Genomic DNA, 72,089 nt, shown 5'->3' with positions numbered 1-72,089 from the left:
TCATTTTTGAGGATTTGAAAAAAATGACGAAATGACAAAAACGATGGGTTATAGCCCATGTTTTTTGAAATTTTGAAAAAAAAAGTTATCCTCGTTTCTCATCATTTTGGACCATGGGCTATAGCCCATATCGTACGGCATACTATAGCGCGCAGTTTTTCATCATTTTTTAGGATTTGAAAAAAATGTCGAAATGACAAAAACGATGGGTTATAGCCCATGTTTTTTGAAATTTTGAAAAAAAAAGTTAGCCTCGTTTCTCATCATTTTGGACCGTGGGCTATAGCCCATATCGTACGGCATACTATAGCGCGCAGTTTTTCATCATTTTTGAGGATTTGAAAAGAATGACGAAATGACAAAAACGATGGGTTATAGCCCATGTTTTTTGAAATTTTGAAAAAAAAAGTTAGCCTCGTTTCTCATCATTTTGGACCGTGGGCTATAGCCCATATCGTACGGCATACTATAGCGCGCAGTTTTTCATCATTTTTGAGGATTTGAAAAAAATGATGAAATGACAAAAACGATGGGTTATAGCCCATGTTTTTTGAAATTTTGAAAAAAAAAGTTAGCCTCGTTTCTCATCATTTTGGACCATGGGCTATAGCCCATATCGTACGGCATACTATAGCGCGCAGTTTTTCATCATTTTTGAGGATTTGAAAAAAATGACGAAATGACAAAAACGATGGGTTATAGCCCATGTTTTTTGAAATTTTGAAAAAAAAAGTTAGCCTCGTTTCTCATCATTTTGGACCGTGGGCTATAGCCCATATCGTACGGCATACTATAGCGCGCAGTTTTTCATCATTTTTGAGGATTTGAAAAAAATGACGAAATGACAAAAACGATGGGTTATAGCCCATGTTTTTTGAAATTTTGAAAAAAAAAGTTATCCTCGTTTCTCATCATTTTGGACCATGGGCTATAGCCCATATCGTACGGCATACTATAGCGCGCAGTTTTTCATCATTTTTGAGGATTTGAAAAAAATGACGAAATGACAAAAACGATGGGTTATAGCCCATGTTTTTTGAAATTTTGGAAAAAAAAGTTAGCCTCGTTTCTCATCATTTTGGACCGTGGGCTATAGCCCATATCGTACGGCATACTATAGCGCGCAGTTTTTCATAATTTTTGAGGATTTGAAAAAAATGACGAAATGACAAAAACGATGGGTTATAGCCCATGTTTTTTGAAATTTTGAAAAATAAAGTTAGCCTCGTTTCTCATCATTTTGGACCATGGGCTATAGCCCATATCGTACGGCATACTATAGCGCGCCGTTTTTCATCATTTTTGAGGATTTGAAAAAAATGAAAAAATGAAAGAAATTCCACAATTTCCGCAATTTCCATTTCCGCAATTTCCGCAATTACCATTTCAGCAATTTCCGCAATTTGACAAAAACGATGGGTTATAGCCCATGTTTTTTGAAATTTTGAAGAAAAAAGTTAGCCTCGTTTCTCATCATTTTGGACCGTGGGCTATAGCCTATATCGTACGGCATACTATAGCGCGCAGTTTTTCATCATTTTTGATGATTTGACAAATTAAAAAATTAAAAAAAACGATGGGTTATAGCCCATGTTTTTTGAAATTTTGAAAAAAAAAGTTAGCCTCGTTTCTCATCATTTTGGACCATATCCTATATCGTACGGTATACGATTCAATTCAGTAAGGATATAAGAACACAACACCGATCAGATGGGGTGATCAGAAATCAGGGTCAATCGTCATTCCAAAAATAAAATAAAAATAGGGGGCTACCATATTATTTCGCGAAAACCCGACAGAACGGTTCAGCCAGAACTGCCATTTTTGGTGGAAGGAGAAGAGAAAAACAAGAGTACCTTCGGGCTTGTCCCTAAATAGACTTGTAACCCAACTGTAGAGAGTACAAACGCAGTAAAGAACCTGGGGGTTATCATCTATGAAAAGGCAACAATGAGCAGAAAATGTAATGTAAATACAACAAATTGAGGGCACCGCAGGGAGTTGAACCCCATTCTGGTAAACCAGTAGTACCACACCAGTGCCTTAGTTTGTTTTGTTGTAATTTACAGGTCCAAAAGCAATCACATTCATAATAATTTGAATCATAATGGACTATAAATGATAGCCATGATTATGTCTTACAATTGAAATCGAGAAGAAGACTAAGGAAAACTCCTCAGACATAAACTAAGAAAATATTTTATTTTTCCGTGCTCATAAAGAGCTGCAAAGTGCTAAAAGTGAAAAGTGCAGCAGAAAACCTTTGGGTCATAGGCCCATCGTCAATGCCTCGCCTACTGACCGGCATGAATTAAGTTTTAGCTGCAAATGGCAGCATAAATAAATCACATCAATACACACCACATAATGTGATGTGAACTAACACGATGAAGCTTCACTCGCACATTATAAAAGACATACATCACATACCTAACCCTAGCCATAACCCTAAATCCATCATGTGATGTGGGGATGACGTGATGAAGCCTTACTCACCAATGTGAAATGATACGAGACATAAACACACATCACATACCGGGCCTGTGTTCATATGTGATGTGGGCTTAGATGAAGCTTTATACTCACAAATTGGATCTGATAATATAGCACAAACAATGCTCTTATGACCTAGAGGTTTGCTGCTGGACTTCTCACTTAAAGCACTTGGAGCGCTTTATGAACATGAACAAAACAAAAAGATTCTTGGTCTCTGCCCAAGCAGTCGGCCTTAGGTTTGTGGCCAGTTTTTCTAGCCAGTTGTCCCACATTTCTATTTTAAAATCTACATGTTTTCAAAAGAATTGCCCACATTTAAATACACATTACAATTTATGCCATTTGTGGACGATTGACAAATTATACGAGGTGCAAATTATGCAATGGCAGAAGCATTCTTTGGACCCCAGTATTTGTCAGCAATACAGCAACACTATGAACATGAGAACACAACATACAACACTGAGGATGACATTAGAACACAAGAGCAATGAACAGAGTGCATGGCGTGCAACGAGCTATCCGCAATTTGTGAAATAATCACATAAAAATATCACATAAATGCACATCACATACCGGCCTGTGTTCATATCTGATGTGAACTGACGTGATGGCGCTTTACCGGCAAATGACACAACGCAAATGACGTGAAACGATACAGCTCCAATCAAATGATTAGAAACTGTATGAGAGACACGACCCGACACACGCACCACATACACTAGTGAAGAACTAGTGATAGATAGGAAAGAAGGAAAGAAAGAAATTACTTATGAAAAATAAAGCAAAATGCGATTAAAAACTCTGAGACCAGAAAAAACAATAACTTTATTAAAGCAAAGAATAGAAGAGAAGATGAAAGGTTGGGGTATAAACCGTGCATGTTCGATACCAATAGGTTATATTCAATAATGGATGATCTTTGCATCGTGAGCTTGTAGATCAGCTATTTGCTACTTTAGTGTGTGACACTGTAGCATGACCAAGTAAGGAAATTAATTTACAAAAGGTTGAACTATGGAGATACAAGGTTTCTGCCCAACATCAAAAGATAATAAACTACGCCCACTTACCTTCAATATCAGCACTAAACAAAACAAACTAACCAACGAAGAAAATCTGCCATAATTTTCTTCCTGTTAGTTTGGACAGATCTACAGCATAGAAGGCTGTAAACAGTGTTAAGCATGCTACATGCTACCATAATGATACTGGAAATAAGTCACATGACGCCACATCACATTTTGTACACAGTCCAATAGTGAAGAACTAGGGCAATAGGCAAGGAGAAATAAATAAAATACTTTTTTTTATTAAAAGAGAAAGGAAATAGAAATTCTAATAACTCGACACAGAAAACAGCACAGAAAAACAGAACATACATAATGTGATGTGACGTGACGTGACAGCTTTACCCGTAAATTATGTTAAACAATACATAAATCACATTGCGGCATGTGATGTAGAGTGGCATTATACACAAATTACGTGAAACGATACACGGTGCGAATGACAACCTATGGTATGGTAGCATGTAGCATGTAGCCCACTTACACAAGCATCAGGAATTAAAAGGTTCATTACTAACCTTCACTGCCAACAGCACCCAGGAGTGGCAACAGCACTGTACCTTCAATACCGACGTCGCCTTGTCAGCTTCACGTTCTGAAATGACAAGAAAAAAATATATATATTTAGTTGTCGGCCTACAGGATGACATTTTGGAAGTCATAACAGTCACTAAAAGCTGTGTCACCAATATCTTACTTTATTATTGTCACAAATTGTGATTAAAGCTCCTATAAGCAATAATGTCAATTTTAATGATTTTTATTTCATTCAGCAATGAGTAAAACACTCCCAAAAATGATTTAGTCTCTGCGATACATCTAGGGGCCACAATCTGCAGTCAAAGATGTTCCTAGAAGCTTTGTCATTGGTCAGAGAAAAAAAAGAACCTGGTCAAAATGACTGACCAATCAGGAAGTAGACAGGCAAATCGACCAATGACAAAGCTAGGAACATCTTTGAATGCAGATTGTGGCCCCAAGATGTATCAGAGACAATATTGTTTTACCCATTGCTGGCAGTCTGAATACCAAAAAAATTAAAAGTAATTACATTTGACATTTTGCTTATAGCAGCTTTAATGATTCAACCCATTAAACGGCGACTTCACCCCTTTTGCAACCAGAGCTTATTTTAATGATGTTTTGGAGACAAGAAACACTTTCCTGGGTTTTTTATGTGGGTAATCGTCGTTTTTAGATATGTAGTATTTCAAAAGTGTCCATGGGCTCCATGATGTCATGGACACTGGGCTCACTTCCTTCCTGGACTACATGTTGTCTCAGTAAGACAGCCCTCCCCTATGCACAAGGAGCAGTGCACCAAAGCATTATGGGAATTGTAGTCTGGGTAGGAAGTGTCCATGAAATCATGGACACATTGAAATACTAAAAACACATAAAAACCTCAGTAAGGTTTTTCACCCAAACATGTAAAATCATATGTATGACAATGAATGGTCAACTTGTCATTACTACTACAGCCACATGTAATCCACGTACCGTGGGGGGGCTTCCGTCGCTCGGTTGAAGATAGCCGGTATTAATAGAGCCGCGTAGGTTGTACGGCACAATACGTCCCGAGCACCGTACGCCTCGTAATCTCAGGGAGCGTTCGTTGACACCGTTATACGTTTCAGCTCAGCCGAGTAGACACTCTATTATCAATACCAGCCATCTCCTGATGACCCCATCCAAGGTCACACATGACACCAAGGTCACATGATTAACCTGCAAGACATAAATAAAAACAACATTACTCTTTATCCAGATTTCATACATTGTAAAATTCATATAATATTTCACTTTATCGTCTACTCAGGCTTATGTGAACACTGCAGACAGCTTTTAAGTTGCTTGATTCAGTATTTAGATATTCGATATTCATTTTAGCTTTTTAGCATTTTAACTTAAAAACTGTCTGTTGATAATACAACTGTCTGAGTAGATAATACAATGACAAAGTTTTTTTTTTTTTTAAGTGAATTGTCCCTTTAAGATATTGGTAAAAAAAAATCTAAACTTCAAAATCTACATTATATAACTTGAGTCAAAGTAAAAAGGTTTTGGCATCAAAATGTACTTAAACATTTCAAATGGGACAATCTGCATACTTGGTCATTTTGAACAGAAAAAAACCTTTTGAAAATAGCAGATCTAAAAGCTCACAATGTGTCACATCATATTCACAATGCATTGTGAGCTTGTAGATCAGCCATTTTCAAATGGCCAAAATATGGCTGTAGTGGTAAATGAACAATGTAGACTATGTTTAGTAATAATATATTACAAATCTACAAACTAGTTAAGTTTCCAAATAGAGTATATTTTCTACACTATACTTCAGTAAAGGTAATGATTTACTTTCCACCACTGTTGGGAACCATGGTTTGTTTGTTAGCTTCCTTCTCTAAGGCCTCGATCACACCTAAAAAACACCCGTCTTGTCTGCGTTTGATGGCCGCCTCAATGCTTTTCCAATGACCAAACATTTCTTTGATGGGAGGGTAAGGGGGACAGAACACAGCTATCAAACACAAATGTTTGATGTGTTCTTTATGTGTGAATGAGGCTTAAAAGGACAAACATTGTTGTCCATTTAGTGTCACAATAAACAATAATCCTATAAATCCTCTTATATTTGATCAATAAACAGTCCTATAAATCCTCTAAATGTCTAAACAACAACAGTGCTCAAGGATAAAACCGTGTTTCTGAAACAAACGCTTCTTACCTTGGACCAAACAGCTCTGCTCAGACAGCATGCAGTCTGGATCCCAAAACAAACAGCAAGCTGGGAAACAACATGGCCGCTCCTATTTAAATCCAAAGCCCCGCCCACTGGATCCAGTCACCTGTTCAACTAGTCCGTCCGTCATTGGTCCGTTGGTCAGAGTGATAAGTGATTCTATCATCCACTGTTGATCATCACAGCTGTGTGCACACGCACGCACGCACACACGCACGCACGCACGCACGCACATGCATTATTTTACCCTTTGGTGGTTGGTTATAAACACTTGTATTAATAAACACAAGGACGTGTGTACATGTCTGTGGCTGTCTGTATCAGGCTTAGAGGTTTGTTTATTCCGCCATCTTGGATCTCATTCAGCAACTCAACTCCCGTCCCAAAGTCTCGCGGGACTTGATCTGCACAGTGTGGAGTGTAACAGGTGGTCTGTTGTTGCTGCAGCGCCATCTTGTGGTGGTTTAAATACATGCAGTTTGTTACATCTCCCTTCTTAAAGAAAAGACGCTTGATCCATAATGTTTGAGGCAACTTGACTTGGTATTGAGGCAAAGTGCAATAACAGGCACAATCATTGGCTGAAAAATATGTGTGCTCAAAATATCAAAGTGAAATAACAAAATAGGCACATAGCATGAATCACTTGAACAGTGCATGCATTATAAGTACGCCTACTTAAACCTGTTGGGAAAAGATGTGCAACATGTTGCATGTAAACATGGGGATAGCACAACAAACAGGTGTAGGTGTAAAACAGGTGTAGGCTGAAATAATAGCCTATTTCATTACTGAGTGTATTCTAAAACTAGTTAGGGTTGTATAACATTGTGCAACTTAATCAATGTATTTTCCCATTGAACTGACCCAAACGCCCAAACTGGTACACCCGATACTATTTAATATTTCCCTTATGTTTGATACATTTTCTTATCACATCCATGGTATGAAAACAATGCTAAGGAGTTGCTTCAATGAAATATAATTGCTTTAAGCTGAAAACGATATGTTTAATGGTGTTTTTTAGCTTTGTTACATTTATCATGCATGCCGTTACAATTAACTGGAACAGCGTCCACGTTCGGTTTAATAACTCCCGACCTGTTTTATCAAAAAAATAACTTTGAAGTGGTTTATGGTAGACATGTGTAGGTCCGTTGCCTGAAAATAGTACACGATTGTGTAGATAAACGGATCTCTGAGTAAAAAAAAGAAAAGTAAAACCATACAGGTTGTTTCAGGCTGCTGCCCTCGGGGGAAGAGGTACCAAAGTATCAAAGCCAACACAAACAGACTGAAGAACAGCTTCATCCCTCAGGCTGAGACTGCTCAACAAGCCTAAATGAACATTCCGTGGGTACGGCCTTGTATCCTGACCCGAGTCCTTTAAAACCTTTTAAAACTTTAAAAACTTTTATACTTAGTATGTTATTTAAATTTGTACTTATGTGTATTGTGGAGCATCACCCAACGAAAGTGTTTCACAATGCTGTAGCTGTACATCTATGTGACAATAAAACACCTTGAACCTTGAACCTATACTTATAACCTACAGTTTTATATTAACCTTTTAGGAGCCGGGCGCACGCCAAAGTTCAAGTTCACGCTGGAATGATGAATGCCGGAAATTGCTGTCATTCCGGCGTACGCCCATATTTGTGTTCATGTGTGTGTGTGTTTAGTGAGCAAGACTTTACTATAGCAGTTCCTTAAAGGACCACTTCGCCACTTTTCAACTTATTTATATGAAGATAAGGTCCTGACTAATGTTCATGATAAAAACCACAATCCCTTAGATAGCACTTTTTGTAGACTTACATTAGCATTTGATACAGACTTATAGCATGTTACGTAGACAGCACTAGAATGGCATTGCATGTAGTCATAGCACTTCATAGTATTATGTATAGCATAGTATAGTATATATATAGATATTCCACTGTTACGTTCTTAGCTTACGCATGTTTCATGATAACTACTTTTTATGTGATGTATCGCCATGCTTTTTGTTCTTGCTTAATGTAAATCGCTCTGGATTAAGAGCGTCTGATAAATGCCTAAATTGTAATCCCTGTGGGCTCCTCCCCCAGAGTTAGTGTCCAAGTGTCCTTGAGCAAGACTCTGAACCCCTGATTGCTCCTGATGTGCTGGTTGGTGCCTTGCATGGTTTCCTCCGCCATCGGTGTGTGAATAGGTGTGAATGGGTGAATGTAACGCACAGTCTATGTAAAGGTGTGTGAATGTGTGTGAATTGATGCACAATCTATGTAAAGCGCCTTGGATAATGGCGCTATATATAAATAGCTCCATTTACCATTTGTATTTACCATTTGAAGAACACCATGGGAACAATATTTATATTACTATAATAGTTATATTATGTATAATTTTAGAACACCAGGAACAATATTTATATTACTATAATAGTTATATTATGTATAATTTTAGAACACCAGGAACAATATTTATATTACTATAATAGTTATATTATGTATAATTTTAGAACACCAGGAACAATATTTATATTACTATAATAGTTATATTATGTATAATTTTAGAACACCAGGAACAATATTTCACAACAATATTTTCATAAGAAGAAACTGTGAGGAACAACCTGGAGGACATTTGCACGCCTTTTATTGATTCGTTTTTTTAAGAGTTAAGTTTTACAGAAAGTAATCAAAAAAAGAAGGGAGAGAAACCAACTCATATTAATCTTTGCTTCTCGTTATTTACCAATTAACAGTGTTTACTGCCCTTAACATTATTTAGCATAATTGATTGATTGTTTGATTATATTAAACAGAAAAGAAAAAATCATCTCATTAAACAGAAAGTACAATAAAAGTGTACTACATTTGAATTCCCATTAATCAACCTATCTAAACAAATGTTAACTAGGAGAACAATTTCAGTTAACGATGAACATCTTGCCATATTCAACCAGGTCACCAGAAACGTCCTCCTAGCCAGACTACCAAAATGTGACTACATTTCCTTATACTTAAGGCTCATACATAGTCTGGATTTACGGTGGTGGGGTGACCACCGAACTACAACATGATGTCACTGAGGTGACCACGGAACTACAACATGACGTCACTGAGGTGACCACCGAACTACAACATGACGTCACTGAGGTGCCCACCGAACTACAACATGACGTCACTGAGGTGACCACCGAACTACAACATGACGTCACTGAGGTGACCACCGAACTACAACATGACGTCACTGAGGTGACCACCGAACTACAATGACGTCACTGAGCCAAGGTGAAGAGCAAACCACCGCTCCAGCCCTTCTCTGTTTTTACTCACCACCGCTCAACGTTATTTCAGCTCCGGTGGTCAGCTCACCACCGGAGCGGTGGTCAGCTCACCACCGGAGCGGTGGTCAGCTCACCACCGGAGCGGTGGTCACCTCATCACCGGAGCAGCGGTCACCAAATCACCGAAAATCCAGACTATGAATAGGCCTTTACACAATGACACAACACAGTAGACAATAACACAACACAGTAGACAATAACACAACACAGTGAACAAGAACCCTTACACAATAACAACACAGTGGACAATAACCCTTACACAATAACACAACACAGTGAACAATAACCCTTACACAATAACACAACACAGGCTGTGTTCTGCCCATCAAACACAAATGTTTGGTCAAACCATGTGACTCCCGTTGGAATTGCATTGTGGCAAGACACAGAACATGTGTTCTGAATGTGTGTATGGGGCCTTACAAAACATTTAAACTTTAACAACATACTTATCATCATAAAAGTAACAGGTCTATAATCTGTTATTCTTCACTTAAATTCTTCACTTCATTCATAATCTAAATGATTAAAAGCCATTACCAACTGCATGTACTTGTAAAATGTTTATCAAAGCAGTTTTGTTTGATCAGAACAATTAATCCATTGATTTAAATTTATGATCTCATCTTTAAAATCCTTTTTTTTAATATATATATATATTTTTTTTATCCCACGATTTTGTAACCCATTTTTCACCCCTGTGTCAATCATCTAATGTGATCCTGGGCTCTACACACCCTCCACCAACCTAGTCCCCATATATGGGGACAAGGGGAGACCAACCTAGTCCCCATATATGGGGGACAAGGGGAGAGCAACGGACTTGAACTCATGCTTCCTTCATGCCTGAGTGTCCAAGTTGCTCCTTTACAACCTGACAGGGGGGAGTTTCCCTGGTTGGACGTAGCGCGTGGAAGGAACACGTTATTCCAACCAGTTCCTTTCCCCTCCATCAGGCGGGGAATCCTCCTTTTAAGGAGGATTAACCATCTCTGACAAGTCACCTTAGTGCCGGGACACTTTAAGGAACATTCCTATTCATTTATTTTAACGATTTTATTGTAGCTTTTTAAAGGACCACTTCACCACTTTTCAAACGACCTTCATATAATTGGTCTTCACGACCAGTGACATCATCGATGGGGAATACAAGCTAATAAAAACGGCAGACTTTCTATTCCTGGAAAGTTGCAATACGAAAATGGAAGCCATCGTTCTCATGATATGAAAAAAATCTCTCTCTCTCTCTCTCTCTCTCATATATATATATATCGTTCATTTGTATAGATAACGATCACCTTATCGATCAGGCTTATCGAACCGGGTTCTTATTGAGACCACTGTCGAGCATTTTCTATTATTTTGTGGAAAGACGGGAGACGATAACATTCTAAACAGAACCAGTATCTTTTACTAAGGGCCTTCAAATACAGTACTTTTCTAACAGACGGAAGGCAATTGACCTTCTTAACCAAGACCTGAGATCAGATTCATACGAGGTTTCCACTGGACACACACTGGTCTGATTAACCCATTCTGACCTGAGATCAGATTCTAAAAATGTCAGTCGTTCTTTGATTTTTCAAAAATAGCAGACCTACAAGCTCGTAGCGCGCCACTCGGTGGCGCGCTATGAGCTTGTAGATCTGCTATTTTTCAAAAGCTAAAGCATAACATGATGCTAACACCAAAATGGGTTCCCGTTCAGAATGGGTTAAGGTTAGGAATAAGGTTAGGTTTAGGTATAGTTTTACTGAGGTTAAGGTTAGGAATAAGGTTAGGTTTAGACATAGTTTTACTGAGGTTAAGGTTAGGAATAAGGTTAGGTTTAGGTATAGTTTTACTGAGGTTAAGGTTAGGAATAAGGTTAGGTTTAGACATAGTTTTACTGAGGTTAAGGTTAGGAATAAGGTTAGGTTTAGACATAGTTTTACTGAGGTTAAGGTTAGGAATAAGGTTAGGTTTAGACATAGTTTTACTGAGGTTAAGGTTAGGAATAAGGTTAGGTTTAGACATAGTTTTACTGAGGTTAAGGTTAGGAATAAGGTTAGGTTTAGACATAGTTTTACTGAGGTTAAGGTTAGGAATAAGGTTAGGTTTAGACATAGTTTTACTGAGGTTAAGGTTAGGAATAAGGTTAGGTTTAGACATAGTTTTACTGAGGTTAAGGTTAGGAATAAGGTTAGGTTTAGGTATAGTTTTACTGAGGTTAAGGTTAGGAATAAGGTTAGGTTTAGACATAGTTTTACTGAGGTTAAGGTTAGGAATAAGGTTAGGTTTAGACATAGTTTTACTGAGGTTAAGGTTAGGAATAAGGTTAGGTTTAGACATAGTTTAATATAGTTTATAGTGTTGGAGGTAAATGAGTTAAAGGGACACTTCACCTTATTTTATTGCCATATAACCAGATCTTTATTTTAATTATGTTTGGGAGACAAGAAACATTTTCCTGGGGGGTTTTATGTGGGTAATAATTAATAAAATGTATCTTTAGATATTTTAGTATTTCAAAGTGTCCGTGATGTCATGGACACTGGGCTCACTCCCTTCCTGGACTACATGTTGTCTCAGTAAGACAGCATCTCCCCCTATCCACAAGGAGGAGCAGTGCACCAAAGCATTATGGGAATTGTAGTGCAGGAAGGTGGTGAGCTCAGTGTCCATGACATCATGGACATTATGAAATACTAACATATCTAAAACCTCATCATTATTACCACATAGAAACCCCAGGACGGTGTTTCTAGTCTCCCAAACATCATTACAATAAGATCTGGTTACAAAAGGGGTGAAGTGTCCCTTTAATGTAATGCTAGCAGGACCAGTGGAGGAAGAAGTACTCACATTTGTACTGGAGTAAAAGTAAAAGTTACAATATTAGAGGATAGAGTATGTGAGTAAATGTACTCAGTGAGTTTCCATCAGTGGTACAGAGGATAGAGTATGTGAGTAAATGTACTCAGTGAGTCTCCATCAGTGTTACAGAGGATAGAGTATGTGAGTAAATGTACTCAGTGAGTCTCCATCAGTGTTACAGAGCATAGAGTATGTGAGTAAATGTACTCAGTGAGTCTCCATCAGTGTTACAGAGGATAGAGTATGTGAGTAAATGTACTCAGTGAGTCTCCATCAGTGTTACAGAGCATAGAGTATGTGAGTAAATGTACTCAGTGAGTCTCCATCAGTGTTACAGAGCATAGAGTATGTGAGTAAATGTACTCAGTGAGTCTCCATCAGTGTTACAGAGCATAGAGTATGTGAGTAAATGTACTCAGTGAGTCTCCATCAGTGTTACAGAGCATAGAGTATGTGAGTAAATGTACTCAGTGAGTCTCCATCAGTGTTACAGAGCATAGAGTATGTGAGTAAATGTACTCAGTGAGTCTCCATCAGTGTTACAGAGGATAGAGTATGTGAGTAAATGTACTCAGTGAGTCTCCATCAGTGTTACAGAGCATAGAGTATGTGAGTAAATGTACTCAGTGAGTCTCCATCAGTGTTACAGAGCATAGAGTATGTGAGTAAATGTACTCAGTGAGTCTCCATCAGTGTTACAGAGCATAGAGTATGTGAGTAAATGTACTCAGTGAGTCTCCATCAGTGTTACAGAGCATAGAGTATGTGAGTAAATGTACTCAGTGAGTCTCCATCAGTGTTACAGAGCATAGAGCAGGAAACCACTGAAGGTGTTGTGGTTGTATGTGTTATCATAGAGCCTGTAGTTACTATGACCACCTAACCTCATGTCTACTGTGTCTCCCACCTCCATCTCCACCACCACTGCATTAGACATGTATTCAGACGCTCCATGATTATTTTGTCCATAGTTAGTAATGAGTCGCTGATTATTTTTATACATCCAGATCATCATATGCTGTGATGATCCAGCGGTAGCTGCAGTGAATCTGAAGTAATAAACACCTCTGGATGGAGCACGAAAAAAGCCTGCAACACACACAGGGGTCATGTTGGGGTCATGTTGGGGTCATGTTCGCACGCGCACACACACACACACACACAGGGGTCATGTTGGGGTCATGTTCGCACACACACACACACACACACACACACACACAGGTCATGTTGGGGTCATGTTCGCACACACACACACAGGTCATGTTGGGGTCATGTTCGCACACACACACACACAGGGGTCATGTTCGCACGCACACGCACACACACACACACACACACACACACACACACACAGGGGTCATGTTGGGGTCATGTTCGCACGCACACACACACACACACACACACACAGGGGTCATGTTGGGGTCATGTTCGCACGCACACACACACACACACACACACACACACACACACACACACACACACACACACACACACAGGGGTCATGTTGGGGTCATGTTGGGGTCATGTTCGCACGCACACACACACACACGCAGGGGTCATGTTGGGGTCATGTTTGCACGCACGCACACACACATACACACACAGGGGTCATGTTGGGGTCATGTTCGCACGCGCACACACACACACACACACACACACACACACACAGGGGTCATGTAGGGGTCATGTTCGCACGCACACACACACACACACACGCATTGGTCATGTTGGGGTCATGTTCGTACGCACGCACACACACACACACACACACACATACACACACAGGGGTCATGTTGGGGTCATGTTGGGGTCATGTTCGCACGCACACACACACACACACACACACAGGTCATGTTGGGGTCATGTTCGCACGCACACACACACACACGGGTCATGTTGGGGTTATGTTCGCATGCACGCACGCACACACGCACACGCACACACACACACACACACACACACACACAGGTCAAGGGTCATTAGCTCATTAATCAGGGGTCATGTTGGGGTCATGTTCACACGCACACACACACACAGACACAAGCACACACAGAGACACAAGCACACACACACTCACACACACAAACACAAGCACACACACAGGTCAAGGGTCATTAGCTCATTAATCACCTTAATCACATAATGTAAATCTCATTAACATAATTAAGTTAATCACCACCTACCTGTAGATGGATTGTAGTGGTCGCCGATGTTACTGAAGACGCTCTGATAAACCAGAGTGGTTATAGAACTATATGGTCCAATCCATCCAGGACCCAAATTATAAGCACCGAAGGCCACCTTTGGTTGGTCTGTCAACACAAGAGATTAGAGAGAGAGAGAGATAAAATAGAGAGAGAGAGAGAGAAAAGAGATAGAGAGAGAGGGGGGGGGGGGGCAGCTCATTCTATGATATTTGTGAAAGATTTTGACAGAAAGTGAAATATTACATAATGTTTTCATGACAACACTGTTGTACTTTTACAGGCCTGTATCCTGTAACAGAGTATTGTGAGAGAGTTTCTTCATCTTGTTTAAATACATACAACGTTCTAAAGTAAACAAACATGCAGGTGGTTCATGTTGCGTAACGAGACGCGCAATAGCTCGAAATAGGCGAGCATGGGACCTTCAGCACGTTTGAGAAGAGGGTGCGCTGTGAGTGGCCAGTCTGGGGTCATCCCTATGTTCCCCAGGTCCTATGTTCCCCAGGTTCTATGTTCCCAAGGCTCTATGTTCCCCAGGCTCTATGTTCCCCAGTTCTATGTTCTCCAGGTTCTATGTTCCCCAGGTTCTATGTTCCCCAGGTTCTATGTTTCCCGCTCACACACACACACATGTTCTCGGCTATATTCATATAATCCATAATCCACATGTACTAATTTAGACGGAAGTTAAAGTGGGTCATGTTTGCAATTCTAACAGCTGAAATCAATAATAACCAGTATCAGTATTCCGATATTAACATGCAGGCCGCATGTGGCTCCCGAGCCACTTGTAAACCAAGTACTACCTCTCCAGGCACCACCATTATAACTTAATGTTAAAATACAGTCGAGCAGACTTCCGGCCTACCCATATTCAGCTATATCACACAGGAGGCCTAATAAGAGTCCTAATAAGAATTTGATTCAGAATTTAATTCAATAAATTGGAGCTTCTTCTCTCTGGTTTCCGTTTGTTTGTGTGGCATTTTAAACCCTTCGGGTGCTCCTAATTAGCAGCAGCCATTTTGCTGCTGCATTCTGGGAAGTGTAGTGTTGGCCACATATAATTATGGAAGATGCCTACTCCTGAGTTTTGACTCAACACCTCCAGTCCCACTTGAGCTCCTGGTTTTCCAAACCAGCGAGGTCACAGGAGTCCTTCACTCCTGGTTGCTCTTCAGATTCACTCCTGCTCACCAGTGACATCATTGTCAGGCTCCCCCCCCCCCCCCTTTTTCCTCATAATAACATGTTCACTTCTGAACTGTCTACAGCCTCCATGCTCCGTGCCGGTTGAGTGGGGGAAATAGAACATTTTATAGAACCGTTTCTTTATTTTTTGAGTAGGGGACATGAGTGGGGAACATAGAACCTGGGGAACATAGGGATGACCCCATGTGGACATTTCAGAAGTCCACATGGGCGCAGCCATTGGCTCCAACCGGCTCCAACTGGCTCCAACCGGCTCCAACCGGCTCCAACACCTGAGTCCACCTCTACTCTCTCTCTGAGTCCACACAGTATTCATTGAAGGTACATAATTTTTTTCCTAAATGTGAAGGTAATTACCTGCATTCTCTACGCTGGACAGCTGAGCAAGGTTGGCTGAAATCATATAACAATATTAACATTAAATCACTCATTAATTAGTGCAGTTTGATTAAAACATCAGTAGTGCTTATACGTAGTTAAATAATGTTTCTGAATTCTATTAATCAAATATGGTTGAGGGAGAGATTTCTGTTGATCCTGAATTTATCCCAAAGATCATGTATTTTATTACAATCCGACTGTGAAGAAAGGTCTTAATTCTTTATGTTTTTTTAATTTGGGGTCGCAGTCACATGTTGCGCAACAGCTCCATCTATTTAAATCCAATTAAAAGTGATAAAAGACGTCTTTACGGCCCTGGCTAACGATGCATAGTTGGATTAAAGACGGGATAACGTCCCTGGCGCTTAAACTATAAGTGTTTAGAAGCTTGGGTTTAGGGTGGAAAGAAAAAAACAACTTTTTTCCCCCGTTGCGGCCCCATGACGATTATAAAAACATTTCGTCCCTGCACGCACGCACACAGTATTCATTGTAGGTATACATACATTTTTTTCTAAATGTGAAGGTAATTACCTGCATTCTCTCTGGCCAGTTGCTCCATTCGACTCACATTTTGATTCAGCCACATTTCTACGCTGGACAGCTGAGCAAGGTTGGCTGAAATGATAGCAATATTAACATTAAATCACTCATTAATTAGTGCAGTTTGATTAAAACACCAGTAGTGCTTATAAAATAATGTTTCTGAATTCTATTAATCAAATATGGTTGAGGGAGAGATTTCTGTTGACCCTGAATTTATCCTGAAGATCATGTATTTTAATACAATCCGCCTGTGAAGAAAGGTCTTCATTTTTTACGTTTTTTAAATTTCATAGTTTCAAACTATTTATTTTAAACTGAGTCATTTTGACCCAGCCAGTATGGTTAGGTGTTAAAACACTTCTGGGGTAGTTTATCTACTCTGTCTTCGGTGTTTCTCCCCAGACATTTTATGTTGCAAATTCATGTCTTACGACATCCTATATGAACCTATTGTGACTTGAAAATCCATTTTAACCATGTTAGACTAATTGAAAACACACGTCTCTGCTTCTGGTGACTGATATTGGCCCGGTTTCCCAAAGGACACATGGTGTAAAGGTATGGTGTAGCACATGCTCAGATGCCCTCTAGGCCGCACACATGAAAATATATATAACTAGAAGTGCACTCTGTCGAGTGCATACTTGCTTGTTGCACACTAGTAGGCCATAAATGGCCTACTAGTGCGCAAGCAGAGCGCGCAAGTACTTTCGACCGCTACAAACCGCTACAAACTGTCAAATCTCAGTTTCTGCCTCTATGTATATGTCATTTGTAAGTTGATTAGCGGTATACTGTGGTTAATTTGCGCCCTATGCACCGTCCCAGCCTTTTTGATGCGTATGCACCGTCCCAGCAATGACTAATGACTAGACATACGTATACATATACATATACTATATAGAGTATGTAGTTGTAATTTGATTAGCAGTATACTGTGGTTACTTGGTGCCAAAAAGTGACAGCCGTCAACCATTTTTTTGGGTATGCAAGAAAAGCAGCAAATCTGTGCCTGGTTTGCTGGGACCAGATTACACAGATGTCCATTTTTCTTACGTCATCATTGAGAGCTAGTCATACATATACACACCACGTACTCTGGTATACATACGTGTACATATACATATACTATATAGAGTATGTAGTTGTAATTTGATTAGCAGTATACTGTGGTTACTTGGTGCCAAAAAGTGACAGCCGTCAACCATTTTTTTGTGTATGCAAATCTGTGCCTGGTTTGCTGGGACCAGATTACACAGATGACCATTTTTCTTACGTCATCGTTGAGAGCTGGGACCAGAGTACATGGTGTGTATATGTATGACTAGCTCTCAATGATGACGTAAGAGAAATGGTCATCTGTGTAATCTGGTCCCAGCAAACCAGGCACAGATTTGCTTACACAGAAAAGAGGTTGACGGCTGTCACGTTGAAGAGAGCAGGCGAAATTAGTAATAATATATATACTATTTTTTTAAGAGTAAAGAGAGCCTTTCAGCTGTCCAGCAGTCCAAATATTATTAAATTACATGTCAGAATAGTAGGCCTGAGGGCTACCATTGCGTGGCACATCTATGCATGGAATGTCTATGTTCACAGGCTTCTGTGTGCGGCCTAGAGGGCATCTGAGCATGTGCGGCACTACAAGTCTTACACCATATGCGTGTGGAACTATAATGGCCCTCTGGAGTGAGTGTGGAACTATAGTGGCCCTCTGGAGTGAGTGGGGAACTATAGTGGCCCTCTGGAGTGAGTGGGGAACTATAGTGGCCCTCTGGAGTGAGTGGGGAACTATAGTGGCCCTCTGGAGTGAGTGTGGGACTGATGTGGCCCTCTGTAGTGTGTGGGGAACTATAGTGGCCCTCTGGAGTGAGTGTGGAACTATAGTGGCCTTCTGGAGTGAGTGTGGGACTGATGTGGCCCTCTGTAGTGTGTGGGGAACTATAGTGGCCCTCTGGAGTGAGTGTGGAACTATAGTGGCCCTCTGGAGTGAGTGTGGAATTATAGTGGCCCTCTGGAGTGAGGGTGGAACTATAGTGGCCCTCTGGAGTAGAGTTCTCAATCTCTGCCCGAACCCGACCCGGGTAGGGTAGGGCCCAAAATGCACGATAATTTGTCGGGCCGGGCCGAGCCTCGGGCTTGTGATTTCTTTTTTATATATTTTATTATAACACAAATAACAATTCTGTTGTTTGTGTAATGTATTTATTTAATATGAAGAGGGCTGAGGCTGAGCTGGGGAATGTTGGCGATTAACCTTTACAGTCTAGGCTATACTATTATGTGACTGAACTGGTGGAGGAGGAGGCGATGATCAGCAGCAGCGCACCAGAGAAGTGACAGAATAGAACGGTGGTTGTTGAACATGCTACCGCTGGCTGGCCTCTGGTTTGCCAACCAAATGAGCTGCTTAGTGCTCACTCAGCATCAACTATATAACTTAAGTTAACTTGCCATAGGCTTACATGTTTTATAAGACCATCGATTCATCCGCAATAGCTCGTCTTGGAAACGTCGGGGCTTAACAAGACACTGCTGTCTCGTTGAACCCAGCTGGCTGAATAAGCTATAGGCTACCTAATCAACGTCACCACGGTAAATGCTCCATATAACTATGAAAGCGCTAATGTTAATGTTCACTCACTGCATACATGTAATATAGTTACATGATGACCAAGCAATGTTACAGTCCACTGTAGGCTACAGCTATTTGGTTTCCAAATCGTATCGCAGAACTCTGTAGGCTACAGCTATTTGGTATGTTTTGGGAAGCTGGGGGGAGTTGGGGGGAGGAGAAACAGGGGGGAGTTTCCCTGGTTGGACGTAGCGCGTGGAAGGAACACGTTATTCCAACCAGTTACTTTCCCCTCCATCAGGCGCCCCGGCTGGCCAGGGGGAGGCAGTTTAGTGACCAGGATTACTGCATGTTTTTTGTGAGGGTACCTACCCTAGGGGACACGGGGAGAACATGCAAACTCCACACAGAAAGGCCCTTTAGCCAACCCCGCCTTCAGGTATGGGCACTGATGACACGGAGGAGGAAACATGCCGCCAGCACCCACAGCTTCCCGAGCGGGAATCGAACCCAGCTGTGAGGCGACAGCACTACCAACTGTGCCACCGTGCCCCTTGCAGTTTGATTAAACACCACTAGTGATTATAGTTAATCTGATTCGACATTACAATATGATTTTTTAAAACCTTAGCTCTTGAATTATATCAATCAAATATATTACAGTAGTTAAGCTTCAAAAGACGGATTAGTGCCACAGTTAGTCAGAAATCTTTCTCACAGGTGCCAGTTTTTCATATTGATATAGAAATCTTTGAAGACCCACAGAATATGTTGTGCTATACCAAAATATGATGCAACATATCTCAAATGAAAGATCTACTACTCTACTTTGCCCAGAAAAGAGAAGTGAGTCATTTGCTTTTATAGTTCTGAAGTTGAATAAAGTTTGGTTTCAGAAAAACGGCCATCTTTGAAACAAACAGCTGAGAAAACTGCGTTTTAGTGTGAGGTACTTTCTCACTCAGAATTCTCACTCAAGACTTTTATTTTTGATTTCAGTGATATCACACAGTACTTGTTCTCAAACAAATAAGAAAAAAATAATAAAATGTTTGCTTTTTTTTTACTGAAAAACATGCAAAAAAGGGGAAAAAGCTATAGGAAAAAGACAACATTCAAAAAAAGAAACAAAAATTCAAAAATCCAATTAAAAGTGATAAAAGACGTCTTTACGGCCCTGGCTAACAATGCATAGTTGGGTTAAAGACGGGATAACGTACCTGGCGCTTAAACTATAAGTGTTTAGAAGCTTGGGTTTAGGGTGGAAAGAAAAAAACAACTTTTTTCCCCGTTGCGGCGGGGGGGAAGGAGGGGCACCCCCATGACGATTATAAAAACATTTCGTCCCTGCACACACGCACGCAGTATTCATTGTAGGTACATACATTCTTTTCTAAATGTGAAGGTAATTACCTGCATTCTCTCTGGCCAGTTGCTCCATTCGACCACATTTCATAGGTTCATTATATAGATATTCCACTGTTAGGCTCTTAGCTTACGTATGATTCATAATGACTATGCTTTATGTATATTATGATTCATAATGACTATGTTTTATGTAGATTATGATTCATAACCCTTAGAAGAGCAACCACGAAAAAATGCGTGAAGTGATTCCATTCCGTGTGACGGCAACCCCGAAAAAATGCGTGATTGATTAAAAAAATATATATATTATGAATATCGGTAGATTATGAACCTCCACGTCGGTGTGTGAAGTCCTGAGTTTAAATTCCAACTACATTACCCATAAAACCCGTGTCATGTGACACACGTGTCTGTTTTGCCATTGGGAGCTGACGCCCATGTGATTGATCCGTGCCGTGGGAGAAGGAAAAATAGCATGCAGCAGAGGGAGTCCCTCTTTAGATCCCGCGGCGCAGGAAAAAATATATATATTTGAGTAAAACATGAGTTTTATTGAGTAGCGAGTAGTAGTAATGATCCATCCGTGTCCAGTGGCCTTTTCCAGTCCCAGGCAGCCCGGTGGCCGGCTGCAACATCCACCATCCCATCGCATGTCAACCCACATCGTCCTTCGCTAAAAGGTAATTCAGCCCTAATATGACATATGACATCGAGCCTACCTAGTGCTGATATCAGATAGATGTCGTAGAACCATATAGATAGATCTAACTAGCTTAGTCATCGTGACATTCATAGTCGGAGAATAGGGTATATAACGAAATACTACGTGGCTAACAAAAACATCTGATCAAATTAATTTATTGTGCCGTGTCTTTGTGGGCCTAGTCGTGGCATGATCGCTACAAATAGATGCTTGTATAATTAGTATCACGATAAGAATAATTATGGCGACGTTAGAATGACACCAATGAGTGATCGGTAATTTAGCTGCCCAAAATATATCCAGCACCATTGGCTATAGTTGCTAACAAACACTGCACAAAGAGGGCAATAGCCATATTATTTGATCGTGATACTAATTATACAAGGATCCATTTGTAGCGAGCATGCCACGACTCGGCCCACAAAGACACGGCACAATAAAATCATTTGATCGCTAGCAGTCATCGGAGAATATATAAGGGTCGGCATTAGCCCAAACCGACCATGTAGCTGCTAATCAGCTACATTACTATTAGCTATTTGTAGCATCATGCTCTAAGACACGGCGGCACAATAAATGTATTTGATCGCTAGCAGCCGGGTAAAAAAACACCATGCAATGGACATAGTAGCGTGCACTGACTACAGCTAAATGTTTATTTATTTTTTATATATTTAGAACTGGCATCAGGAGGCATCAGGAGGAGGAGGAGGACGATGATGATGAAGAAGAAGAAGAGTCAAGGCTGCGATGGAGTTCTCCGACACTGAACCGGATTTATTCATTCATTTCAGGGGGCAGTTGTGTTTTCTATTTAGCCTACTGTTATATAGTCTCTGAAAGAATGACTCAGTTGTCCAAGAGTGTCTTAGAAATGTAACAACAAGCATCATGGATCGCATCCTTAGAGTATATATGATCGCATCATCATGACAAGAACATCCGGGTAACCCAACCACTACTATCTGACCTGTAACCTTAGAGTATATTCTAAGCCTGTAACCCAACACAGCCCCAAGTTGGTCCGTTGCTGCCCTCTAAAGGCCTGGCTGCATTGTCAGTTATTGGAATGTCAGCTAAACCCAATATATCACACCTACACAGTACAGTGGTTTGGGGACACTGGGGAGGCGTAACTGTTTTGTATGTAGGCCTATTTATTTTCTGTAATATGTATTATAATTTTATTATGTTGGTAGTCAGAAGAAATAAAAATGCACTTTTCCAATCCGAGATACATGTCATGTCTATTTTGTACACTATTCTGAGGTTTATGGTCTGACTAAGCGAGTTTAAACTGTGATTTACTCTGTAACGGTAGATAGTAAGAACCCAATTTATTTTTTATAATACAGTATACATTCAAATCTATATTTTGATACATATCATAGGCACCAAGTCATATCGAAACAATGTCCTTGGATGTGTTTTTTATCAAAACTGTGTTTCTTCATAACAGGTTTTTGAGATGCATGCATTAATAGACAAGGTACTGGTAAGACTATGTACACATGGTATATATCAAAATGTGCGTTAGAATGTCTACTTTTATCAAAAGAAAACTTTGAGTTTCTATCGTCTTCCAGTTCAAGGCTATCAGCAGTTTTAGCTGGATTGGTCAGTTTGGTCATGACTGACCATGCTATATATAGATGGCAAAATATCTACAGTGGTACATGTGGGAAACTTTTTTTTTTTTTTTTATTTAACTAGAAAACTCACCCTTAAAAATGAGATATGTCATAGGTATGTACTCCGTGTAGAACAAAAGTTATTAGGAAAATAAAACTTAAAACAGCCATAACTTTTTTCGTTGTTCTAGAAACACTACATGGTGTAAATGCAGGCTCTTTTAAATGGCTTACAACACAAAAACTAAACATTGTATCAACTCAGTTCATTTTTTTCCTGGAAGCAGACAAGTCAAGCTTTCTCTGAAGGTATTTTGTTGACGCACAGTCACAACAGAGAATCTTCAATAAATCATTAAAAAACGCTGTTTAGCCATAGAGAAGTCTAACATAACATAACAACAAAATTGATTTGACTTGAAACCCTGAGAGAGTTCATAATGACTGTTTTATGTATATTATGATTCATAATGACTGTTTTATGTAAAATATGATTCATAATGACTATGTTTTATGTATATTATGTATTACCATGTTTTGTTCTTGCTGACTGAAAATTGCTCTGGATTAAGAGCATCTGCTAAATGCCTAAATTGTAAGAAAAACCATTGAATGTAAATAATCAGAGACCCTTTTCAACAACAGCGAAACATAACAGAAGTTATTTACCTTCATTGTTATCGGCCAGTTGCTCCACTCGACTCTCGCTGTGATTCATCCTCATTTCTACGCTGGACAGCTGAGCAAGGTTGGCTGAAATAAGCACAATATTAACATTAAATCTATCATTCATTTAATGTATGCAGTTTGATTAAAACACCACTAGTGATTATAGTTAATCTGATTCGACATTAAAATATGATTTTTAATACCTTAGCTCTTGAATTATATGAATCAAATGTGACCGAGTACAGTGGTTTGATAAACAAGGGGGCCATGGTCATTTTTTTACATAATTATTATAAAACTAAATAATGTAAGCTTTCATATGATGTATTGTTAATTGAACTTGGAAAAATAATGTAGAAGATATGACATATGAGTCTGACCATCTGAAACTTGTTGAACCGGAAACCCAAAAGTAGAGAATTTGCCCTGCAAAGATTACAGTAGTTAAGCTTCAAAAGACGGAACTGCCGTCCTGGGCAGTTAACGTATAAAAGACGTCTTTACGGTCCTGGCTAACAATGCATAGTTGGATTAAAGACGGGATAACGTCCCTGGCGCTTAAACTATAAGTGTTTAGAAGCTTGGGTTTAGGGTGGAAAGAAATAAAAAAAAATCCCGTTGACGATTATAAAAACATTACGTCTCTGCACGCACGCACGCAGTATTCATTGTAGGTATACATACATTTTTTTCTAAATGTGAAGGTAATTACCTGCATTCTCTCTGGCCAGCTGAGCAAGGTTGGCTGAAATCATATAACAATATTAACATTAAATCAATCATTAATTAATGCAGTTTGATTAAAACACCAGTAGTGCTTATAGTTAGTGTGGTTGCCCTAACAGGGCAACCAGACTCTTGTAACTGTAACACTTTATTATTATTCCACTTATTCCACTGGATTAGTCTTTAGTTTGACGCACTACTCCTCCCACAGTTTGTTGTTGGTATGTTTTGTTCTTGCTGACTGAAAATTGCTCTGGATTAAGAGCATCTGCTAAATGCCTAAATTGTAAGAAAAACCATTGAATGTAAATAATCAGAGACCCTTTTCAACAACAGCGAAACATGTGAAGTTATTTACCTTCATTGTTATCGGCCAGTTGCTCCACTCGACTCTCGCTGTGATTCATCCTCATTTCTACGCTGGACAGCTGAGCAAGGTTGGCTGAAAAAAGCACAATATTAACATTAAATCATTCATTTAATGTATGCAGTTTGATTAAAACACCACTAGTGATTATAGTTAATCTGATTCGACATTAAAATATGATTTTTAAAACCTTAGCTCTTGAATTATATGAATCAAATATATTACAGTAGTTAAGCTTCAAAAGACGGAACTGCCGTCCTGGGCAGTTAACGTGTTTAATGTGATGTTTTAAACCTCAGCGTTTGAATTCTATGAATCCAATATGGTTGAAGGACAGATTTATTTTGACCCTGAATTTATCCTGGAGATAATGTACTGATTTTAATTCAATCTGCCTTTTTACTACAGTTTAATGTTTTATGGCAGTGGTTTTCAACCAGGGGTCCTTGAGGGGTTCCAGGTGGTCCCCTGGCCGCAGCTAAATGATGCAGAGTTAGTAACCAAATGGACCCTTATTAGATCTTTAACTCTTGAGAGCGTAAAATGAAACCAAATGGACCCGTTGTGTTATGTTACATAAGATATTTGATAAATGTGAAGTTATATTACCTTCATTGTTATCGGCCAGTTGCTCCACTCGACTCTCGCTGTGATTCATCCTCATTTCTACGCTGGACAGCTGAGCAAGGTTGGCTGAAATAAGCACAATATTAACATTAAATCTATCATTCATTTAATGTATGCAGTTTGATTAAAACACCACTAGTGATTATATATCATCATATATGATCATTACGTCTCTGCACGCACGCACGCACGCAGTATTCATTGTAGGTATACATAATTATTTTTCTAAATGTGAAGGTAATTACCTGCATTCTCTCTGGCCAGTTGCTGGACAGTTGAGTCCATTCGACTCACATTTTGATTCAGCCACATTTCTACGCTGGACAGCTGAGCAAGGTTGGCTGAAATGATAGCATTATTAACATTAAAACACTCATTAATTAGTGCAGTTTGATTAAAACACCAGTAGTGCTTATAGTTAAATAATGTTTCTGAATTCTATTAATCAAATATGGTTGAGGGAGAGATTTATGTTGACCCTGAATTTATCCTGAAGATTATGTATTTTAATACAATCCGCCTGTGAAGAAAGGTCTTCATTTTTTATGTTTTTTTTTATTTCATAGTTAAACTATTTATTTTAAACCGAGTCATTTTGACCCAGCCAGTATGGTTAGGTTTTAAAACAATTCTGGGGTAGTTTATCTACTCTGGCTTCGGTGTTTCACCCCAGACATTTTATGTTGCAAATTAATGTCTTACGACATCCTATATGAACCTATTGTGACTTGAAAATCCATTTTAACCAAGTTAGACTAATTGAAATCACTCGTCTCTGCTTCTGGTGACTGATATTGGCCCGGTTTCCCAAAGGACACATGGTGTAAGAGGTATGTAGCACATGCTCAGATGCCCTCTAGGACGCACACATGAAAATATACATACAAAAATATATATACTATTTTTTTAAGAGTAAAGAGAGCCTGTCAGCTGTCCAGCAGTCCAAATATTATTAAATTACATGTCAGAATGGTAGGCCTGAGGGCTACCATTGCGTGGCACATCTATGCATGGAATGTCTATGTTCACAGGCTTCTGTGTGCGGCCTAGAGGGCATCTGAGCATGTGCGGCACTACAAGTCTTACAGCTTGGGTTACTGATTTACTGATTTTAATTCAATCTGCCTTTTTACTACAGTTTAATGTTTTATGGCAGTGGTTTTCAACCAGGGGTCCTTGAGGGGTTCCAGGTGGTCCCTGGCCGCAGCTAAATGATGCAGAGTTAGTAACTTAATGGACCCTTATTAGATATTTAACTCTTGAGAGTGTAAAATGAAACGAAATGGACCCGTTGTGTTACATTACATAAGATATTTGATAAATGTGAAGTTATATTACCTTCATTGTTATCGGCCAGTTGCTCCACTCGACTCTCGCTGTGATTCATCCTCATTTCTACGCTGGACAGCTGAGCAAGGTTGGCTGCACAATATTAACATTAAATCTATCATTAATTTAATGTATGCAGTTTGATTAAAACACCACTAGTGATTATATATCATCATATATGATCATTACGTCTCTGCACGCACGCACGCAGTATTCATTGTAGGTATACATAATTATTTTTCTAAATGTGAAGGTAATTACCTGCATTCTCTCTGGCCAGTTGCTGGACAGTTGAGTCCATTCGACTCACATTTTGATTCAGCCACATTTCTACGCTGGACAGCTGAGCAAGGTTGGCTGAAATGATAGCATTATTAACATTAAATCACTCATTAATTAGTGCAGTTTGATTAAAACACCAGTAGTGCTTATAGTTAAATAATGTTTCTGAATTCTATTAATCAAATATGGTTGAGGGAGAGATTTCTGTTGACCCTGAATTTATCCTGAAGATCATGTATTGTAATACAATCCGCCTGTGAAGAAAGGTCTTCATTTTTTATGTTTTTTTTTATTTCATAGTTAAACTATTTATTTTAAACTGAGTCATTTTGACCCAGCCAGTATGGTTAGGTTTTAAAACACTTCTGGGGTAGTTTATCTACTCTGTCTTCGGTGTTTCACCCCAGACATTTTATGTTGCAAATTCATGTCTTACGACATCCTATATGAACCTATTGTGACTTGAAAATCCATTTTAACCAAGTTAGACTAATTGAAATCACACGTCTCTGCTTCTGGTGACTGATATTGGCCCGGTTTCCCAAAGGACACATGGTGTAAGAGGTATGTAGCACATGCTCAGATGCCCTCTAGGCCGCACACATGAAAATATACATACAAAAATATATATACTATTTTTTTAAGAGTAAAGAGAGCCTGTCAGCTGTCCAGCAGTCCAAATATTATTAAATTACATGTCAGAATGGTAGGCCTGAGGGCTACCATTGCGTGGCACATCTATGCATGGAATGTCTATGTTCACAGGCTTCTGTGTGCGGCCTAGAGGGCATCTGAGCATGTGCGGCACTACAAGTCTTACAGCTTGGGTTACTGATTTACTGATTTTAATTCAATCTGCCTTTTTACTACAGTTTAATGTTTTATGGCAGTGGTTTTCAACCAGGGGTCCTTGAGGGGTTCCAGGTGGTCCCTGGCCGCAGCTAAATGATGCAGAGTTAGTAACTTAATGGACCCTTATTAGATATTTAACTCTTGAGAGCGTAAAATGAAACCAAATGGACCCGTTGTGTTACATTACATAAGATATTTGATAAATGTGAAGTTATATTACCTTCATTGTTATCGGCCAGTTGCTCCACTCGACTCTCGCTGTGATTCATCCTCATTTCTACGCTGGACAGCTGAGCAAGGTTGGCTGCACAATATTAACATTAAATCTATCATTAATTTAATGTATGCAGTTTGATTAAAACACCACTAGTGATTATATATCATCATATATGATCATTACATCTCTGCACGCACGCACGCACGCACGCACGCAGTATTCATTGTAGGTATACATAATTATTTTTCTAAATGTGAAGGTAATTACCTGCATTCTCTCTGGCCAGTTGCTGGACAGTTGAGTCCATTCGACTCACATTTTGATTCAGCCACATTTCTACGCTGGACAGCTGAGCAAGGTTGGCTGAAATGATAGCATTATTAACATTAAATCACTCATTAATTAGTGCAGTTTGATTAAAACACCAGTAGTGCTTATAGTTAAATAATGTTTCTGAATTCTATTAATCAAATATGGTTGAGGGAGATTTCTGTTGACCCTGAATTTATCCTGAAGATCATGTATTGTAATACAATCCGCCTGTGAAGAAAGGTCTTCATTTTTTATGTTTTTTTTTATTTCATAGTTAAACTATTTATTTTAAACTGAGTCATTTTGACCCAGCCAGTATGGTTAGGTTTTAAAACACTTCTGGGGTAGTTTATCTACTCTGTCTTCGGTGTTTCACCCCAGACATTTTATGTTGCAAATTCATGTCTTACGACATCCTATATGAACCTATTGTGACTTGAAAATCAATTTTAACCAAGTTAGACTAATTTAAATCACACGTCTCTGCTTCTGGTGACTGATATTGGCCCGGTTTCCCAAAGGACACATGGTGTAAGAGGTATGTAGCACATGCTCAGATGCCCTCTAGGCCGCACACATGAAAATATACATACAAATATATATATACTATTTCTTTAAGAGTAAAGAGAGCCTGTCAGCTGTCCAGCAGTCCAAATATTATTAAATTACATGTCAGAATGGTAGGCCTGAGGGCTACCATTGCGTGGCACATCTATGCATGGAATGTCTATGTTCACAGGCTTCTGTGTGCGGCCTAGAGGGCATCTGAGCATGTGCGGCACTACAAGTCTTACACCATTATGCGTGTGGAACTATAGTGGCCTTCTGGAGTGAGTGTGGAACTATAGTGGCCCTCTGGAGTGAGTGTGGAACTATAGTGGCCCTCTGGAGTGAGTGTGGAACTATAGTGGCCTTCTGGAGTGAGTGTGGAACTATAGTGGCCTTCTGGAGTGAGTGGGGAACTATAGTGGCCCTCTGGAGTGAGTGTGGAACTATAGTGGCCTTCTTGAGTGAGTGGGGAACTATATTGGCCCTCTGGAGTGAGTGTGGAACTATAGTGGCCCTCTGGAGTGAGTGTGGAACTATAGTGGCTCTCTGGAGTGAGTGTGGAACTATAGTGGCCCTCTGGAGTGAGTGTAGAAATATAGTGGCCCTCTGGAGTGAGTGTAGAACTATAGTGGCCTTCTGGAGTGAGTGTGGAACTATAGTGGCCCTCTGGAGTGAGTGTAGAACTATAGTGGCCTTCTGGAGTGAGTGTAGAACTATAGTGGCCCTCTGGAGTAGAGTTCTCAATCTCTGCCCGAACCCGACCAGGGTAGGGTAGCGTAGGGCCCAAAATGCACGATAATTTGTCGGGCCGGGCCGAGCCTCGGGCTCTGTGATTTTCCGTGATTTCTTTTTTATATATTTTATTATAACACAAATAACAATTCTGTTGTTTGTGTAATGTATTTATTTAATATGAAGAGGGCTGAGGCTGAGCTGGGGAATGTTGGCGATTAACCTTTACAGTCTAGGCTATACTATTATCTGACTGAACTGGTGGAGGAGGAGGCGATGATCAGCAGCAGCGCACCAGAGAAGTGACAGAATAGAACGGTGGTTGTTGAACATGCTACCGCTGGCTGGCCTCTGGTTTGCCAACCAAATGAGCTGCTTAGTGCTCACTCAGCATCAACTATATAACTTAAGTTAACTTGCCATAGGCTTACATGTTTTATAAGACCATCGATTCATCCGCAATAGCTCGTCTTGGAAACGTCGGGGCTTAACAAGACACTGCTGTCTCGTTGAACCCAGCTGGCTGAATAAGCTACAGGCTACCTAATCAACGTCACCACGGTAAATGCTCCATATAACTATGAAAGCGCTAATGTTAATGTTCACTCACTGCATACATGTAATATAGTTACATGATGACCAAGCAATGTTACAGTCCACTGTAGGCTACAGCTATTTGGTTTCCAAATCGTATCGCAGAACTCTGTAGGCTACAGCTATTTGGTATGTTTTGGGAAGCTGGGGGGAGGAGAAACAGGGGGGAGTTTCCCTGGTTGGACGTAGCGCGTGGAAGGAACACGTTATTCCAACTAGTTACTTTCCCCTCCATCAGGCACCCCGACTGGCCAGGGGGAGGCAGTTTAGTGACCAGGATTACTGCATGTTTTTTGTGAGGGTACCTACCCTAGGGGACACGGGGAGAACATGCAAACTCCACACAGAAAGGCCCTTTAGCCAACCCCGCCTTCAGGTATGGGCACTGATGACACGGAGGAGGAAACATGCCGCCAGCACCCACAGCTTCCCGAGCGGGAATCGAACCCAGCTGTGAGGCGACAGCACTACCAACTGTGCCACCGTGCCCCTTGCAGTTTGATTAAACACCACTAGTGATTATAGTTAATCTGATTCGACATTACAATATGATTTTTAAAACCTTAGCTCTTGAATTATATCAATCAAATATATTACAGTAGTTAAGCTTCAAAAGACGGATTAGTGCCACAGTTAGTCAGAAATCTTTCTCACAGGTGCCAGTTTTTCATATTGATATAGAAATCTTTGAAGACCCACAGAATATGTTGTGCTATACCAAAATATGATGCAACATATCTCAAATGAAAGATCTACTACTCTACTTTGCCCAGAAAAGAGAAGTGAGTCATTTGTTTTTATAGTTCTGAAGTTGAATAAAGTTTGGTTTCAGAAAAACGGCCATCTTTGAAACAAACAGCTGAGAAAACTGCGTTTTAGTGTGAGGTACTTTCTCACTCAGAATTCTCACTCAAGACTTTTATTTTTGATTTCAGTGATATCACACAGTACTTGTTCTCAAACAAATAAGAAAAAAAAAAAATGTTTGCTTTTTTTTTACTGAAAAACATGCAAAAAAGGGGAAAAAGCTATAGGAAAAAGACAACATTCAAAAAAAGAAACAAAAATTCAAAAATCCAATTAAAAGTGATAAAAGATGTCTTTACGGCCCTGGCTAACAATGCATAGTTGGGTTAAAGACGGGATAACGTACCTGGCGCTTAAACTATAAGTGTTTAGAAGCTTGGGTTTAGGGTGGAAAGAAAAAAACAACTTTTTTCCCCCGTTGCGGCGGGGGGGAAGGAGGGGCACCCCCATGACGATTATAAAAACATTTCGTCCCTGCACACACGCACGCAGTATTCATTGTAGGTACATACATTCTTTTCTAAATGTGAAGGTAATTACCTGCATTCTCTCTGGCCAGTTGCTCCATTCGACCACATTTCATAGGTTCATTATATAGATATTCCACTGTTAGGCTCTTAGCTTACGTATGATTCATAATGACTATGCTTTATGTATATTATGATTCATAATGACTATGTTTTATGTAGATTATGATTCATAACCCTTAGAAGAGCAACCACGAAAAAATGCGTGAAGTGATTCCATTCCGTGTGACGGCAACACCGAAAAAATGCGTGATTGATTAAAAAAATATATATATTATGAATATCGGTAGATTATGAACCTCCACGTCGGTGTGTGAAGTCCTGAGTTTAAATTCCAACTACATTACCCATAAAACCCGTGTCATGTGACACACGTGTCTGTTTTGCCATTGGGAGCTGACGCCCATGTGATTGATCCGTGCCGTGGGAGAAGGAAAAATAGCATGCAGCAGAGGGAGTCCCTCTTTAGATCCCGCGGCGCAGGAAAAAATATATATATTTGAGTAAAACATGAGTTTTATTGAGTAGCGAGTAGTAGTAATGATCCATCCGTGTCCAGTGGCCTTTTCCAGTCCCAGGCAGCCCGGTGGCCGGCTGCAACATCCACCATCCCATCGCATGTCAACCCACATCGTCCTTCGCTAAAAGGTAATTCAGCCCTAATATGACATATGACATCGAGCCTACCTAGTGCTGATATCAGATAGATGTCGTAGAACCATATAGATAGATCTAACTAGCTTAGTCATCGTGACATTCATAGTCGGAGAATAGGGTATATAACGAAATACTACGTGGCTAACAAAAACATCTGATCAAATTAATTTATTGTGCCGTGTCTTTGTGGGCCTAGTCGTGGCATGATCGCTACAAATAGATGCTTGTATAATTAGTATCACGATAAGAATAATTATGGCGACGTTAGAATGACACCAATGAGTGATCGGTAATTTAGCTGCCCAAAATATATCCAGCACCATTGGCTATAGTTGCTAACAAACACTGCACAAAGAGGGCAATAGCCATATTATTTGATCGTGATACTAATTATACAAGGATCCATTTGTAGCGAGCATGCCACGACTCGGCCCACAAAGACACGGCACAATAAAATCATTTGATCGCTAGCAGTCATCGGAGAATATATAAGGGTCGGCATTAGCCCAAACCGACCATGTAGCTGCTAATCAGCTACATTACTATTAGCTATTTGTAGCATCATGCTCTAAGACACGGCGGCACAATAAATGTATTTGATCGCTAGCAGCCGGGTAAAAAAACACCATGCAATGGACATAGTAGCGTGCACTGACTACAGCTAAATGTTTATTTATTTTTTATATATTTAGAACTGGCATCAGGAGGCATCAGGAGGAGGAGGAGGACGATGATGATGATGAAGAAGAAGAGTCAAGGCTGCGATGGAGTTCTCCGACACTGAACCGGATTTATTCATTCATTTCAGGGGGCAGTTGTGTTTTCTATTTAGCCTACTGTTATATAGTCTCTGAAAGAATGACTCAGTTGTCCAAGAGTGTCTTAGAAATGTAACAACAAGCATCATGGATCGCATCCTTAGAGTATATATGATCGCATCATCATGACAAGAACATCCGGGTAACCCAACCACTACTATCTGACCTGTAACCTTAGAGTATATTCTAAGCCTGTAACCCAACACAGCCCCAAGATGGTCCGTTGCTGCCCTCTAAAGGCCTGGCTGCATTGTCAGTTATTGGAATGTCAGCTAAACCCAATATATCACACCTACACAGTACAGTGGTTTGGGGACACTGGGGAGGCGTAACTGTTTTGTATGTAGGCCTATTTATTTTCTGTAATATGTATTATAATTTTATTATGTTGGTAGTCAGAAGAAATAAAAATGCACTTTTCCAATCCGAGATACATGTCATGTCTATTTTGTACACTATTCTGAGGTTTATGGTCTGACTAAGCGAGTTTAAACTGTGATTTACTCTGTAACGGTAGATAGTAAGAACCCAATTTATTTTTTATAATACAGTATACATTCAAATCTATATTTTGATACATATCATAGGCACCAAGTCATATCGAAACAATGTCCTTGGATGTGTTTTCTTTGAGTTTCTATCGTCTTCCAGTTCAAGGCTATCAGCAGTTTTAGCTGGATTGGTCAGTTTGGTCATGACTGACCATGCTATATATAGATGGCAAAATATCTACAGTGGTACATGTGGGAAACTTTTTATTTTTTATTATTTAACTAGACAACTCACCCTTTAAAATGAGATATGTCATAGGTATGTACTCCGTGTAGAACAAAAGTTATTAGGAAAATAAAACTTAAAACAGCCATAACTTTTTTCGTTGTTCTAGAAACACTACATGGTGTAAATGCAGGCTCTTTTATGGCTCTTTAATGTCTTCCAACACAAAAACTAAACATTGTATCAACTCAGTTCATTTTTTTCCTGGAAGCAGACAAGTCAAGCTTTCTCTGAAGGTATTTTGTTGACGCACAGTCACAACAGAGAATCTTCAATAAATCATTAAAAAACGCTGTTTAGCCATAGAGAAGTCTAACATAACATAACAACAAAATGGATTTGACTTGAAACCCTGAGAGTTCATAATGACTGTTTTATGTATAATATGATTCATAATGACTATGTTTTATGTAAAATATGATTCATAATGACTATGTTTTATGTATATTATGTATTACCATGTTTTGTTCTTGCTGACTGAAAATTGCTCTGGATTAAGAGCATCTGCTAAATGCCTAAATTGTAAGAAAAACCATTGAATGTAAATAATCAGAGACCCTTTTCAACAACAGCGAAACATGTGAAGTTATTTACCTTCATTGTTATCGGCCAGTTGCTCCACTCGACTCTCGCTGTGATTCATCCTCATTTCTACGCTGGACAGCTGAGCAAGGTTGGCTGAAATAAGCACAATATTAACATTAAATCATTCATTTAATGTATGCAGTTTGATTAAAACACCACTAGTGATTATAGTTAATCTGATTCGACATTAAAATATGATTTTTAATACCTTAGCTCTTGAATTATATGAATCAAATGTGACCGAGTACCGTGGTTTGATAAACAAGGGGGCCATGGTCATTTTTCAGTTTTTTACATAATTATTATAAAACTAAATAAGTAAGCTTTCATATGATGTATTGTTAATTGAACTTGGAAAAATAATGTAGAAGATATGACATATGAGTCTGACCATCTGAAACTTGTTGAACCGGAAACCCAAAAGTAGAGAATTTGCCCTGCAAAGATTACAGTAGTTAAGCTTCAAAAGACGGAACTGCCGTCCTGGGCAGTTAACGTATAAAAGACGTCTTTACGGTCCTGGCTAACAATGCATAGTTGGATTAAAGACGGGATAACGTCCCTGGCGCTTAAACTATAAGTGTTTAGAAGCTTGGGTGGAAAGAAATAATAAAAAATCCCGTTGACGATTATAAAAACATTACGTCTCTGCACGCACGCACACAGTATTCATTGTAGGTATACATACATTTTTTTCTAAATGTGAAGGTAATTACCTGCATTCTCTCTGGCCAGCTGAGCAAGGTTGGCTGAAATAATATAACAATATTAACATTAAATCAATCATTAATTAATGCAGTTTGATTAAAACACCAGTAGTGCTTATAGTTAAATAATGTTTCTGAATTCTATTAATCAAATATGGTTGAGGGAGAGATTTCTGTTGACCCTGAATTTATCCTGAAGATCATGTATTTTAATACAATCCGCCTGTTAAGAAAGGTCTTAATTTTTTATGTTTTTTTTTATTTCATAGTTTTTTATTTTATTTATTTTACACTGAAGGGTCATTTTGACCCAGCCAGTATGGTTAGGTTTTAAAACACTTCTGGGGTATAGTTTATCTACTCTGTCTTCGGTGTTTCACCCCAGACATTTGATGTTGCAAATTCATGTCTTACGACATCCTGAAAATCCATTTTAACCATGTTAGACTAATTGAAAACACTGGTGAATGATATTGGCCCGGTAGATTTCAGGATTCCAAAAAATACGACCTGCTTTAATTACTTCAGTCTAAATTAGTAGCTTAATGAGTAGTATTACAATGTTAGTCTTTTTAATATCCAATGTTTTTGTATTTAAAGGGATAGTGCAGATGTTTTTTACTTAAGCTTTATGAAATACTTTCCATTAATATAGTGGTTGCAACTGTATTAATTGATTGCCCGAGTCCCGTGGTGGGAGTTCTGCTCTGGTTCCGATTGGTTGAGTCCCGTGGTGGGAGTTCTGCTCTGGTTCTGATTGGTTGAGTCCCGTGGTGGGAGTTCTGCTCTGGTTCTGATTGGTTGAGTCCCGTGGTGGGAGTTCTGCTCTGGTTTTTGACCCATTTCTAAAATATTAGCGCAACTTTCATTCAACTGACCCCTCTATCACACGGAACAATTATTTTGGGTGTAGTAATATGGACACAAAAAACATAATTATGTGTAATAGAGGAGTAAAAAATGAATGTTTTGAGATGCAGCTGTGTAGTGTCTCTCTCCATCTCCCCTGAATGAATATTGTAATGTTTTGAGATGCAGCTGTTTAGTGTCTCTCTCCATCTCCCCTGAATGAATATTGTAATGTTTTGAGATGCAGCTGTGTAGTGTCTCTCTCCATCTCCCCTGAATGAATATTGTAATGTTTTGAGATGCAGCTGTGTACTGTCCCTCTCCATTATAAACCTTCATGCTGTTGGTTTGCTTCTTCACTTGCAGCCAGCCTGGTTTCCATGGCTGTCAGTTTAACAAGGAGGGCTGAAAACACAAGAGCATAACATTCAGTCAATTATAAATACTAAATAGTTTCATTTAAAAACACATCTATCTGTAAGCGTGTGACATCTTCATCAAACCCGGAAGATATGCTGCAATTCCTCCTGAGGCATAAATACTACTTCCTGGCCTTTACATCCACACAGAAAGGTCCTATCTGATTATCTATCTATCTGAAAGTCACAACTGCTGCAACAACTGAAAATTTGTTCAAAGATTGTTGGACAACAACTTCAGAAAATTTATACATCCACATATGATAACAGCATCCTAAGGTTAGCAAGGAAAATCACCTCTAATACTAAGCATGTGTTGTATGGAGAATATAGGTTGCTACCTTCAGGAAGGAGATATGGTGTACCTGCATACAATAAGGTCGGACTAAAGAGGTCCTTTGTCCACCAGTCGACCTTGAGGCTTAATCAGGAGATGTAGTAGCCACAGGATAATCTAAGCGGTGGATATTGCTCATGTCTTTATGTATGTAAATTTATGTATGTCAAACACAAAGTTCTTTGTGTTTGTATATGTGTTCTGCATACTTGGCTGGGTAGAGAGGGCAGGGGAGGGGAGGGGAGTGATGTCATTCCAGTAGAATATTACACTCCCATCTTCATGTCATTCCAGCTGTTTTAACAGATAGAGACCACCATACAGAGACACTCCCGGAGTGGGGATAGGAAGACCCCTGTAGGATAGGAAGACCCCTGTAGGATAGGAAGACCCCTGTAGCGCATGGAGTTCTCAACGTTTCTGGGCTGCGGACCCCTCGGAAATGCTTCTGCCATGTCTCTATTTTTTAAGTGGTGCAACCACTTCTACATCCAGCTTTGTCCGTGTACCTGTGTACCTGTGTCTATGAGCACGAGTGTGTTACTCGTTTATACCAATAGGGGGCGCCAGAAACAGAGAGAGGGGTAGTGCTGTGTCTCTAATGAGAGAGAGAGAGAGAGAGAGAGAGAGAGAGAGAGAGAGAGGGGAGTTGCACCACTTGGTTCACACAGGTGTGATTTTTATTTGAATTCTGCAAAGTAAGAGTTTTTGACATAATTATAATGATGGGGTGCATGGGGTTCTGGAGCTGAAACGTTGGGTAACCCCTACATAATTATAATGATGGGGTGCATGGGGCTCTGGAGCTGAAACGTTGGGTAACCCCTACATAATTATAATGATGGGGTGCATGGGGCTCTGGAGCTGAAACGTTGGGTAACCGCTACATAATTATAATGATGGGGTGCATGGGGTTCTGGAGCTGAAACGTTGGGTAACCCCTACATAATTATAATGATGGGGTGCATGGGGCTCTGGAGCTGAAACGTTGGGTAACCCCTACATAATTATAATGATGGGGTGCATGGGGTTCTGGAGCTGAAACGTTGGGTAACCCCTACATAATTATAATGATGGGGTGCATGGGGCTCTGGAGCTGAAACGTTGGGTAACCCCTACATCATTATAATGATGGGGTGCATGGGGCTCTGGAGCTGAAACGTTGGGTAACCCCTACATCATTATAATGATGGGGTGCATGGGGCTCTGGAGCTGAAACGTTGGGTAACCCCTACATCATTATAATGATGGGGTGCATGGGGCTCTGGAGCTGAAACGTTGGGTAACCCCTACATAATTATAATGATGGGGTGCATGGGGTTCTGGAGCTGAAACGTTGGGTAACCCCTACATAATTATAATGATGGGGTGCATGGGGTTCTGGAGCTGAAACGTTGGGTAACCCCTACATAATTATAATGATGGGGTGCATGGGGCTCTGGAGCTGAAACGTTGGGTAACCGCTACATAATTATAATGATGGGGTGCATGGGGCTCTGGAGCTGAAACGTTGGGTAACCGCTACATAATTATAATGATGGGGTGCATGGGGCTCTGGAGCTGAAACGTTGGGTAACCGCTACATAATTATAATGATGGGGTGCATGGGGTTCTGGAGCTGAAACGTTGGGTAACCCCTACATAATTATAATGATGGGGTGCATGGGGCTCTGGAGCTGAAACGTTGGGTAACCGCTACATAATTATAATGATGGGGTGCATGGGGCTCTGGAGCTGAAACGTTGGGTAACCCCTACATAATTATAATGATGGGGTGCATGGGGCTCTGGAGCTGAAACGTTGGGTAACCCCTACATAATTATAATGATGGGGTGCATGGGGTTCTGGAGCTGAAACGTTGGGTAACCGCTGGCATGGAGAGATTCTCAGCGCAAGGCAGTTTAGACCTTTGTTAAATCAACAGGATGTGCAAACAGAGTCTAGACCGTTGTCTTAGTTAGCACTGTTTGTTTTGTTTTACTACCTTTTTTCCACTGACGAAAACTAAATGGAAACCAAATGAAAACTACGCTACGATGACCAAGACTATAAATATACTGACGATGTCGTCTAAAAATTAAAACTAGACTAAAATGTTAGGAAGGGACTAGCCTCGGAAACCCAGACGTTTTTATTTCCAGGGAGGAAAAAAAAGTCGGGGTCTGAGTCCACTTCAATTCGGCATAGAGTAGCGCAAACATTTCTCACTCTCTGCTGATTTCTGATCGTCTGCACCTTTATAAAATTGACATACACACGTACACACACACACACACACACACACACACACACACACACACACACACACACACACACACACACACACACACACACACACACACACACACACACACACACACACACACACACACACACACACACACACACACCTCTCTCTCTCTCTCTGTCGCTCTAAGTAATTAGTCTCATGTCGTGCAGCTGCGCATAGTTTCTCCCGGCGGGTCCTGCCGGGAGCTGCCTATGCCATAAAAAGCATAGGTGAGTTCCAGGCTAGGAAGGGACTACCCGGACTAGTGGACAAGAGATAAGTCATTTTACACTTGCGATGCGTTGTGGGCTTGTAGATCCATGCGTTGTGGGCTTGTAGATCCAGAGTGGAGGGGAGGGGAGAGTGGAGGGGAGGGGAGGGGAGGGGAGGGGAGAGTGGAGGTGAGGGGAGGAGAGGGGAGGAGAGGGGAGAGTGGAGGTGAGGGGAGGGGAGGGGAGAGTGGAGGTGAGGGGAGGGGAGAGTGGAGGTGAGGGGAGGGGAGGGGAGGGGAGGAGAGGGGAGAGTGGAGGGGAGGGGAGGGGAGAAACACACAGTGGAGGATGGCACACGACAGCAGATGACCAATGGGCTGTAAAGGACAAGGATGGATGGATGGAGAGAAACAGAGGAGAGGAGAGGAGAGGAGAGGAGAGGAGAGGAGAGGAGAGGAGAGGAGAGGAGAGTGTGTAATACAGTAGTAGAGTCTTCTCACAGACTTCCTGGATCATTTACAATTAGCTTACAGGGCTGGGCGCAGCACGGAGGATGCTGTAGTCAGTATAACCCATTTAATTACACCTTACAGGGCTGGGCGCAGCACGGAGGATGCTGTAGTCAGTATAACCCATTTAATTACACCTTACAGGGCTGGGCGCAGCACGGAGGATGCTGTAGTCAGTATAACCCATTTAATTACACCTTACAGGGCTGGGCGCAGCACGGAGGATGCTGTAGTCAGTATAACCCATTTAATTACACCTTACAGGGCTGGGCGCAGCACGGAGGATGCTGTAGTCAGTATAACCCATTTAATTACACCTTACAGGGCTGGGCGCAGCACGGAGGATGCTGTAGTCAGTATAACCCATTTAATTACACCTTACAGGGCTGGGCGCAGCACGGAGGATGCTGTAGTCAGTATAACCCATTTAATTACACCTTACAGGGCTGGGCGCAGCACGGAGGATGCTGTAGTCAGTATAACCCATTTAATTACACCTTACAGGGCTGGGCGCAGCACGGAGGATGCTGTAGTCAGTATAACCCATTTAATTACACCTTACAGGGCTGGGCGCAGCACGGAGGATGCTGTAGTCAGTATAACCCATTTAATTACACCTTACAGGGCTGGGCGTAGCACGGAGGATGCTGTAGTCAGTATAACCCATTTAATTACACCTTACAGGGCTGGGCGCAGCACGGAGGATGCTGTAGTCAGTATAACCCATTTAATTACACCTTACAGGGCTGGGCGCAGCACGGAGGATGCTGTAGTCAGTATAACCCATTTAATTACACCTTACAGGGCTGGGCGCAGCACGGAGGATGCTGTAGTCAGTATAACCCATTTAATTACACCTTACAGGGCTGGGCGCAGCACGGAGGATGCTGTAGTCAGTATAACCCATTTAATTACACCTTACAGGGCTGGGCACAGCACGGAGGATGCTGTAGTCAGTATAACCCATTTAATTACACCTTACAGGGCTGGGCGCAGCACGGAGGATGCTGTAGTCAGTATAACCCATTTAATTACACCTTACAGGGCTGGGCGCAGCACGGAGGATGCTGTAGTCAGTATAACCCATTTAATTACACCTTACAGGGCTGGGCGCAGCACGGAGGATGCTGTAGTCAGTATAACCCATTTAATTACACCTTACAGGGCTGGGCGCAGCACGGAGGATGCTGTAGTCAGTATAACCCATTTAATTACACCTTACAGGGCTGGGCGCAGCACGGAGGATGCTGTAGTCAGTATAACCCATTTAATTACACCTTACAGGGCTGGGCGCAGCACGGAGGATGCTGTAGTCAGTATAACCCATTTAATTAGCAAGCACTTGGAGGAGCCAAAGGCGTATGCTCGTGTCCTTTTTGCAGACTTCAGTTCTGCTTTTGATACTGTAAGCCCTCTGTTACTTGTCAAAAAGCTAAATAACATGAATGTAAATCCATTCATCATTAGATGGTTCCACTTCATGTTAACAAACATATATCAACAGGTAAAGGTGAACTCAGTACTCTCAAGCTCTAAATTGTGTAGCACAGGTGTGCCACAAGGGGGGGTGAGTTCACCATTTCTTTTCACTGCCTACACAAATGACTGCAGAAGCAGCCAGCCAAACAACTGGAACAAAATGGAAAAAACAGCCATGAAGGTAATAATTGGTAGGAAAGATTCTCCATCTCTTCAGACAATCTTTGAGAAAACGGTGCTCAGTCTGTCAAATAGAGTGTTGTCTGATCCTTCACATTATATTATCTTCAGAGTATGAGCCGTTGCCCTCTGGTGGACGCTACAGAGCGTGTCAGAGCAACCGCTTCAAACTTTATTTTCTTCCCACTTCAATTGTTCTACTAAACAACCACCACATAGTTCATAGTTCTTAGTGGGGAAGGGACTTCTTGACCTTCATCAGTTATTTATTCCACTTTACTGTGATTGTGATACTATATAAACAGTGAATACTCTAGCACTTTTTTATATTACATACCTTCTCTTATTGCAATTTGCACTTCTCTTGTGATACTCTTGTGACTTGTACTTTGCTGCTACTGTGTATTGTCTTGTGAATTGTCTGTCTGTTTTAAAAAGCGTTGTTGTACAAATGCACTTTTTTCCCAAGACAAATTTCCCCTCGTGGGACAATAAAGTATATCACATCATCTCATCTCATAATCGCCAAGAAAACAATAGACGGTTGTAGATCTCCGGTTTCCTGACTATCATGTCTACTACCTGCTATCTGAAATGAAACAGGATAGTAAAAATAATGACATTCTGAGTTCAACTGCTGTCTCTGTCTGCCTGTTGTCTTCTATATTGTATTCTATACATGTAGACATGAGTTCTACTGCTGTCTCTGTCTGCCTGTTGTCTTCTATATTGTATTCTATACATGTAGACATGAGTTCTACTGCTGTCTCTGTCTGCCTGTTGTCTTCTATATTGTATTCTATACATGTAGACATGAGTTCTACTGCTGTCTCTGTCTGCCTGTTGTCTTCTATATTGTATTCTATACATGTAGACATGAGTTCTACTGCTGTCTCTGTCTGCCCGTTGTCTTCTAAATTCTATTAAGAAGTGCTGCTTCTTAATAAAACACACTGTTCTACAAAAATGGTTAGATGAGGATCCCCCTGACATACAATTATGGTATGAAAAACTCATGTCGATATTGCCAATGGAGAGATTATCATATGTATTAAGAGGCAATCTTACTGACTTCGTCAGAGATTGGTCACCTATTGCAAGATTTTTAAAAGAGGAATGGAAAAGAGTAATATGTATGGGGGTAACAGTATGAGAAGAAGTTATAGGAGTATGTGTATGTGTATGTATATGAGTATGTGTATGTATAGGTGTGCAAACATATGTATGTATATATATAGAATATATTTATGTGGATATATTTGTGTATATATAATATATTTATTCATATTTATATTTATTTATGTGAATGTAAATGCATATATATGAAGTACCAACTGTATACCTGACTACGTTTCTGCACTATTTGCTGGCATGTTGTTCTGTTTTGTTTTTGTTTTATGTACGTCAATGTGATCCATGTCAAACAATCGAAAATCAAATAAAAATCATTGAAAGAGAAAAAAAAAGACCTGCGTCTCAGTCCATAAATGTACAGGAGTCACGATGATCACTGACACTGTACACACACCTATAGAATGTCAACGCACACACCCGCTAACACAGTATAGTGTCCAATGTCTATATCCGCACTTACACGTGCACACACACACACACACACACACGCACACACACACACACACACACACACACGCGCACACAGGCAAGTGAAGACAGCAGCTGGAGGAGGAGAGAAGAGAGAAGGGAAGAAGGCAGAGGAGAAGGAAGGACTGAAAGAGCGAGGGCAGGCATCCCTTGGTGTGTGTGTGTGTGTGTGTGTGTGTGTGTGTGTGTGTGTGTGTGTGTGTGTGTGTGTGTGTGTGTGTGTGCTCTATTCATACATCCCTCCCTGCAAAAATAAAAACACTTTGTATAGAGAATGTATTAAAAGAAGAACTAAAGAGGCAGTATAAAAATAAGTTAACAAATATTATAAGGGGATGCAGGAAAGATTATTATAGCAAACTATTAGATAACAATATACTAAATAGTATTATTAGAAATGACTCTGGGAATGTAAAGTATCCGCAATATTTTTCTGATAAGGGCACTAATAATTACAATATGGAGGAGGTAGTTAAAAGTTTTAATAATTTCTTTGTAAATGTAGGACCAAAATTGGCTGAAAATATTTCTGATCCTGAGACATCTGATGAATACACTGATAATATCATAGAAAGGAATCCCTGCTCAATGTTTCTTACAGCAATAGAGGAGAGAGAAATCATAGACATTGTTGATAACTGTAGTAATAAAATGTCCACTGACTGTAATGATATAGATATGAAACTAGTAAAGATGATAATTGGAGGGATTTCTAAACCATTAACATACATCTGCAATTTATCATTTCAAAACTGGTACATTTCCAAACGGCATGAAAATAGCTAAAGTCATACCACTGTTTAAATCTGGAGACAGTCACAACTTCACAACTTACAGACCTGTATCATTACTTCCACAATTCTCCAAAATGTTAGAAAAACTGTTCAACAACAGATTAGATTCTTTCATTACTAAACACAGTCTACTCAGTGACAGTCAATACGGATTTAGAGCAAACAGATCAACAGCGATGGCATTAATGGACTCGATTGAGGAGATCACTAATTCCATAGATAAATATAAATATGTAGCTGGGGTATTTATAGACCTTAAAAAAGCATTTGACACTATTAATCATAACATTAATTAATAAATTGGAAAGATATGGTATTAGAGGAAGAGTATTAAATTGGGTGCGAAGCTATTTAAGTGACCGGAAACAATTTAGATGCAAACAGCAAACCAATACAAATACAAAATAGAGACAACCTATATGCTTGCTGATGTTAAAAGAATGATGTTTCACCATCTAAAGCTGCCAGCTTTGACACACCAGTGACCAGTTTACCACAAGGCAAACAGAGACATACACATTTTAACAATCAGCAATAATCTGCGCAAACCATACACCTGCCTAACCAAACCAATGTAACCAACGTACCAGACATAATTTACCTAAGATGAACCAACTATGAACCAACTATGAACCAACATTAAGACAAACTCCAAAATTTATTCCAGCCCAACCAATTCAATCTGCATCCAGCACACCAGGCCTTCTATCAGCAACTAAGATTACCGGTATTCTTGAAGCATTTAAGAATAGAGGAACAAGGATAAAAGGTAGATACAAGACAGAAAGAGGCCAGATTTGAAAATGACAAAACACAGTTCACGTTGTCCAACATAATACATTTTCTGATCCAACATACAAAATGCAGTCATTCAGTTCCCTTTAATAAGGCCAACCTGAATGAAACAGAGGGTGGAGGCTCCTCCCAGTTCACCACACCTATCCATCCAGCATTGCCCTTGAGCAAACCCCCCTCCCTAACCGACCCATATGTCAGAAGGACCAAACCCCCCTCCCTAACCGACCCATATGTCAGAAGGACCAAACCCCCCTCCCCAACCGACCCATATGTCAGAAGGACCAAACCCCCCTCCCCAACCGACCCATATGTCAGAAGGACCAAACCCCCCCCTCCCTAACCGACCCATATGTCAGAAGGACCAAACCCCCCTCCCCAACCGACCCATATGTCAGAAGGACCAAACCCCCCCTCCCTAACCGACCCATATGTCAGAAGGACCAAACCCCCCTCCCTAACCGACCCATATGTCAGAAGGACCAAACCCCCCTCCCTAACCGACCCATATGTCAGAAGGACCAAACCCCCCCCCTCCCTAACCGACCCATATGTCAGAAGGACCAAACCCCCCTCCCTAACCGACCCATATGTCAGAAGGACCAAACCCCCCCCCTCCCTAACCGACCCATATGTCAGAAGGACCAAACCCTCCTCCCCAACCGACCCATATGTCAGAAGGACAGGGGAAACGAACACTGCCTCCCAGCCATTCCGGCCTGATGAGACAAATGGCATACTAGACAGGATAAAACCAAAATCTACACATCCAACCATCTACAGCCTGACAGATACAACACTGTCTCCCAGCTGCACCAGCCTGGTGAAGACTACTCCTGCCATTTCCCATTTTAACCCATTCTGAACGGGAACCCGTTTTGGTGTTGGCATCATGTTATGCTTTAGCTATTGAAAAATAGCAGATCTACAAGCTCATAGCGCGCCACCGAGTGGCGCGCTACGAGCTTGTAGGTCTGCTATTTTTGAAAAATCAAAGAACGACTGACATTTTTAGAATCTGATCTCAGGTCAGAATGGGTTAATCAGACCAGTGTGTGTCCAGTGGAAACCTCGTATGAATCTGATCTCAGGTCAGAATGGGTTAAACAGCTCCCACACGGAGCTCTCACAAGATATGTACCGACAACAAAATGGAAGTGAATTACAATTCACATTAATTCACAATTAATCAACACACAAAAACTAACAAAAGAAATGCTCTCCCTCCAACCCTGCAAAGCCAGGACAGATAATGATATTCAGTAATTACAAAATAGATAATCAAGTTAATATACAGGTAGATGGTGTTGAAATTGAGAGTTTCTGAAAACAAATGTCTTGGTGTAATAATTGATGATAGAATTAACTGGAAGTCTCATATTAAGTATATATATAATAAATTATCTAGAAGTATTTCAGTTTTAAATAAAGCAAAGCACCTTTTGAACTATAAGTCACTACGTATGCTGTACTGTTCCCTGGTTTTGCCATAACTAAACTACTGTACTGAGGTTTGGGGGAATACTTATAAAACTCCACTTAATGCAATAACTATACTTCAAAAACGAGCTATAAGAATTATACATAATGCGGGATATAGAGATCACACTAATATATTATTTTTGAAATCATATCTTTTCAAATTCATGGATATAATAGAAACTAAAACTGCCCTGATAATGTACAAAGTAAGGAATAATAATCAACTACCTGGAAATATTCAGGGCATGTTCTCTGATAGAGAGGGGGGGGGGGGGGGGGGGCTATAATTTAAGGGGGGAACTACATTTAAAAACCAGAGTGGCTCGGACAACACTAACATCATTTTGTATTTCAATCTGTGGAGTAAAACTATGGAACACTTTGCATGTGGAACTCAAGCAATGCCCAAGTGTGAACCAGTTCAAAAATATATATAAAGAATACATTATTAAGAGGTACAGAGAGGAAGAGTTACAAGACACAGACTTATCATTTAGATAATTGTACTTAATTGATTGTTTATATATATATATATATAATATACCATATGTATGTATTATATGAAATATATTAATACTTTTTATTGATCATAATATGATATATAGAATATTATACAATGACTTACATTATTTAATGTACTTGGTTTCTCTGTTGTGAATGTTTTAGTTTATACCATGTTGGTAGTTATGAGATGATGTTGTATATTAAAATACAATACCATACAGGAGAGTAAATGTGCACGGCAGACAGACAACGAGATGATGTTCCTTGGTGTTTATTTCAGAGTACACAGCACAGCAGCAAACAGCATAGTTCCGACGGCCTCATGCCGTCGGGGAGCATGTCCAGTTACATGGTAGAGAATGGAGGAACAACCGACCCAGATATTTCTTTGTCTGGCATTATATCTATCATGCGTTCATGTGTTCATATGGCTCTCGGCCAATCAGGATGGTCCACGGTCTGACCACTGCCTTGGGTCTCAACCCCTAACAATGACCCCAGTTATTTATTACCCATGGGCCTTTGTCTTGGCTTGCCTTTCTGTTCTGTGCCCAACCCTGATCATGTTTCACTATTACCAGGACTTATGTATCCATCTCCATGTGCATGCGTGTATGTGCACATGACATTTAGTGATGTCCAGGCATCATTAGCTGGTCTGTGTCTTACTTGTAAATTACACCACAATGACGTCAAGCGATGACGCTGAAATTAAAGGGTAAGACCACTTTTTTTGAGGTTTGGGTCGTGTAGTTACTTTGCCATGATGCAACTCCAAATGTGGACAAGAAATAAAAAAAATAACTGCTCCAGTGATTAGAAATTGATAATTCAAAATATGCTCCTCATTGACTTACATTGTAGCTAAAACAGCTCTCAAAGGCACTCTTTTAGTACGTAAACAAACACAAACTAAGTTGATTCAGACAATATAGAGCATCACCAAAACTCATGTGGTTTTATTTTTTCATAAAAATGTTAGATTCCTGTTGATTTTACTATTTGAAGATCTGGATCCGGATCCACGGATCCAGTCCGGGTTTTCTTCACAATAAAATGGACAAATCAACAGGAATCTAACATTTTTATGAAAAAATAAAACCACATGAGTTTTGGTGATGCTCTATATTGTCTGAATCAACTTAGTTTGTGTTTGTTTACGTACTGAAAGAGTGACTTTGAGAGCTGTTTTAGCTACAATGTAAGTCAATGAGGAGCATATTTTGAATTATCAATTTCTAATCACTGGAGCAGTAATTTTGTATTCCTTGTCCACATTTGGAGTTGCATCATGGCAAAGTAACTACACAACCCAAACCTCAAAAAAAGTGGTCTTACACTTTAAGCTATAAAGGGGAAGGTTTATAAAAGTTACTTCAACCGACTCCCTTCTAAACATACAAAAGTTAACTTTTTTTTTTTTTAAACAAAAAAAAGAAGAGGATATAATAATTATACTTGCGGCCAGTGTGGCTTGTTTCTTTTTCTTTCTTGTTGTTTATACTCTGGGAATATTATTTTTGTTTTCTACATTGCACTTATTTTTTAATTCTTTGACTTGTTATGTTCAGAATAAAGCTTTTCATTCATTCATTCACTGTAGCTAAATCAGAGGAGCGGAGCGATCCCAGCAGGGGTATACGAGCACTAATTGGCCTATGCAACCAAGAGAATTTAGGGCCAACCTCCGTGCTCTCTCTGTGTGTGTGTGTGTGTGTGTGTGTGTGTGTGTGTGTGTGGGGGGGGGTGTGTGTGTGTGTGTGTGTGTGCGCTCGGTAGGGAGTAGAAAATGGAAGGATGGTAGTAGAGAATGGAACGAACATGAGTGATTCCACTGGGAACACACACACACACACACACACACACACACACACACACACAGGCTGCCTTTTGACAAACATGGCCTGTGCACAGACATGGGCAGTATTTGAAATACATGTATTTGAAATACTTTTTTGTATTTTGTCATTTGTATTTCGCTGGGATGGAAGTAATTAGATGTATTTTGTATTTAGATACATTTTTTTGACCCAGTATTTGTATTTTGGATCAAAAAACATTTTCAATGTTTTTTGCCCATCAGAGATGGGCAGTATTTGAAATACATGTATTTGAAATACTTTTTTGTAATTTGTATTTCGCTGGGATGGAAGATGTATTTTGTATTTAGATACATTTTTTGACCCAGTATTTGTATTTTGTATCAAAATGCATGGCTGTCAATATAGGTCACACACTCACACAGCCAGCCACACCCATACCCTTCCAAACCATGTCACACACACACACACACACACACACACACACACACACACACACACACACACACACACACACACACACACACACACACTCTCTCTCTCTCTCTCTCTCTCTCTTTCCATCTGACGGACCCGTACACATCAGTGGTTAGTGCATGATTCCATCAGAAGATAAAAAAGGGCAAAATAAACATTTCAGGGCAGACGCCCTGACATGAGTCAGTGGTGCGTGTTGGTAGCATTATGTTTGTCAGTGAGGAGTGATTGACACGCATGTCTGTCTGCGTGTTGGTAGGACGTGCGTGATTCTCCATATAGTATTTTCACTATGTGTCGTGTTGTGTGAAGTATCTAACCATGATAAGCATCAGCCTCTCCATCATCCTTACCTGTGACCTGGTCGTCAAAGTGGCGGTTGATGCATTGCCACTCCAGGCCGGTGTTGGTTGAACACAGGCATAAGAGCACGATCAGGAAAACGCCAGCAGTCTCCATGATGGAGAAGACGAAGTGTGGATACTGTAGCAAGCACTGTCTTATACACTACCTGGCTACCGGTAAACAATGCAGGCCTGCATTGGGAGTGTCAGCCCGGAGTGATTTGGTGCCTCAGGCAGGATTTGACCTGGAAGACATTTAGAACATGCTCAGCATTCCATGTGCTTTTCCATTCCACGCCTGCATATGACAGCTTGACCACACACACACACACACACACACACAAGTACAGGAATACCTTGTTACTGTACAAAGGACATTTAAACACTGCCAGCGCAGTTTGACAGTGGGAGAGCAGCCAGTTACAACGTGCATGGACAGCAAAGCATCGTTACATACAGTACAGCTGACATGTCGGACACAGGACAGCATCGTTACATACAGTACAGCTGACATGTGGGACACAGGGCAGCAGACATAAATCATGGATAAAGGAAACAACGCCTCCTCCAAATTGAGCGGCTTCCTATAATGGCTGAAACTGAGCAATACCTCGCTAACTGCTTGGCTCTCCTTTTGGAAAGGCCGGCCATTTGTAAGCCCCTCACAACCAACTTATGCACATGCCCTAGGCTGCCAAAGATAAAAACTAAAAGTTTACATCTGTAGCCTGTAGCTGTGAGATGGTCTGCATTAGCTGCAGATACTTCAGCACTTTGGTTAGAAAGGCTTCTTCCAGGCTATAGTCAAAGGTACAGCCGACCTCGAGAATGAACAAACACCTCTCTATGGTTTTCATTTACAACAATGACATCAGGGGTGTTAGCTGAAATGTTAGAGAACACAGAATCATCATTACATACAGGTTAAAACATCCTCGGCTTCACAGTAGAATGCTTATAAAGCATGATGGAGGACCTGAAAATGGAAGAGAAAATGGAAGAGAAATCCACTATTCTGTCATGCCTACATATGTAAAGGCCCCTGTATACACATGGCAACCATTTAAGATGTGGGACATGGTTTCAGCTATTTGTTCATGGCCATGATGGATACAGTGAGGAGCAGGATTGCCTGGAAACCAGATGGAGAGATTAAGTTTAGAAGGTAGAACCTGTAATCTCGCTTTCAAAGTAAAAACAACAATGACCTCATCAATGGCAACATTGATGAGTGCGCCGGGGGCGTGGTTAAAAGCACAACCTGTGTAGGAATTAATGCGTGGTTGAGAACTCTAGTGTGTGTGTGTGTGTGTGTGTGTGTGTGTGTGTGTGTGTGTGGGTAATGACTGTGACACAGTCCTGTAGCTGAAAGGTCAGAAGGTCAGTCCTTGCAACCACAATGTTTCCAGCCAGACAGGTCTAGTCCAGAATGCCACTTAAGCACTATATACTTTGTTGTACAACAAATAGCAAAGATTGTTGACCTACAAGCTTGTAGATGTTTGGAATTTTTTTGAAAGATTTAGAAAGCTTTTGTTTGCCTATAATGCCATGTTGAAAGTGGATATCACTTAACATACCTACACCCACACAGTATCATTGGTATGAAGTGTAACTGAATATCGCTGTTTTAGTATCCCCACTTAACCCATTAAGACCTGAGTTTGATTCTACAAATGTTATGTAATGGTTATGGCAAAACATATATGGGGGACAAGGGGAGAGCAACGGACTTGAACTCATGCTTCCTTCATGCCTGAGTGTCCAAGTTGCTCCTTTACACCTGACAGGGGGAGTTTCCCTGGTTGGACGTAGTGCGTGGAAGGAACACGTTATTCCAACCAGTTCCTTTCCCCTCCATCAGGCGCCCCGGCTGGCCAGGGGGAGGCAGTTTAGAGACCAGGATTACTGCATGTTTTTTGTGAGGGTATCTACCCTAGGGGACACCGGGAGAACATGTGAGGGTACCTACCCTAGGGGACACGGGGAGAACATGTGAGGGTACCTACCCTAGGGGACACGGGGAGAACATGTGAGGGTACCTATACCCTAGGGGACACGGGGAGAACATGCAAACTCCACACAGAAAGGCCCTTTCGCCAACCCCGCCTTCGGGTATGGGCACTGATGACGCGGAGGAGGAAACACGCCGCCAGCATCCACAGCGTCCCGAGCCGGAATCGAACCCAGGACCTTCTAGCTGTGAGGCGACAGCACTACCAACCGTGCCACCGTGCCACCGACGTTCCGACGTTTAATGCAAACAATGTAACCGTTCATCACAATTATTTGTGTGACAACGCGGCACCGAGTACGAGAGATCTGCTATTTTCCCGCCCAGAATGGCTTAAAACAGTACCTGTGGCCTCTCGGTGGCCGGGGAGGCGGGGGACGAGGTGGAGGTGTGGCCACGGGGAGGAGGGGCCTCCGGGGGGTTTCTGATTGGCCAGCTCCGTCATGTAGCCGTTGGGGAGGTTAGCCACGAAGCTACTGTCCGACAGGCTGCAGGGGGCGCTGTCGTTACCGCTGTTGTTGTTCAGGACAGGAGGAGGAGGAGGAGACTGGTAGAGAGAGAGAGAGAGAGAGAGAGAGAGAGAGAAAGAGAGAGAGAGAGAGAGAGAGAGAGAGACATAAGATGTCAGCCAAAAAAATCCCTAGACTGAAAATGATTAAATGACCCCTATGACATCACACACACACACACACACACACACACACACACACACACACACACACACACACACACACACACACACACACACACACACACACACACACACACACACACACACACATTTGAATTATTTTATTTGGATCTGCACAAGAGGCGTAATACAATAGACCCAAACACTGATCAGAATTAGGTTATACATCATATTATGGTCCAACCAGATATAGCTGCTGCACATGCTTAACACACAGAGGGAAAAGAAGAGAAAAAAATAATATATATATATATATATATATATATATATATATATATATAGCACATTGTTGACATACTATTACTTGACACTACTAGACAGGATGTTTGTTTTGGGTTTTTTAAGCCACCTAGGGATAAATGAAACAACGCCTTCTCCAGACAGACAGACTGCCCATAGTAGCTGAGACAGAACAGTATTTAGCCAGCTTTTTTGCATTTGTTTTTAGCAATCCACCCAATTGCAAACCCCTGAGCACAAGTTTATGGACATGGCCCAGACTTCCAAATACAAGGACAATAAGTTGACAGTTATATCCCAAGGCCATAATACGTTCCACCAGAAGCTGATATTTCATAAGTTTGGATGTAAAACAAGTGTCCATATACAAATCAAATGGGCAGCCTATTTCAAATATAGTGACAGTTTTTCTAATTTCATTGATGAACACAATATCTGGGGTATTTGGAATATCTTGTAGTGAACTGACATGCGTGTCATTGTGATCAAACCAGTCTATTTTTACAATGCTGTGTTTATACATTCTTGTTGTCCTGTCCTGTACTCCTCTGATCTTGTCTGAGACCAGGTCCACCAGACGGTCATGTCTGGCAATGTACAGTCCTTTATAGTGGCTGCAACCATTTAAGATGTGTGCGACTGTTTCTTTGTCATGTGGTACTGGATGTAGGATGCAGTGTGGGTCGTGTGCTGATGGGTACCAGGTTGCCAAGTTGAACTTGGTCGGCAACACCTGTAAACGGGCTTTAATAGTGAAAATGAGAATGTCCTCACCTATGGTGTTATTTGACAGTATAGAGTGTGATAATGAGTGGTTTGCAAAGGGAAGAAGAGCCAGTTTTCCCTGCAGCCTCAGACTGCTCCAGTGTTGTGCACTTTCTGATCGCTTCATTCCTAGAATGGTGGCTCTTGCGGTCGCGGATTTGATTGACAGTTCATGGTGCGCACCGTCCTGCTCGTAGGTCGCACATGCACGGACACGCGGATCTATGATGATGCTGTTGTTGAGCGCAGCAGTTGTTGTATCAGGCGCCGCCCACTTTAACTGTAATCCTGATCGCTGGCATAGATCATTAAGATCCATCCAGTCGGACCGCACACCGAATCCAGCGGCTTTAATGTCCAATTTACCATTCGCCTTAGTCTTGAATCCAAGGAACTGCGTCTCGTTCTCCAGCGCGGATGGTACTTTACGTCGCTGCATGTGTTGAATGAGTGACTCACGAGCCATTTCCCTGACCGTGGGGTCATCGCTGTTGAGCATATTTATAAGAAAATCTATAAGAGGCACTCGTACCAATGTTTCCACATCAAAGAGCGGTATCCAACAGTGCTAAACCTGGGATTAGTCAACACCTTAATCACGTTATTATGTGACCCATCAAGTCTGCTTTTAAAGCTGAGCACGAGGTTTCTCAAGAGAGCCTGGAAGGTGGTTAGACCAGAGTCGCAGAAGAGCTGACTAGCACTGCCACCCCTAGGCTTCTTCAGGAGAATCCTGAGAGCATCGTTATAAGCCACCTTTAGCTTGCCAGACTCTCTTTTTTTATAGTTCACCCATAAGGGGGCTGTATACAATTTACAATTTAGGCATTTAGCAGACGCTCTTAATCCAGAGCGACTTACATTAAGCAAGAACAAAAGCATGGGAATACATCACATAAAAACATTTATCAAGAAACATGCGTAAGCTAAGAAAGTAACATTGGAATATCTATATAATGAAGCTATACATATAAACTATACATCTAAACTACTATGCTATACATATGTACTATGACGTGCTATGACTATATACAATGCAATTATAGTGCTGTCTACATAACATGCTATAAGTCTGTATCAAATGCTATCTAAGTCTACAGAAATGCTATCTAAGGGGGTGGGGTAAGTGCCATGGGCCATGATGGAGTCTGAAAAGGTGGGTTTTCAGACTACGGCGGAAGATTGGGAGTGATGCTGCAGTTCTGACTGCAATGGGAAGTTTTGGAGCCAGAAGGGAGAAGAGTTTGGGACGTGTGGAGCGTTGTCCCGGCGTTTTTAGTGAGGGTACTTCCAGCTTCCCTGCGTTGGCTGTATACAGCGGGGTGCAGTACGCTCTAAATAGGTTCACCTTGACCTCAACTGAACAGTAGTGAAAGTTCCTGGCTAACATATTGGCTTGGGCATTCTACACTGTCTATACATGTCAGCACAGATCAGCCATTTTCAAATGTATGGCTGTAGTGGTGAATGAACAATGTAGGCCAGCATGTTTTGTAATAATAATCCAAATCTGCAAAAGTATAGCTAGTAGTTAAGTTTTAAAATAAATAGTGGAGTAGGCCTATATTTCCCACACTATAAGTCAGTATTAAAATGTCATTATTTACTTTCCACCACTGTTTGGAACACCGTTGGCTTCTCAAGGACAAACATTCCTCACATTGTCCAATAAACAGTCCTATTAAAACACTAATGTTTAACCCATTTTTGGGCAGGAACCCCTTTGTGTTTTAAACATTTTGTTATAATTTAGCTATGGAAAAATAGCAGGAACCCTCCTGGAACAACATGCTTTCAGATGGGGTTCGTCGGCCAATTACATGATATATTTCTGGGTGTCCTCGACATGAATCTGTTTGGGACGGAACCACTGACATGGAAACATGGGGGGTTTTCAGAAAACTGTCATGATTCAGAAGGCATTTGTAGAATTTTACAGTATTGTATTGTATTGTATTGCACTGTACTATATTCTGCCTTGTGAAGCACTTTGGTAGAATGAGAATTGTTTTTAAATGTGCTATTTAACCCATTTTGACCTGAGATCAGATTCAAAAAATGTATTCTACGTCCTGACAGTTTTCTGAAAAAGCTATGTTTCCATGTCAGTCGTTCTTTGATTTAAAAAAAATAGCAGACCCACAAGCTCATAGCGCGCCACTCGGTGCCGTGCTATGAGCTTGTAGATCTGCTATTTTTTTCAATAGCTAAAGCATAACATAATGCTAACACCAAAATGGGCTGGATAAATGTATGATTTGATTTGATGTTATGCTTAGCTGTGATTGGTCACTCACCCGCTCCGGGTGACCAGACACTGACGGAGGTCCAGCTTCCTGAAGATGTCCTCCAGGGTCTCCATGTGGGTGTGGTCCGTGAGGTTCAGGATGCGACGCAGCTTCAGGGGCTGAGGGTCCTCCAGGGTCTCCATGTGGGTGTGGTCCGTGAGGTTCAGGATGCGACGCAGCTTCAGGGGCTGAGGGTCCGAGGCGGGCAGCGCCGGCCCGTCCTCCGTGAAATACACCACGGGAGCTGCTGACCACGCCCTCCTGCTTCTGACGGGCGTTCTCTGCAGAGAGGAGGGGAACCGAACCGGGTCAGGTGGGTTTGGGACCAAACGCGGTTTTTTTAAACCCATTTTGGGGGCGGGAACCCCTTTTGAGGTTTTAAAGCATTAGGTTATACTTTAGATGTTGAAAAAAAGCAGATCTACAAAGCTTGTAGGTCTGTCTCTGGGACCCCCGATTTATGTTGTAAAATCAAAGTTCATTTATCTCAGAGTGTATTTTTGAAAAGTCGTAAAAATGTGCCGCAAATGTTTGAATATAAATATATTCTTTCAGAGCCAAAGTTTTTAACTCAGATCTTTGCTTCTGGGGAGGTCTCTGGAACATGTTTTCAGATGGGGGTCCACGACCAAATGCAGATAATTCTAGGGGTCCTTGACATGAAATAGTTTGAGAACCACTGATATTAGAAACATAGGGTTTTAACCCTGTGAGAACCACTGATATTAGAAACATAGGGTTTTAACCCTGTGAGAACCACTGATATTAGAAACATAGGGTTTTAACCCTGTGAGAACCACTGATATTAGAAACATAGGGTTTTAACCCTGTGAGAACCACTGATATTAGAAACATAGGGTTTTAACCCTGTGAGAACCACTGATATTAGAAACATAGGGTTTTTCAGAACCGTCACATTTGTAGAATCGTCCTCAGGTCAACATGTATTCTGTCGCTATAGTTTGACCAATTAAAATACTCTTTAAATAATCAATATATTTAACATCTATAGAACAAAGAATCACCTGCACAGAATGTCTTGACAGAAAGGAGCTCATAACAACATGTCTACGGTGGATTTTTATGAAACAAATGTGACCAGATTTAGCTGAGACTGCCATCGTGCAAATTACAGCTTTTCACCAGAGGAGAAAAACTTTTTTCTCTTTTTTTTACAAAATGAGTTAATAGCACAGGCAGACTCTTCACATACTAGAGCATGTCTGAATTAAAGTGTCAGAGCTGAAATGTAAATATGTAAATATAAAAGAAATGCCCAAACATGTAGCTAGGTGTAATGTTGGGGACCACAGAAGACATGTAAATATGAAATAAATGCCTAAACATGTAGCTAGGTGTAATGTTGGGGACCACAGAAGACATGTAAATATGAAATAAATGCCCAAACATGTAGCTAGGTGTAATGTTAGAGACCACAGAAGACATGTAAATATGAAATAAATGCCTAAACATGTAGCTAGGTGTAATGTTAGAGACCACAGAAGACATGTAAATATGAAATAAATGCCCAAACATGTAGCTAGGTGTAATGTTAGAGTCCACAGAAGACATGTAAATATGAAATAAATGCCTAAACATGTAGCTAGGTGTAATGTTAGAGTCCACAGAAGACATGTAGATATGAAATAAATGCCTAAACATGTAGCTAGGTGTAATGTTAGAGACCACAGAAGACATGTAAATATGAAATAAATGCCTAAACATGTAGCTAGGTGTAATGTTAGAGACCACAGAAGACATGTAAATATGAAATAAATGCCCAAACATGTAGCTAGGTGTAATGTTAGAGTCCACAGAAGACATGTAAATATGAAATAAATGCCTAAACATGTAGCTAGGTGTAATGTTAGAGACCACAGAATACATGTAAATATAAAATAAATGCCCAAACATGTAGCTAGGTGTAATGTTAGAGACCACAGAAGACATGTAAATATGAAATAAATGCCTAAACATGTAGCTAGGTGTAATGTTAGAGTCCACAGAAGACATGAAATAAATGCCTAAACATGTAGCTAGGTGAAATGTTAGAGACCACAGAAGACATGCAAATATGATACCGGTACATATCTCCGAAACTGGTGGGTCAAACTGAACAACCAATATGTCCATTTGAAGCTATGATTCCCTGCTTTCATGACATATGGCGTCTTACTGGTAAATAAGATGTTGAGGGTAAAATGGCCCGAGAGATTAGGGGCTCCATTTTCGGCACCGCTAAACCCCTTATCCCTAAAATTTGCCTTTTTTTTTACTATTTTGAAAAGTTCAACTAGCCAATCCACATTGACACGTTGTGAGCTTGTAGACTGGCCACGCGTGCGTGCGTGTGTGCGTTGGCTCACCTGTTCGTTCACAATCGTGTTGAACAGTTTGAAGGCCTTTCTTTCCTCCTCGTGTTCTGCTGCGTTTCTTCCTTCTGCAGATGGACAGCGTCTCCTCTCCTAAAAAAAAAAAATCAAATCAATTCAAAGTCAAATTTAGTCAAAAATGCAAGGTCGACATCAGTCAGGGGTCCTTGAGGGGGTTCCAGGGGGTCCCCAGCAAAAGTTTTTTATTCTCTTAAACATTTCTTCAACATAGTTGTTTACTTTAGACCATGTGGTGTCAAACGGGTTGAGAATCACTGCTAGCCCCCTCTCATGGGGGGTCCCTGGCATATCATTTCAAAAGGGGGTCCGCGGAGCTAATAAAGCATCAATTTGGGGGTCCTTGACGTGAAAAGGTTTGTAAACCACTGGTTCACAAACCTAGTCACGTCAAGGAGACCGCTAGCATTAGCATTAGCAGCTTTATGTTTACCTGGCCGACATGTCACGGTCTGCTCCTTCTGTTTTTACAGCATTTTACTTTATTTTGCCATAAAAACGCATTCAGCTTTGCTTCCTTTTCATTAGAACAAAATAGGCTAACTAAAGCACAACTTTTCATTAGGACAAAATGAAAGCACAACTTTTCATTAGGACAAAATAGGCTAACTAAAGCACAACACCGAAACCCAAGTCTCTGCTGGGTGCAGGGGGCGGAGCATGCCACTAGATGTCGCCCTTGTGTTGTAGATTAATGCAACACATGGCGTGTGCTGTGTGTGATCCAGTGGTTCCCCAACTTTTTCATGTCCAGGAGCCCCAAAATTACACTAATTAGTCTGTGGACGCCACCCACCCCCCCCCCCCCCCACCTCGCCTATTTGAAAATTGATTTAAAGACCCCCAAAATGACACTATAATCAGCACCGCAGACCCCCTTTTGAAGAGAGATGCCAGGGACCCCCATAACAAGATAAGATTGTTATGGCTCTAGCAGTGATTCTCAGTTTAATGTCAAGGACCCCCTGTTTGACATGCATGCCATTTTTTAATGGCATTTCTATCTCTGGGACCCCCAATTTATATTGTAAAATCAATGTTAATTTAACTCTGAGAGTGTACAAATGCATCTGTACACTCTCAGAGTTACAGAACCATTTTGGTTACAAACTATCATTTAGCTGGGGACCCCCTGGAACTCCCTCAAGGACCCCTGGGTGTCCCCGGACCCCACTTGATTGACTGAAGTAATTATTAACAGTTTGCAGAATTACATTTCAAGCACAACTCGACACAAAGACTGTTAACTGTGAGTGGACGACACCATAAAGCATTACACTGGTTTACAAGAGGGTCCACCATGTTCAATTCATCTGAGGGGTTGTTTTTCTTTTCTACATGTATACTATTTAAATAGGCCTGAGACAAAATGCTGCTATTTGTCCCAAAGTGACTACAAATAAATGCTACTATTTGTCCCAAAGTGACTACAAATAAATGCTACTATTTGTCCTAAAGTGACTACAAAGAAATTATGCCATTTGTTGTTTTGTAAAAAAAAAAAAAAGCTGTATACCCTGTTAGAACACTGTATACACTTTACACATTTGCAACAGTTTTTATTGTATTTTGACGTCAAATGTACAGTAAACCTATGTTTTCTCATTGCCAATAAAGCTCATTTGAATTTGAATTTGAGTGTCCCCCGGAAAATAATATGAAATTTAAAATGACCACTACTTTTGCTTATAATCCACTACATTTCAGAGGTACCAAATGGACCCTTACAGGTCTGTAACTCTGAGAGTGTACAAATGGAACCAAATGGACCCTTATGGGTCTGTAACTCTGAGAGTGTACAAATGGAACCAAATGGACCCTTATGGGTCTGTAACTCTGAGAGTGTACAAATGGAACCAAATGGACCCTTATGGGTCTGTAACTCTGAGAGTGTACAATTGGAACCAAATGGACCCTTACAGGTCTGTAACTCTGAGAGTGTACAAATGGAACCAAATGGACCCTTATGGGTCTGTAACTCTGAGAGTGTACAAATGGAACCAAATGGACCCTTATGGGTCTGTAACTCTGAGAGTGTACAATTGGAACCAAATGGACCCAAATGGCTGCGGGATTTTTGAATTCAGGACATTTACTTGTATATATGCATATTTTCTATATTCTATATTCTATATAATATAGGATATAGAATATAGGCCATACATTACGAGTGAAATAGAATAATATTATTATTCTGGGTGCCTGCCATGCAATGGCAGAAACACAGGTTGAAATCCGCAACACATACTTAATCGTAATAGAGACACGAAACTTTGACGTCTATGGCCGGCCGCACGGTTTACCAAAGCCCCACAATATATACATCGAAACGTGCGGCTCGGCCGGGAATGGTGTGCTTGTGCTTTTCTTTCCGTTTCGAGTTACCGTGCCGACGTAATTCGCAATAAACAACGCGAAAAATGCCCCATGCAAAGTCAATGGGGAAACGCGGGTAAAAACAGAAAACGACACGTTACTTTGGAGCCACGTTACTCTGGCATACTGTTACGTAGAAACACGATTTAAACGTCAAACAGCAGACGAGGCAATCGTCTTTGTCTGGATACAGCGCACGCACGCACGCACACACAAACAAACAGACACATCACCTGTTGTTAGAACTGAACAGACTCAAAGAGATGTATTTATTGTATAGTGGTAAATGGAAACAATACTAGACTTAAGGTGACAAAATAAGCACACCTGGTCAACTGTTTAGACTTTTGTATTGTTCTTTATGAACTTTTAATCTGTTTAAACCAATGACTTCTTCCTACAGGAAAGGATTCCAAAATAAGCCTGCTGGCTTCTTCCCTTCCTTGCATTGTATTTTTGTTCTTTGATATGTTACTACGTGCTAAATAAATGAACCTAAAACTTAGATAAAATGTCAATGTTATTAAAATGCATGAAATGTACCAAATTATCTATATCGTCATAGCGGCATGCCCCCCCCCCCCCCCCCCCCCCCCCCCCCTCTATATGTTTAGTTTCCCTTTTACTTCCTTTATGATGAATTCCTGCTGTCTTTTCTTTCGGCTATATTAAAAGTGTCTATTTGTACGTCTCTAAATGTTTTGATGATTTGAACAAGGTGGACCCTGTTGTAAACAAGTGTAATGTTTTATTGGGTCCTCCACTCACAGTTAACAGTCTGTGTATTGAGTTGTGCTTGAAATGTACTGTCTGTAATTATGCAAACTGTTCATACATATTTCGATCAATCGATCAAATGTTTGTTGGATCACATGAGGAGTTCTAGTCCAGTGCTGTAGTGACCTTTACCTGTGGTAGTTCTGGAGGTAGTCTTCCTCAGTCCCAGCGGCTGGCGTCTGCAGGCTGCAAGGCTCACACGGTCCAGATCCTCCTGGGTCCAGTTCAGGGTCCAGCTCATCTCCAGGACCTTCAAGTGGGTCAGATGTGGGTGACGTAACTGGCTTGCTAGGGGCAGTCCATAGAGCAAGGGGTTAATTCAACATTCCATGTCTGTGACAATTATTCATATTCATCAAAGTGACATGGCTATAGCTTTACTGGCTGACTTCATCGATTTCGCTCCTATGCCATCAAAAAGTGGAACACCCTACCAACAGTCATTAAGACATGCAAATCCCTTGACTCCTTCCAAACCGCTCTTCTATGTCTGTGACAATTATTCATATTCATCAAAGTGACATGGCTATTTCTTAAAAAAATATAGCTTTGTGTTTTTTAATGTGCTAAAATGTGTGATTTTCCTGTAGTGTTGTTTTTACAGATTTTGTTTATAAATCATTGGTTTTCAACCAGTGGTCCGAGGACCACCAGGGGTCCTTGAGGGGGTTCCAGGTGGTCCCCAGCTAAATGACAGATAGTTGGTAACCAAATGGACCCTTATAGATCTTTAACTCTTGAGAGTGTAAAATGAAACCAGACTCTTGTGGGTCCATTTGGTTTCATTTTACACTCTCAGGAGTTATTATTGTTGTAGTATCTTGAATACGGAATACTCCACACAAGGTGATGACATGTGCCCGTCAAAAACGCACTAAACTGTCTTTGTACTCAACCACACAATCTCCCCTCACCCGAAAATCTCTTCCGATTTGTCCTCGTCGCCATATGTATAGTATCTTGAATACGGAATACTCCACACAAGGTGACGGTGTCAATATGCGGGTTGTTTATTTCTGAAGTGTGACATACAGACTTGTCTCATAAACACTGGCCAAGAATATGTCACTTCCTCCCAAGAGGTGTTTGACTGACTACTCACTGTCCAGTCCTAGTCTGGTACGCTAGTGCCCCCTCTTGGCCAGGTCACGTAACAACAGCCTCTGACATGCCCACAACATAACAGTTGTTGTTTAACATCTTCATTGCTTACTCTACAAGAAGTCTACACAATTTGAGAATGTAGAATTTGTTTTCTAAAACGGGTAGTCCCAATACTTCATTCTGATTGGCTGGTTGCCATCACGTGACCGGTGTAAATTTCACCGATAACCCACTCCTTCAATCACTTTGTATCATCTTGCAGCCTTGTAGCTGAACTGGGGAAGGAGAGCGCTTGATTGAATTACAAACACATGCCGTGCGGGCGTCTAAGCACCGCCCGGCTCATAATGACTGTGAATGTGTGGCTCCAGGCAGCCCCGTAAAAACATCAAGCGCTATTCTCCCGTCACATAGCCTACTTGCCGAGCACAACAAGGAAGTTATGTGGCTCGCTCTGGTAGCGCAAAGCGTAGCTACTTTTGTGAATTAAATAGTTTTATTAGGTTAATATGGTACATATGTTTCTAACCGTTTTAGAAAAGCAATAAGCCACTCGAGGCCCCAGCTTACCGGGTATTTTACACTGGCTGCGGGGTAGAAGACCCTCGGCTGCGCCTCGGGTCTTCCTACGCCCCCAGCCAGTGTAAAATACCCGGTAACCTGAGACCTCTCGTGGCTTATTGCTTAAATTTTGATCAACTTTTATCTGTTATATGTGGGCAAAGTCTTATCCAACAACAAAATATGCTTTAGTTTTGGGTCTGAGAAATGAGAAATGAGTTGTGCTTGAAATGTACCGTCTGTAATTATGCAAACTGTTCATACATATTTCGATCAATCAATCAAATGTTTGTTGGATCACATGAGGAGTTCTAGTCCAGTGCTGTAGTGACCTTTACCTGTGGTAGTTCTGGAGGTAGTCTTCCTCAGTCCCAGCGGCTGGCGTCTGCAGGCTGCAAGGCTCACACGGTCCAGATCCTCCTGGGTCCAGTTCAGGGTCCAGCTCATCTCCAGGACCTTCAAGTGGGTCAGATGTGGGTGACCGATGTCCCGCGTCGTCATCGGTGGAATTGTCTCGTGTCCTCATGTCCTCGTGGGGACAGGTTGTTCTGCACACAGACCCACAGTTTGATATGTGTTAGACTAGCAATTTGCAACTCTAGATTTCTAGATTTAGACTTCCAAACTGCAACACTTAGAAAAATAATAACTTGCAGAGGATGTCTTGACAGAAAGTAGCTCATAACATGTCTACGGTGGATTTTTATGAAAAACAAGCTCGGCAGATTGAAAGAGGATAATTCAAGCTTGGACTACAGCTGCAATGTTGGGGAGTTTAACGTAGTTTAAGACAAGCAGATCGCAAACCAAAAAAGATGAGTGGGGAGTCAATTGAGGGTATACTGCAACTCTAGATTCATCCAATTATAAAAAAATCTAGAGTTGCAAATTGCGGCTAGTGTGGTTCAAAGACCCACAGTTTGATATGTGTTAGACTAGTGGTTCAAAGACCCACAGTTTGATATGTGTTAGACTAGTGGTTCAAAGACCCACAGTTTGACTAGTTCCCAAACCTTTTAGCCTGTGTGACCCAAAAGCTTCCCCAAGACGTGAAAAACTGCAAAGAATAACAAACAAATAATGTTTTTTTAACCACAATGAATTATACATGCATATGAATTTAATATGAATGTCCTCTTTGACAGTCGAGCTGTCTCTTTTAAGTGTCCATAATCATAAAATCGTCCATGTTCATAAATGTCCACATTATAAACAAACACAATGAAATGTCCATTACATTCACATTCACAAACGACGACATGACAACAATACTAGCTGTTTACAAACAAAACAACATGTAACATACCGTGTGCGCCTTCTGCCAATTATTTTAGGAGAGTTAGTTCATTTTAATCCTTATTTCTTTATTTTAAGGACACTTGTTTGACGTAGTAAGAGCTCCACCACTGAAACTCTGTTTGTTCTGACTGAGCTTAGCTCACACAGGTGCACTCAATGCTGCTCAACACTAATCAGAGGGCTCTGCCCCTGCATGTCCTTCTAGGTCATAAAGACACACGTACAGCATACAAATACACTATGCTATCCAAAACAAAAATACATACAATGTTAACATAATTATACATTTTCAGAAAGGTAAGCAATACAATAAAACATTACAAAATACCCATTGCTGGGACAGCTACACTCTCAGGGTTACAGAGCTGTAAATATAAATTAATTTGTTCCTAACATTCAACAATGTTGCCCCTAGAACCACCTAAAGGACCCCGCATGTTGAGAATCAGTGATGTAGGCCTACAGTATGTCAAAGACAAGTGCAAAATAGTCTACATATACAACCACAAATGTTTTTCCTTTTACAGTATCAAATATACATTCACTCATATTCTAAACAGTGCACAACATAACAATGTATTTCTTTATATTGTGCGTGCGTGCGTGCGTACGTGCGTACGTGCGTATACATCGGAGTGGATAGAAGAGAAGGTTAAAAAACACCACTTAGAGATAGGTGTGTACTTGTTTTTACACTCAGATTTAAATGAACAACCAGGATGCACATTAACTGGATGACTGTTAAAGCACTTATTTAAACAGTGAGTGATTAAGCCCCCATACGCCTATATAGCCTATAGGCTACAATAACAAATGGACAAGCTATATGCTTGTCATTTTCACTTGGAAATAAAGAAATGCAGTCAATTGATTTAATGTTAAACTTATCACAGGGATTATAGGCGTCTGATGTCACGCTGCGCTCCCGAATCATCTCGCAGATGATGTGCTCTCATGTTTAACAAGGCCAGTAAAGCACTGTTTGATTAAGCATAAACTTGTAACATTGTGCATGTTATTGTTAACCTGACTCTGCCAGATTGCGGCAGTACTGAGTTCACCAGTTCTCTCCTCACAATGCAAATGTTGTCCAGCAGGGGGAGTGGTTCCACCAGGCTATGTTATTGTAACACAGGTCCAGAAAATGGGCTAAATCACCCTCAACAATGAATAGATAAATACAATGGATTAAAATGGGCTAAATCATTCTTCAATATGAATACATATAAATAAATGTTAAAAAGTCCTCAAGTGACAATTAATGAATTCAGTCATATCCCTCATTACACTAAAACTATACACAGATGGGGGCCAGTTTGGAGCCGTCCGTAGGTGCCCTTTGAGAGGTTTTGAAGGAGTCAAGGGATGCACATGTCTTAATGAGGTGAAACGAGTCTTAATAAATGAGAGAGAGGGACAGCAGTGTGAGAACAGAGAGAAGAGCTGCAGACAGTGTGAAAAGCTAAACTTCCTTTTGAGAAAATATAGAATAATAACGTCAGTTGTGTGCAACAAAACACAGCATTAATAATGTTAGGCTGTTGTGAGGAGCAACATTGAGTCATCTAAAGCTGTACTGATTTCATTTGCAAACCCGAGTGACAAACAGTGTCCCAGCTCTGCTGGAGACTGTTTAGTTTGTTCAATGAAGAATTGAGTAATCAACTGTAATTTAAGTTTGTTTGGTGTTCAGCTAAAAACGTTTTTTGTGTATTATAGTTTATTTTGGTAAAAATGTGTTCTCAATCAATGTTACTCATTTTTATTTGTAGTGTCTCACTCACAATTGCTGGACCCTGCACTTAATTTATAAGGAATACACCACCATCGGTGAGAGGAAGATTTATTTTATTTAGTTTTGTTTCGTTTGGACTACTGTTGAATTTAATTGTAATCGTTACATTATTTGTGAATTTGAAAGGTTTAATGTATCTATTTCCAAAAGTATTTGAAGTGAAACCTTATACAGAATTGTGTTTATGAAGCTATTGTTTTAGACATTAACACAGAGATGCCTCTGGCCTTGCTTTATGCAGGTCAGGTGTTTTGGTTTGGATCAGTTCTGTTCTGATTCAGCCCGACTCTGGTCGGTCCAAGGATGGCGAGCTGCCCGTGATTGGAGGAACCCTGCAGACCGTGTTGAATTCTCCTTGGGACAGACCCAGCCCCGTAGCCTTGTTCCCCCCAGTGTGGAAGGACATTGTCACACATACACTGCCCTGCAAGGAGCAGTGCAGTATTGGGCGGTGATGCACACAGACTACACACACTAGAACTGGACATTGTCTCACGTATATAATCCACACACCCTCTGCCCTGTGAGGAACAGTGCAGGACTGGACAATTAAGAATAGCACACACACACACCCTCTGCCCTGTGAGGAGCAGTGCAGGACTGGACAATTAAGAATAGCACACACACAACCTCTGCCCTGTGAGGAACAGTGCAGGACTGGATAATTAAGAATAGCACACACACAAGTATCTGCCCTGTGAGGGACAGTGCAGGACTGGATAATTAAGAATAGCACACAAACAAGTATCTGCCCTAGGCTGTGAGGGACAGTCTCAAACAGGCTGATCTGAGAGAGAGAGAGACACAGAGAGAGAGAGAGAAATGAGAAATGATCAGAAATGAGAAATGATCAGAGAGAGAGAGAGAGAGAGAGAGATATTGTGATAGACCAGTGGTTTTTCAATCAGTTTTTCAATGCGTGTGTGTGTGTGTGTGTGTGTGTGTTGGTACCATAGGAGAGATAACAGGCAAACGCCGATAAAAAACCCCAAATTATTTTACATTCTCTCTAAATGTGTAGACTTCTTGAAAATGAAGAATTTATTACGTCTCTTGAGAGAGTGTAGAATGAAACCAAATGGACCCGGGGAGGGTCAGACACACCTGCTCTTTGAAGTTGTCCAGAGTGGGCGGGTTCTTCTTCAGCTCGTAGTCGGCATAGAGCTCCGCCTCCTCGGTGCTCAGAACATGACCGTACAGCAGGAACTGTCTCATGAACTCTGACCTTCAACACACAACACCACGGTTACATTTTTTGTCCCAGAAGAGTCTGGGATGTGTGGAGCATTGTCCAGGGTGTTTTAGAGAAGAGAGAAGAGTCTGGGAGGCAAATTATTTTGGGAGGCAAATTATTTTGGGAGGCAATTATTTTGGGAGGCAAATTATTTTGGGAGGCAAATTATTTTGGCAAATTATTTTGGGAGGCAAATTATTTTGGCAAATTATTTTGCGAGGCAAATTATTTTGGGAGGCAAATTATTTTGGCAAATTATTTTGGGAGGCAAATTATTTTGGCAAATTATTTTGGGAGGCATATTATTTTGGCAAATTATTTTGGCAATTTATTTTGGGAGGCATATTATTTTGGCAAATTATTTTGGGAGGCAAATTATTTTGGCAAATTATTTTGGGAGGATTTGGGAGGCAAATTATTTTGGGAGGCAAATTATTTTGGCAAATTATTTTGGGAGGCAAATTATTTTGGCAAATTATTTTGGGAGGCAAATTAATTTTGGCAAATTATTTTGGGAGGCAAATTATTTTGGGAGGCAAATTATTTTGGGAGGCAAATTATTTTTGGAGGCAAATTATTTTGGGAGGCAAATTATTTTGGCAAATTATTTTGGGAGGCATATTATTTTGGCAATTTATTTTGGGAGGCATATTATTTTGGCAAATTATTTTGGGAGGCAAATTATTTTGGGAGGCAAATTATTTTGGCAAATTATTTTGGGAGGATTTGGGAGGCAAATTATTTTGGGAGGCAAATTATTTTGGGAGGCAAATTATTTTGGCAAATTATTTTGGGAGGCATATTATTTTGGCAAATTATTTTGGGAGGCAAATTATTTTGGGAGGCAAATTATTTTGGGAGGCAAATTATTTTGGGAGGCAAATTATTTTGGGACGCAAATTATTTTGGGAGGCAAATTATTTTGGGAGGCAAATTATTTTGGGAGGCAAATTATTTTGGGAGGCAAATTAATTATTTTGGGAGGCAAATTATTTTGGCAAATTATTTTGGGAGGCAAATTATTTTGGGAGGCAAATTATTTTGGGAGGCAAATTATTTTGGCAAATTATTTTGGGAGGCAAATTAATTTTGGCAAATTATTTTGGGAGGAAAATTATTTTGGGAGGCAAATTATTTTGGGAGGCAAATTATTTTGGCAAATTATTTTGGGAGGCAAATTATTTTGGGAGGCAAATTATTTTGGGAGGCAAATTATTTTGGCAATTTATTTTGGGAGGCATATTATTTTGGCAAATTATTTTGGGAGGCAAATTATTTTGGCAAATTATTTTGGGAGGATTTGGGAGGCAAATTATTTTGGGAGGCAAATTATTTTGGCAAATTATTTTGGCAAATTATTTTGGGAGGCAAATTATTTTTGGAGGCAAATTATTTTGGCAAATTATTTTGGGAGGCAAATTATTTTGGGAGGCATATTATTTTGGCATTTTATTTTGGGAGGCATATTATTTTGGCAAATTATTTTGGGAGGCAAATTATTTTGGGAGGCAAATTATTTTGGCAAATTATTTTGGGAGGCAAATTATTTTGGCAAATTATTTTGGGAGGATTTGGGAGGCAAATTATTTTGGCAAATTATTTTGGGAGGCAAATTATTTTGGGAGGCATATTATTTTGGCAGGCAAATTATTTTGGGAGGCAAATTATTTTGGGAGGCATATTATTTTGGCAAATTATTTTGGGAGGCAAATTATTTTGGGAGGCAAATTATTTTGGCAAATTATTTTGGGAGGCAAAGTATTTTGGCAAATTATTTTGGGAGGCAAATTATTTTTGGCAAATTATTTTGGGAGGCAAATTAATTTTGGCAAATTATTTTGGGAGGCAAATTATTTTGGGAGGCAAATTATTTTGGCAAATTATTTTGGGAGGCAAATTATTTTGGCAAATTATTTTGGGAGGCAAATTATTTTGGCAAATTATTTTGGGAGGCAAATTATTTTGGCAATTTATTTTGGGAGGCATATTATTTTGGCAAATTATTTTGGGAGGCAAATTATTTTGGCAATTTATTTTGGGAGGCAAATTATTTTGGCAAATTATTTTGTGAGGCAAATTATTTTGGCAAATTATTTTGGGAGGCAAATTATTTTGGCAAATTATTTTGGGAGGCATATTATTTTGGCAAATTATTTTGGGAGGCAAATTATTTTGGGAGGCAAATTATTTTGGGAGGCAAATTATTTTGGCAAATTATTTTGGGAGGCAAATTATTTTGGCAAATTATTTTGGGAGGCATATTATTTTGGCAAATTATTTTGGGAGGCAAATTAATTATTTTGGGAGGCAAATTATTTTGGCAAATTATTTTGGGAGGCATATTATTTTGGGAGGCAAATTATTTTGGGAGGCAAATTATTTTGGCAAATTATTTTGGCAAATTATTTTGGCAAATTATTTTGGGAGGCAAATTATTTTGGCAAATTATTTTGGGAGGATTTGGGAGGCAAATTATTTTGGGAGGCAAATTATTTTGGCAAATTATTTTGGGAGGCAAATTATTTTAGCAAATTATTTTGGGAGGCAAATTATTTTGGGATGCAAATTATTTTGGCAAATTATTTTGGGAGGCAAATTATTTTGGGAGGCAAATTATTTTTGGAGGCAAATTATTTTGGGAGGCAAATTATTTTGGCAAATTATTTTGGGAGGCAAATTATTTTGGCAAATTATTTTGGGAGGCAAATTATTTTGGCAATTTATTTTGGGAGGCATATTATTTTGGCAAATTATTTTGGGAGGCAAATTATTTTGGCAATTTATTTTGTGAGGCAAATTATTTTGGCAAATTATTTTGGGAGGCAAATTATTTTGGCAAATTATTTTGGGAGGCATATTATTTTGGCAAATTATTTTGGGAGGCAAATTATTTTGGGAGGCAAATTATTTTGGGAGGCAAATTATTTTGGCAAATTATTTTGGGAGGCAAATTATTTTGGCAAATTATTTTGGGAGGCATATTATTTTGGCAAATTATTTTGGGAGGCAAATTAATTATTTTGGGAGGCAAATTATTTTGGCAAATTATTTTGGGAGGCATATTATTTTGGGAGGCAAATTATTTTGGGAGGCAAATTATTTTGGCAAATTATTTTGGCAAATTATTTTGGCAAATTATTTTGGGAGGCAAATTATTTTGGCAAATTATTTTGGGAGGATTTGGGAGGCAAATTATTTTGGGAGGCAAATTATTTTGGCAAATTATTTTGGGAGGCAAATTATTTTAGCAAATTATTTTGGGAGGCAAATTATTTTGGGATGCAAATTATTTTGGGAGGCAAATTATTTTGGGAGGCAAATTATTTTGGGAGGCAAATTATTTTTGGAGGCAAATTATTTTGGGAGGCAAATTATTTTTGGAGGCAAATTATTTTGGCAAATTATTTTGGGAGGCAAATTATTTTGGGAGGCAAATTATTTTGCAGGCAAATTATTTTGCAGGCAAATTATTAGGGTTTTGGCAAATTATTTTTTTAGGCAAATTATTAGGGTTTTGGCAAATTATTTTGCAGGCAAATTATTTAGCAGGCAAATTATTTTGCAGGCAAATTATTTTGCAGGCAAATAAAATTATTTAGGCAAATTATTTTGCAGGCAAATTATTTTGCAGGCAAATTATTAGGGTTTTGGCAAATTATTTTGGCAAATTATTTTGCAGGCTAATTTTTTTGCAGGCAAATTATTTTGCAGGCAAATTATTTTGCAGGCAAATTATCTTGGCAAATTATTTTGCAGGTATTTTGCAGGCAAATTATTTTGCAGGCAAATTATTTTGCAGGCTAATTATTTTGCAGGCAAATTATTTTGCAGGCAAATTATTTTGCAGGCAAATTATTTTGGGAAATTATTTTGGGAAATTATTTTGGGAAATTATTTTGCAGGCAAATTATTTTGGGAAATTATTTTGGGAAATTATTTTGGGAGGCAAATTATTTTGGCAAATTATTTTGGGAGGCAAATTATTTTGCAGGCAAATTATTTTGCAGGCAAATTATTTAGCAGGCAAATTATTTTGCAGGCAAATTATTTTGGCAAATTATTTTGGGAGGCATATTATTTTGGCAAATTATTTTGGGAGGCAAATTATTTTGGCAAATTATTTTGTGAGGCAAATTATTTTGGCAAATTATTTTGGGAGGATTTGGGAGGCAAATTTTTTTGGGAGGCAAATCTTTTTGGGAGGCAATTATTTTGGGAGGCAAATTATTTTGGGAGGCAAATTATTTTGGGAGGCAAATTATTTTGGCAATTTATTTTGGGAGGCATATTATTTTGGCAAATTATTTTGGGAGGCAAATTATTTTGGGAGGCAAATTATTTTGGCAAATTATTTTGTGAGGCAAATTATTTTGGCAAATTATTTTGGGAGGATTTGGGAGGCAAATTTTTTTGGGAGGCAAATCTTTTTGGGAGGCAATTATTTTGGGAGGCAAATTATTTTGGGAGGCAAATTATTTTGGCAAATTATTTTGGGAGGCAAATTATTTTGGGAGGCAAATTATTTTGGGAGGCAAATTATTTTGGCAAATTATTTTGGGAGGCAAATTATTTTGGGAGGCAAATTATTTTGGGAGGCAAATTATTTTGGGAAATTATTTTGGGAGGCAAATTATTTTGGCAAATTATTTTGGGAGGCAAATTATTTTGGCAAATTATTTTGGGAGGCAAATTATTTTGGCAGGCAAATTATTTTGGGAGGCAAATTATTTTGGCAAATTATTTTGGGAGGCAAATTAATTTTGGCAAATTATTTTGGGAGGCAAATTATTTTGGGAGGCAAATTATTTTGGGAGGCATATTATTTTGGCAAATTATTTTGGGAGGCAAATTATTTTGCAGGCAAATTATTTTGCAGGCAAATTATTTTGCAGGCAAATTATTTTTTTAGGCAAATTATTAGGGTTTTGGCAAATTATTTTGGCAAATTATTTTGCAGGCAAATTATTTTGCAGGCAAATTATTTTGACAAATTATTTTGCAGGCAAATTATTTTGCAGGCAAATTATTTTGGGGGGCAAATTATTTTGGGGGGCAAATTATTTTGGGGGGCAAATCATTTTGTCAATTTTTTTTGTCAAATTTGACAAAATACTTTTTACAAAATACTTTTTACAAAATACTTTTTACAAAATACTTTTTACAAAATACTTTGTCAAATTATTTTGTCAAATTATTTTGTCAAATTATTTTGTCAAATTATTTT

This window comes from Protomyctophum bolini (assembly GCF_963924005.1).
Source record: "Protomyctophum bolini genome assembly, chromosome: 5".
Classification (NCBI taxonomy): Eukaryota; Metazoa; Chordata; class Actinopteri; order Myctophiformes; family Myctophidae; genus Protomyctophum; species Protomyctophum bolini.
This window is presented reverse-complemented; position numbering follows the sequence as displayed.